The sequence below is a fragment of the Grammomys surdaster genome, unplaced genomic scaffold (genome assembly GCF_004785775.1).
Source record: "Grammomys surdaster isolate TR1022 unplaced genomic scaffold, NIH_TR_1.0 273, whole genome shotgun sequence".
NCBI classification, from domain to species: domain Eukaryota; kingdom Metazoa; phylum Chordata; class Mammalia; order Rodentia; family Muridae; genus Grammomys; species Grammomys surdaster.
Genome location: NW_021604714.1, coordinates 2,556,038 through 2,626,172, shown reverse-complemented (window position 1 = coordinate 2,626,172; position 70,135 = coordinate 2,556,038). Strand labels below are relative to the sequence as shown.

At 49.1% G+C, this 70,135-nt stretch overlaps 3 protein-coding genes across 5 annotated transcripts in view; 1 reads left to right on the top strand and 2 right to left on the bottom strand.

Annotated features, from left to right (window-relative positions):
* Window positions 1–14,893, bottom strand: part of Lrrc20 (leucine rich repeat containing 20) — a 99,748-nt gene extending 84,855 nt beyond the window's left edge. For all 3 annotated transcript variants that reach the window (XM_028776882.1, XM_028776883.1, XM_028776884.1), the window contains exons 1-2: window positions 14,828–14,893; window positions 9,040–9,185 (exon numbers count right to left, since the gene is read on the bottom strand). In XM_028776882.1, coding sequence (XP_028632715.1) covers window positions 9,040–9,121 — 82 coding nt within the window. In that variant the 5' untranslated portion in view covers window positions 9,122–9,185; window positions 14,828–14,893. The remainder of the gene's footprint in view (window positions 1–9,039; window positions 9,186–14,827) is intronic.
* Window positions 14,894–36,704: 21,811 nt separating this feature from the next.
* Window positions 36,705–59,255, top strand: Eif4ebp2 (eukaryotic translation initiation factor 4E binding protein 2). Its single transcript, XM_028776857.1, has 3 exons — window positions 36,705–36,955; window positions 52,544–52,729; window positions 53,832–59,255. Exons 1-3 carry the CDS (start codon window positions 36,811–36,813, stop codon window positions 53,861–53,863), a joined length of 363 nt encoding a protein of 120 aa, XP_028632690.1. The 5' UTR covers window positions 36,705–36,810; the 3' UTR covers window positions 53,864–59,255.
* Window positions 59,256–62,229: 2,974 nt separating this feature from the next.
* Nodal (nodal growth differentiation factor) lies at window positions 62,230–69,003 on the bottom strand. Its single transcript, XM_028776900.1, has 3 exons — window positions 68,508–69,003; window positions 63,770–64,485; window positions 62,230–63,055 (listed from the first exon to the last, which is right to left on the bottom strand). The coding sequence occupies exons 1-3, from the start codon at window positions 68,701–68,703 to the stop codon at window positions 62,903–62,905; spliced, it is 1,065 nt and encodes a 354-aa protein (XP_028632733.1). The 5' UTR covers window positions 68,704–69,003; the 3' UTR covers window positions 62,230–62,902.
* Between the last annotated feature and the right edge of the window lie 1,132 nt (window positions 69,004–70,135).

Here is a 70,135-nt window from a genome sequence, read left to right as displayed (position 1 = left end):
GGCTCATGTATGCCCATGAAATATATAACACACATGGTGATGCCTGGAACAAACTCTGGTTACAAGCAACCTCAGAGAAGATTCTGAACAGTGGAAGAAACACAAAGACTTATGCAGTAAAATTTCGATCACATGGGGTTGAGAAGAGAAAGAGATAGAGATAGAGAGAGGGAGAGGGAGAGGGAGAGGGAGAGGGAGAGGGAGAGGGAGAGAGAGAGAGAGAGAGAGAGAGAGAGAGAGAGAGAGAGAGAGAGAGAGAGAAAACAAGCTCGTGTTTGTCAGGTAGTTTTGCCCTTGTGTTTGGTTCCTGCAGATTATGCCAGAAATGAAGTTTTTAAAATATTAACTTGCTGACCCACCATATGGAAATTCCCTTTAGGGGGCTGTAACCACAATAAATCTCCCACACAGGTAGACTCGGGGCTCTCACTCTGACCCCATGTGACAGTGACAGTGACAGTGAGTCCTTGTTCGTGAGCTCATGATAAAGACCCTATGTGTTTGCATCAGAATTGGCTCCTCGGTGACCTTTGAGGTCCCTTCGACTTGGGCATAACACTTAGCTCCAAGCCCTCCAGGCCAACTGGCCTTCGAGCTCCCAGGCATCCTAGCTCTACCTCCAGCTTGTGCTAGCATCTGGCTTTGTCTGGATTCTGGGGCTGCAGACTCAGAGCCTCATGCTTACTCAGCAAGCACTGTGACCATGGCGATGAGCAAAGCATGGCGAGCCCTCTCCCCAGCACTGCTGCTGCTGAAGACACGTGGACTGTGGTGTTCTGTCACGGCAGCCTGAGTGGACTGGGGGATTAGAGTCTCTGCGTCAGGCCAAGGGAAGGTGCTAAACCACAGAGAGGAGGGCTATCCACAGCAGTGTGGGAGGGAAGGCACACTCTAGAGAACCCATCAGCTCAACTCAGAAGTGACCAGTGTGGACTCAGGACGGCCAATCCAGGATACAAAGCTTTCCTTTCAAAGGTTCTCAGCTCCAGAGAGTGAGAAAGGCTCCAGAGACTGTCCAGCGGCAGTTTAGAGAGAAAGCTTCTCATACCCCCTCCACGTCATGTCACCCCATCACACAGGTAGTCAGGGTCCCTGAGGAGAGCAGCAGAGTGGGGCTCTGCAGCAGACGGATGGTCAGTACCCAGTCTGTAGTCCCCGTAGGAGGCAGGACTCAGGAAAGTGGGACGAAAGCTTTGTCATTCTCAGGGAGCAGAGCCGGGAGGCTGAGGGAAGCTTCAGGAGCCTGCCCTACCCCCATGCCCTCTGAAAGGCTGTACTTGGCAGACTCCGGGGGATTCCACAGGCTAGACACATACAACCCCCAAACCCACAGGTTGTTCCAGGAGCTGTAGGCTAACAAGCCTCAACTAAGGCCAGGGCTTACCACCAGGCAGGACAAGGCTATCCTGCTATAGCCTTGGCTGTACCTCTTGTCCTCAATGTGTATGTGTACAGAGGGAGGGGGCAGGGGCAGAGACCTGCCTCAGTTTCCACACCAGACACCCCTGGAGCAGCTAGTTCTTCTGAGTACATGGCCGATGCTCAGTGTCTATTTGTTGGGAAAAGAGACAGTAGAGATTCCATTTTCAGTGAGACTTGGACTAAGTGCATAGTAAATACTGTTGTTCAAGAAAGGGGGTTCGGCTGGGCTGGGTATACACGGGAGAGAGATAGGAGAATCTCTGTTGAGTCTGAGGCCAGCCTGGTCTACATAGGGAGTTCCAAGACAGCTAGGGTCATATCTCAAAATAAAAATTTTTTTAAAAAAGAATTTAAAAAGAGGGATGGAAGGGAGGGAAGGAAGGAGGAAAAGAAGAGAGGGAGGGACGGAAGCAAGCAAAGAGTTTCCAGATTATGTGGTCCCTACAAGGGTCATACAAGTACACATACAGGAAATGAGCAGACTGAGGAAGACAGAAACCCAGACAAGCCAGGCCAGCTGGTGACAGAGCGCCATCTGCTGGTAAGTTTGGGGGAAAGTAGCTAACAGCCCGTGAGCCTGGAAAAGGGAAAGAGAGGCCACACCTTCCCTCCCTAACCTTTTTCTGCCATCCTTGGGCTTGGCCTCTCCAGACCATGCTCATTTTGACGGCCCATACACATCTGGAGACTTCCCAGACAACCCGCCTTTCCAGACCTTAGACACTCAAGACAGAAGGGACTCTTGCACCAGCCTCTTGTCCAGATGCTGCTGGAGAGAATTTTGCACTTTCAGAGACATGGGCCTATGAGCCCAAGCATTTGCCCAGCTTCTAGATGGTTCCAAGAAGGACACACAGGATTGGGGTTGGCATCCATCACCCAGGGAATTATCTGGGGCTGGGGGGGATGATAAACTGGACCTCAAGATTCCAAACATCTGTCTCTCAAAAGACACAGTTAGAAGGCTGAAAGACAAGACAGAGCCCAGAAACTGAGCTAGCAAAACATGCCTGGCCAGATATGATAGAGAACACATAGGACCCCAGCACTCAGGAGGCTGAGGAAGAAGGAGCTGCAGTCTAGCCTGGACTACATAGACAAACCTTATGTCAAACTTAAAAATAAATAATGAAATTGTGAACCAGAACTTGGATATAGAATATAAAAAGGACTGGGCACCAGCATGATAGCTCATCAGATAAAGGCACTTGTCACCAAGCCTGATGAACTGAATTCTGACCCCAGGAGCCCTGAGGTTTCTCTGACCTCAACATAATCACTATGGCATGCATGCGCCCCATCCAATAAATAAACAGAGAATACATGTAACTTTAAAGAATGTATATTTCTAGATCTGGGCAGGGTGGCACATGCCTTTAGTCCTAGCACTCCGAAGGCAGAAGCAAATAGATCTCATTGAATTCCAGAATAGCCAGGGCTGTATAGAAAGACACTACTTCAACGGGGGAAAAATCAAATATATCTGTATACACGCACACACACTACACTAACACATTTTAAAAACTTGAGAGAAAACTCACTTATTTTAAATGGGTGACAGTGGAAGTTTGGAACACAGATTTCATCAGAGATGCACAGGTGGCGAAGAGGCACAAGAAAAGATTTTCAACGTCATTTGTCTTCAATACAGAACTGTAAATAAGGCAACAAGAGGTATCGTCTCACCCCTGAACTGGAAACCATACTGAGTGCTGAAGAGAGAGCGGGCTTGAGAAGAAACGTTCCGTAGTCAAACCTCCCTCACCCGTGCATAATCAAACCACACTCACCCTTGCAGTCAAACCTCACTCACCACTCCAGAATCAAACCTCCCTCACTCCTGCATAGTCACTCACCCCTGCAGTCAAACCTCACTCACCCCTGCATAGTCAAACCCCACTCACCACTCACAGCCCAGCAACTGTTTACGGCACTAACCCATAAAAACCTTCAGGGCAGCATCGATGGGCTCATTAATGACGTGGGAAACCTAGAAATCACCCACATCCTCCAGCCCAGATGGAGATACATCCACACCCCTTCTTTCTCAGGGGAGGAAGAAGCTAGGTACAGATTCTCGCAGGCCGGGATGCAAGTCACGCAGGCTGCTGAGGAAAGGCATCTTTCCCATCTGCTGCTGGACAGATGGGAGAGAAAGAGAAGTGGAACAGTTTGAGTGTTGTGAAGAGACGGAACAGGAGATGCAAGGATGGAGAGGATTAGCCTGTTCTGAGCCCTGCCACCTGAAGTCATGGTGAGGCCCCAGCCTGAGCTGCTGCTGAGGGCCATGTCTGGGTCACTGGTCACACTGCAGCAGGGGTCAGTGTCAATGTCCACGGCTTATATTACCACTAGAGGACAATGGGACAACCCTGGCTGGGGCAGCAGCCGAGGGACCATGTGGACGTCCATGGGCTGTGCAGAATGGGCTGCGCCCCTTATTGGCTGCAGGGCTCTGGAGAGCCAGCCCCACCTTTCACCAAGCTGTGGCATTCAGGAGAGCAGACCCTGCACCTTGCCCAGACAGCACAGTAGAGCTGGCCCTGGTGGTGGCATTGTGGTTGAGCTGATCCCAAAGGTGTGTGTGTGTGTATGTGTGTGTGTGTGTGTGTGTGTGTGTGTGTGTGTGTGTGTGTGAGAGAGAGAGAGAGAGAGAGAGAGAGAGAGAGAGAGAGAGAGAGAGAGAAATGGTCCAGCCACACCTCTGCCATGAAGTGGCATGGGTTCAAGGAGGGGGGGTGATAATGCCCTCTTATCCTTCCCTCTCACAACCTGAGGTAGTCGAGAGAACTGGCCAAGCCCCCCATAGGCTGCAACACTTGGGAGAATGGGCCGTACACCTTGACTGGGCAGCACAGTGGAGCTGGCTCTGGAGGCGTGGGTATGGGGGAGCCGGCCCCAAGGGCATGAGAGCTGACCTTGCCTCCCGCCGATGGCAGCATTGGGTGGCCTAGACCGAGCAGTGTTGGGTGCTCGCCCTGGGGATGTGAATAAGGGAAAGCCAGTGCTGATCGGCTCAGCTACCACCCAGGCCCAGACCCAGGCCTCTGAGCTGGATCACCCCCAAATCTGTATCATATGCAAATGGTTGGGAAACATGAATGGGGCAGTCTTCATCCAAAGCTTTGGGGCCTCCATGACAGGGCAATAGAGGAACAGGGAGAAAGCCCGGTAAGGATCAAACATGGATGATGGTGTCACAGAACCCAGATATCTCAGATCAGACCAACGACTCACTACAATTAACATTTGCAAGTGAAGAAATGTGGACAGAGGGATATACCGTGGGACACACTGTGACACATTACAGCTTCCATGAGGAGATGTTTTCTATGCTTTGTTTTTGTTTGTGTGTTTTTTATTTTGGGTAGGGGGAGGATAAAAGGGTAAAAGACAAACCTGAAGGGAATGGGAGATGAGCGGCCCTGGGGTACCTGATGTGAAACTCATAAAAAGATTGTTTTGTTTGTTTTTTAAAGAACATTTGCTGCCCTTTCAGAAAACAATTCTCTATAACTCCAGCTCCAGAAGACCCAACGCTCTCTTCTGACTTTTGAGGGCGTCTGCATTTGTGTGCGCACACACAAGTACAGCCAAATATGGTGCTGCATTTTGGGAGGCAGAGGCAGAAGGCTAGAGGACCTCTGCAAGTTCAAGGCAGGCCAGCCCCGTCACAGGGCGTCAGGGTGTTTGCCGAGTCAGGCTCTGACCCACACAGGGCTGGGTGAGCTGCGGTCTGGCCTCCATTCACCTGGATCAACAGCAAGTCACCCATAAACTGTGCCTAGCTCCAGGTCTGTAAAATCCCCACAGCATGCTGTGATACATGCTTGTAGCCCCAGCGCTTGAGAGGCTGAGGTAGGAAGGCCACCGTAAGTTCAAGGCCAGCTTGGGCCGTGTAGTGAGGTCAAAGCTAGCCTAGGCTATAGAATGAGTTTGGGGATCAGCGTGCTCGATGTGGTAAGTTTGGGTTACACAGTGGCATCTTGGCACGAAATTAAAAAAACAAAAAGCAGTCTCACAAAGGGAACAGATTGTCCTTTAAGAACACATATCTGTTTTGTCGTCTTTACAACAGGATTTTAACATCATACAGTTCTCAAGGAAGTTAAGTGGGTCAGGACGGGCAAAGTGCTCACACAGTACCTGGTGAGTAGAGAGACTGGGGAGACAGAACGGTGGGCAGGACTGACACTTCTCCACCCTGGGCCTATCGAGGTACCAAGCTGAGGCCATGTCCCTGCAGAGAGCTGGGGGTTTTACAGTATGTGACCTTCAGCAGAAGGTTATGCAAGGAGGAAAGGTTTTTATATATATATATATGTATATGTGTGTGTGTGTGTATATATATATGTATGTGTGTGTATATACAAATATATATTACATATATATGTAATATATATTATATACTAATTGTATAATATATAACAATATATTATTAATTATAATGTAAATATAAAATTATATAATTATAATTAATATTACATATTATATATCACATAGATCTGTCTTATCTTTCTTTGCCTCTACACTGAGAGAAAATTCCTCAAAGGTTCCAAAATCACAGGTGTGTGTGTGCGCGTGCGCACATGGGCCCAGGAGTGTGCATGCAGAGGCCAGAGGAGTATATTGGAATGTCTACCTCAACTACTTTCCTATATTTTTTGGAGACAATATATCCCTGGCTAGTCTGAGCTAGCTATGCAGACCAGGCTAGACACCAGCTCACAGAGATCTGCCTGCCTTGGCCTCACTAGTGCTGAGGTTAAAGGTATGTATCACCACACCCGGCATCCACCTTGCCTCTGCAGACTTAACTTGGAACTCAGCATCATTTGGACTGAATTGGATGGTCTAGCTCTAGATTTATAAAAAAAAATCTCACTTGTGAAATGAAAGCCAGGTGACATGTGATTGTGCTTGCATTGAGCCCCCCCAGCAGTGAGATTAGGGACACGTGACACTATAGCACTTTGTGTCTTACACAAGCACGTCACCAACTGAACTATCCCAAGTCTAACCTTTGTTTTGTTTTTTGTTTGACTTGTTGTTGTTGTTGTTGTTGTTGTTGTTTTGAGACAGGGTTTCTCTGTATAGCCCTGGCTATCCTGGAGCTCACTCTGTAAACCAGGCTGGCCTCGAACTCAGAAATCCATCTGTCTCTGCCTCCCAAGTGCTGGGATTAAAGGTGTGCGCCACCACTGCCCGGCTTTGTTTGACTTTTACATATTTATTTAGTTAGTTGGTTGGGTTTTCGAGACACAGTTTCTCTGAGTAGCCCTGGCTGTCTTGGGATTCACTCTGTATCCTCAAACTCAGAGATCTGGCATCTGCCTGGCTCTACTTCTGGAGTGCTGGGATTAAAAGCATGCGCCAGCACCGCCCTTGAAGGCCTTTTCTCACCTGGAGTTTCCATGGTCATTTCCCCTGAAGTCCAGAAATCTTTAAGGCAGAGAAATAAACAGAAGACAGTTATCCAGGTATTTGACAAGGGCCCAGGTGAGCCCTGAGAAGACACAGTGCCACAGCTCTGCCATTCAGGCCAGGGTCTAAAACTGCACGGAGCCCACCCAGAACAGCCACTGCAATAGAGCACCAGTGGACCACAGGTCTGCATCTGAGAACAGCCTGTCCCAGAAAAGTGATGGAAATCAAAACATGAGATGAAGCCAGGCCTGGGAGCTACTCTCAGAGGGAACATGAAGTGGGCCGTGTCGCCCGGATGACTGTCACCTGTGGAGGTGCGTTTGTGCCACTGAGGACTTAGCCTCCACCTCCACCTCTGGGCGTGAGAGAAAAATTAAAAATAATAGCTGCCGATTATCGAGCTTCCTGCATCTCAAGGAAGTGACAGATGTAATTGTCCCTAACCACTCTGTGAGGAGGACACAGTCACCATCCTCACTTTAGGGTAGGTGACCTGCTGAGATGCCAAGCTGGTAGGTGGCACAGTGGAGATTCAGATCCAGGACCCAATAGCCCAAAGCCAAGCAGAGAGTCTTGTAAGGTGGGGTGACTCCAGAATTCTACAGAGGGCCACAGTTCACAGCTCCAAAACCAGCAGAAACCTTGCCAATTCCTGACAACCTATCATCTTTTGGCCGGGTTCAACAAACCCTCCACACACCAGTATGGTGCCTAATGCCATGATAGGTTCAGAGAGCAGGCGCAGAAGACCACACAGTCAACTGCACATGGTGCCACACGCCATTAACACCAGCACTCAGGAGGTAGAGACAGGCACATCACTTTGAGTTCGAGGCCTGTCTGGTCCCTATAGCATAGCATTTCACTCCAGCCAGATACTTGGTGAAAAAGAGCCATGGTGTTCCTGCCCTCTAAGAATGCCAAACAGATGACCAGAGAGGAGGAAGGGAGGGAGGACGGGTGGATGGGGTAACACTGAGGGCTTCCTGGAAGAGGCAGTAACCAAGCCTATAGGAAGGCTGACTGCCTCTCTAGTCCCTGTCATCCTCTGACTCGGAGCCTGCATTCCAGACACACCTGAAGGGGAGCTCACAGCTGGGTCTCTGCTCCAATGATACACACCACCAAAATGCTTCCTTGTTACAAAAACACACACATGTGCACACAAACCACCACATGCCTGGAAAACCCTTCTCCTCAGCCCAAGCCCACCTCAGCCATATGCACCGTCATCCCCAGGGCAGGGTTGTGCTGTAGCCATCTGGGTTCCCATAAGGTGCCAAGATGCCTGGGTCTCTTCAGCGGCACTGATATTCCTGTGAATTCATATACATGCGCACAGGCACACACACAAATACACACTCATGTATCTACAGAACACGCGAGCACTATTCAAACACAAATTACTCATGTTCACACGGACACACACAACCTCATACATACACAGAGATAACTGTTTGGTCTCCCTGGCCCATCCTATCATTCACATCTACAGAACTCAACTAGATGGATGGCTTGCTTAAATGCTTAGCATCTCAGTAAGGGGGAAAAAGGCTAAAATGCTAACATCAATTCAATTTTTTTTAAAAAAAAATGCATGTCACAATAGTGGAGCATGAAGGTGCCTTCCAGCTGGGTGTACCCAAAGGCCCACACAGGCTAGCCACTCAAGAGGCGCCCAACACGGAGTGACTCATGCGTGTCCAGACTGATGTTTTGAAGCAGTTCAAGGGAACACAGACACACGCATACAGATGACTGAAGTTGTTCAAGCAGGGAGGGTCCACAGCTCGACACTCTCCCAATTTCTTTGACCAAGACCCACAACAAAAACAAAGTCTAGGCTGGGCAGTGGTGGTGCACACCTTTAATCCCAGCATCGGTGGGTACAGGCAGGCAGATCTCTTGTGAGTTCAAGGCCAGTCTGGTTTTGAGCACTAATTCTAGAACACCCAGGACTACACAGAGAAATCCTGTCTCAAAAAAACAAAAACACAAATGGAAACAAACAAACAAACACCAAGAGCAAAGTGTAAGATGGGACGCACACTGTACAGCCACCACAACTGTACCAAAGTCCCACGGAGTATTTGTCCTCCTGGCCACACACTTACGTCCCCGTCATCTCTTTCTGAGCCATCTCTGAGTTCAGAAGCCAGGCCCAGAGTAGAAGAGCCAGGCCTCACTTACCCAGGGTATCTGAGCTGCTCTCCACGGTCTCGTTGACTTTCCTTGCAACTCTGGCCACGGCCTCACCCATTTTCCTCAGCATGCAGACGTGTGTGTTCGGCTCCCAGCCTCCGGGCCGGTCTGCTACTCACAAAGGGGGTCTGTGCCTGGGGAAGACACAGGACCATGAAGCACCCACCTGCCAGCGTCCCATGAGCAATGTTCCCCTCCCTAGAGGCCCAGGCTGTTAAGAAGCTACAAAGAAGTCCCCAGGCCTCTCATCACCTCCTTCTCCTCGTCTTCCTCCTCCTCCTCCTCCTCTTCTTCCTCCTGAGCCCAGGCTACATCCAGCTTAGCCTTTGCAGGAGCCGCTCTGATCTGCCACCAGAGGGTGAGAGCAGCTGGGCTTTACCACTTTCCTGAGAGGATCAACCCAGGTGACCTCACCATACACATGTGACCTCATCATACACAGAACTTAAACCAGTGGCCAGGTGGACGTGAGGACTCAAAGGGACTGTGACTCAACAGGTGGGGCAGGGTGTTAGGGTTAGAGGCCAGGTCCAGCTAACTACTGGGGAAAGACACCTGTCTATTCTGCAGCCTCCTAGCCAGGGCTCAATGAACACAGCGAGGCCAGCTACCCTGATGACCACCCCTATCTACCAGCCTCCTACTGCACAGCAGGAAGCATGGCACCAAGGCAAACGGACCTTGGAGTCTGCAGGTGAGTGGCTCACAAGCATGTTCTTTTGGCTTCTGAAGGCACCAGGCGCCAGACATGCATGTGGTACACAGAGATACACGCTATACATTAAAAAAAAAATGGAAACTGGACGAACAGGCTGGGGATGGAGCTTAGCTGGTAAAATGCTTACCAAGCATTCACAAAAGCCCTGGGTTCAATTCCCAGCACCCAATGAACCAGACATGGTGGGATGCGCCTGTTATCCCAATATTAGAAAGACAGAGATTAGAATTTCAAGGTCGGGCCAGAGAGATGGCCTAGTGGTTAAGAGCACTGACTGCTCTTCCAAAGGTCCTGAGTTCAATTCCCAGCAACCATCTGTAATGAGATCTGATGCCCTCTTCTGGTGTGTCTGAAGTGGATTCACATAAAATAAATAAATATATATAAAAAAAAATTTCAAGGACATCCTTGGCTACAGAATAAATTCAATGCCAACCTGGGCTAATATGACACCTTGTCTCAGCTAAATAAATAAGGAAATGAAAAAGACATAAAAGTAACAGAGACCCTGTTATTACAGGCTAAGAAACCAAGGCACAAACAAGGGCCACAATCGGGTCTGTGTTGCTCCACACTTGGTGTTCTGGTGTTTGCCTCTTTTTTTTTTTTTTTAATTGGTTTTTCGAGACAGGATTTCTCTGTGTAGCCCTGGCTGTCCTGGAACTCACTCTGTAGACCAGGCTGGCCTTGAACTCAGAAATCCGCCTGCCTCTGCCTCCCAAGTGCTGGGATTAAAGGTGTGTGCCACCACCGCCCGGCTGGTGTTTGCCTCTTAAAATCACCAAAATCACCACACAGGAAATACCAGAGGCCCTCTTCTCTCCTCTGGCTCTCCTGGCCCTGTCCCTAGTCCTGAACTCAGTAGCTACTAAGGGAGTGACAAATCCACCCTAGTCAGGGACTAGAGGCAGAGGAGTGGGGACAGAAAGAAGAGGTGTGGGGACAGTGTTCAGAGCTGGCCGAACAGAGCAGGTAACATCAAGCCCAGGAGGTCAAAGGTGCTTAGCATATGTGTCCCACTGAGAGGCTGACCCAGAGCTCATGTCACCAGAACACACTGGTGATGAGAAAGGCCTAAAATCCAACTCTACCACTGAGTAGCTGGGCGGGGTCAGAGGAAGTCTCACCACACTGAGCCTAGTAGCATGGGCCTGCATGACTATGTCAAGAATGTGACCCTGCCTCATGCTGAGTCCAGACCTCATAAACCCTCAACAAAAACCAGCTGAGCAGGCACAGGAGCATGTGGCGCGTGCAGGCGCGACACCAGAGATGAACCTTTCACGGATGACCACAGGACTCTGAACAAACACCTCGGGAGGACTCATCCTTGAGGAACGAGTAAGAAGCTCATCTCTCCACTCCCAGGACATGTCTCCTGACCGCCCCCGCCTCGCCTTGCCAGTCCTCCTCCCCCTGAGCTTCAAGGGTACTGACTAAGCACAAGTCACTTGGGTTGTTTTTGAGCTTCAACATGTCTCTAGTTGGGCATGGTGGCACACACTTAAACGCCAACACTGGGGGCTCAAGGCCTGCCTGCTCCGGTCCACACGGTGAGTTTCAGGACAGTCAGAGCTACATGATACAGAGACCCTGTCTCAAAAACAAACAAAAGAAAAGAAGAAGCTTTCTAGCCCCTACCCCCAATCCCCCACCGGCCCATGAGCACATCCAACCTGACGCTTCTCTTTATGGTCAAAGCACACCACTTGGGTTTCAAGTCTCCAGGCAAGTCCAAGTTTCAACATGTCTAAGACAAGAGTTCGACTTGAATAGGAACCTAAGTTCATACGCCTAAATAGTCTGCAGAGCACGGGCCAGTGAGTGACGGGAGACGGGGAGCGGGGGGCATGGCAAATGGGACCCCTCCACCCAAAATACGCACCCTCTTAGCCCAAACTCCCAGGCCCGAATGAATGCTGTCAAAACTGAAGTGACTCCTTTGTCTTTTTAATTTTACTTATTACTTGCATGCACGTATGTGTGTATGTGTGTGTGTGTGTGTGAATGGAGGCACAAGTGTGTGGGTACACGCATGTGAGAATGAGTACACGCTCACGTGCATGACTACAGGCACGAGTGTGCTGCAAGGCACATTTGGCAGTAAGAGGACAACTTTCCAGAGTGTGTTCTCTCTACTGTAGGTTCTTGGATCAAACTCAGCTCATCATGGTTAGCGGCAACTGCTTTTACCCAGAGAGCCCTTTCGCTGGCCCTCAGGGGATTTACCTTAACTCCTTCACAAACTGGGAAACTTTAGCAGAGCCAAGAAGACGGGCCAACCAGCTAGATGGAAACAGAGCCCCCAACTCTCCTCATTTTTAAGCTGGGGCTTTCCTGCTATTCCATCTCCTTTCTCCTTCCAGAGAAACTGGGCACACTCCACACAGAGGCCAGAGAGGGTAGCAGGGCTCCAGAGCTGAGAGAGAACAAACAGGAGGGGCCTGCAGTGGGCTCCTGGCCCCACCAAAGGCCATCGAGGAAAGTATCCAACTGTATTTGGTGGCTCCTTTGGCCCCAAAGGCTGGGCCTGTTTGGGATTTGATCAGTCAATTAACCTATAGGGGTTTATTTAATATCTGATAGAAGCTCGGAGAGAAAGGCTGGGGAGAAAAGCATAGCTGTTCTTGCTGGACCTCGTGGGACAGGCCTGTAATTCTGAAGCAAGAGAATCGTAAGTTCAAGACCTGCCTGGACTACAGAAGTTACTGCAGGAGCAGCTTAACAAAACTCTCCCCATGGCCCTGCATTTAATCCCAGTTCTGGTGGGGTATAGGAAGGACGAGATGGGACACGTGGCATTCTCTTTTCCTCTTCTCTGTTTTCAAAAGAGGAACAGACAATTGTCCATGTCAAATGAAAGACAGGGCCGTGGGCTACCCCCACCTCTATCTAAACAATCCGAGTCCATTCACAAGCTGCTCTCACATCAGCACATTTGAACAATCAAGGCGCTGGGCACCCCTCTGTAGCCAGAACAATCCACGGGTTCCAGGCCGGCCCCACAGGTCTAGGTTCTAGGCTCCTAGAAGCAGGAATCCAGTCAATCTGTCACATAAGGATGGTGGTGGCAGAGAGTCAGGGAGAAACAGGAGCTATGGGCCCACATGGGCCAGAGCTGCTCCAGTACAACCAGCGCCACCTATCCCAGACTCTGGGTGGGGGAGACTCAGTAATGTTCAAGGAAAATGGACATGCTGGCAAGTACCTATAGCCCCAGCACAAGGAAAGCTGAAACAGGAGGACCCTGAGTCCCAGGTCAGCCTGAGCTACAGAACAAGACTCCTCACCTGCGCCCTCCCCCGACTCCACTGTAGTTTGTAATACAGCCCCAGGGCATGTTTAAATTTGAAATCTTCTGATCACCATCTATAAAAACCATGCTGGACAATAAAGAGACAGAGACCGAGTATGGACTAAAGAAGCCCCCATCTTATGACACCACAACATGGCATTACTAAGCTGGAGTAATTTAGCTGTATTCATTGCTCTTCCTGGGACGAACAGGGCCCCTAGGCCACAGGTTGGACGCACCCGATGGTACAAGCTTCCATTGGGAGACAGAATGAGCCAGCTGTGTGCCAGCACAGGGGTGGGAGGCATGGAGCCTAGGGGTGGGGGGCATGTGACCTGTGGCATGACCCCAGAGGGAGGACCCATATAGGGTCCCAGCAACAGGTAGACACAGACAAGCCACAGAGAAGACCTGTGGTCTACTCCAGATCTCCGGAGGCCTTCCTAGTAGGCAGTCCTCTGAGGAGCATAACTAATCCAAGCAGAATTCTAGAAAGTTCTCAATGTGGTCGAGCAGCCCCAAGCTGTGACATGGAGACATCACCTTGCTCAAACAAACTTAATGAAAATTAACTGACGATAAATCACTTCTGAGGAAAGACTCTGCAAGCCATTAAGAGCTTCCTACGTTAAGGCATGACCAATCAATAGGCTATCAAACAAGGATAGACCGGAAGTTTGCATATAATAAATTGAAGGTGGGTGTGCTATTCTGCTTTGAGGAAGTTATGATTATGAGCACTGTATAATTTCTCTGCCAGACCTGAAAACGGTCTCAACTCAATTCCAAACTTGGGGCTGGGGTATTTAAACCTTGACCGTGGCACTGATGCAACCTTTAAGTGTCAGAACTCAACTTCGTTATCTGCAGCCCTACGATCTCTGCAAAGGATCCACTGCGACACTCCGGCCGCACCAGCTGGTCCTATATTTAGTTACTGTTGTGGTCAACTGGGAACTTTAGAGCCTGGCAGCCGCTCTGCGGAGCAACCGGAGCCTCCGGAGCCATGCACACGAGCTGCCCCACCGCTGGCTCCAGACAGACTTCGGGACCCTGCCAAGACCAACAGCTGATGTGGAGAGGTAAGGGGCACAGTGCTAGTCGCGCCCCAACAGTCCCAAAGGTCCACTCGAGACCAGAGCAGAGTTGACCCACTTTCTCACCCAGGGGAAAGAGCCCGCTGGGGCAAGGAGCCGGACGAGTTGGCGCCTGGTTTCTCATCTCAGCTTTAGAGTTGGAGAGCCCCGCGTGAGCATCCTTAGACTGTACCCGCCCATGACTGCACACAGTGGCCAAGGACAGGATCCCCCGGACCCCATGCCCGCAGCCAGTGGCTGCTCGTCTCCAGCCCCGCACTGGCCTGGTAGACAGAGACTGGGGCAAATGAAGCAAGCAGAGGGGGACGCTGGTGATCGCAGAGGCCGGGGGAGTCCCAGGATGCCAGGGGCGGAGAAGCACACTCCCAAGTGACATGCGCAGCTGCCTCCCCCCGTGGGCACGGGCGTCTCACTGGGGAGACGGAAGCCGGGCTGTCCGGGAGCTCTAACCACAAGCCTCCCACTCTGGCAAGCGATCTCCAGCCGGCGAGTCCGTGACCCCTGGGCACCGCCCGAGCCATGACTCGGTGCTACCAGGTGTACTGGGGGAGGGGAAGGGACACGGCCAAGCCCAGTGCTTTCCCTTCTGCCCCTGCCACGCTCGGCCTCTGGCCACCGTTACTCGGCGCGGCGCGAAGCCTGTGGGCCGCTGGAGGCAGCACTTACGGCGACAATGCGTCCTAGAGCCCTGCGCCCAGCACTCACGCTCCCGCGGCGACCGCCGGCACCCGGTGCAAGTTCTGAGCCCGAGGGGCGGAGCCATAGGGGCAGCGAGCTCAGCGCGCACAGCCGCTCAGCCAATAGAGAAGCCAGGATGAGACCCAGGGCGGGGAGGGGCGGGAGCTCCAGCCGCGCGCACCAATCATCGCGCAGCTCCTCCTGCGCGCTCGGGAACCCAGGGAGGAACCGCTTTGTGTGCAGACGGCCAAAGCCGGCGCGCTAGGGGCGGGCCCCTACACCTTCTTGTTTAGGATGCTTCTCCAGGGTAGGTTTTGTTTTGGTTTTTTCTCCCGGATGAGGCTGAGTTCAGCAGGTCAAGGAACTTTGGAAAACGCAAAGAGACGCTAATTGAGGCCGCACTGTAACTTCATCTCTCCAAAGCAGAGTAAAGGTGTGAAATTAAAGTCTACCTGCTTCACGAGTCACTGTGAGAATTGATGAAGGAACTGTGGAGTCCAGCGCTGCTGCGACGCAAAAACTCAACTCTCACCTCAAAAGGGATCAGAGATGGATCCTGGCGCCAAATAGGAATAGTCCTAGCCCAGGAACACAGATATAGGTTATTCCAAATTTCATGTTCCAACATGGTAACAGTTTGATAAAATTGTGAATTATTTTGTGTTCTTTTTTGTGTTCTTTGTTTATTTTGTGCACGTTTGCCTGCACCTGTATCTGTGCATTACTTGTGTGTCTGATGCCTTCAGAGACCAGAACAGGAGTCAGATCTCCTGGGACTGGATTTGCAGACAGCTATGAGCCACCACATACATGGTGCGACAACCCTCTACAAACCCTCTACCCCTGTACTTGTCCTCTACAAAGGAACAGTCTAGCTGTCTCTCCAGCCTCTTGATGAAGAACAAAGAAAAACATACAAGACAGTTCTCAGTTATATTGGTGAGGATACCAAGTAAACAGGCTACAGCAAACGGGGAAAAGATTTGAGCTATAGACCCCAGATGCTAGTCTGTGGGCATTCTTAACCGTTTGGTTGATTGGAAACTAGGGATCTGTTCATGCACTCTAAATTGATAGTTACAGAGATGTTTGGTCAGGTAGAGAGCAGAGCAATCAGTAGTCGTTAAAGGGCATAAAGATGCCACAAAATAATTTCCCTATGGACCTGTAACATTCCAACCTCTTTGTAGCACTAAAGTTCTAATCAGTAAATCAGGCTAGCAAAAGATACAGTTCTTTTCAGTAACTTGTATTCACAGTGCCCCTACTAGCCATCAGGACCACAGCTTCTAAAATGTAGACATTCACAGATCTCCTGTTGTGTAACAGTTTCCAAAAACACTGAATCCTGTAAGGAAGCTCCTTAAGCAATAAGTCACTCAAAATATCTTCTGGAACCTCCTTAAAGACAAAGGTAAACAAACTCAAAATAGCTTTAGGAAGTCCCTGAAACTGACCAGGTTCACTAGGCCCCTCCCTACCAGACTAAGCAATAGACTTGTCATAACCCAACACACTGGCTTGGGCTCTTGGAGTCCTTTCTGCTTCTCCATCCTTGAGATGTCTGTGAAAGGAGACAAGATACATTGCTTAATGATGTCTTTATTGCCTAATGAAGCAGAGGACACTCATACGACAATAGAGTAAACAATGGGCCCAAGGACCGCACACCTGGCTACAATTTAGTTAGGCATTATGGTGTTTCTGAAGACTCATGAACAGGTAATATTTTCCCTAGTGTGTTTGTCTTGTTGAGGTTCCTGACAGACCTCTTTGAATTGACTTAAAAAAAAAAAAGAAGGAAAATATATGTGTGATCGTGTGTGTGTGTGTGTGTGTGTGTGTGTGTGTGGTGTTCATCTGTGAGTGCAGGCACATGTATATATAAGTGGAAATCATTGAACAACTTCTGCAGTGGTCCTCACCTTCTACCTTGTTTGAGATAGAACCTCTGGCTCACTGCTACATGCACTAGACTTTGTCAGAAAGCCTCCTGGTATAACAGGAGTCTTCCAAGGCTCAGGATGGCAGGACCTATGTCTATTAATAACTTTCCAGACAGTTCAACTTGTCACATCTCTCAGGGCCAAACGGCTCAGGTCTCATTCTTCTTAGCAGCCAATAGAGTGCTACTGTTTCAGTTCTTGGGTTTCCAAGTTGTTGAGCATAGGGATGAAGGGACTCTGGCCAGCTGGAGTGTGGTGAGCATGGCTCTGGAAGGCTTTGCCCTTCTCTTCCATTCCTTCTGTGTTAAAATAATGTTTAACTCTTTTTCCTTTCCCAGTCCCGGCTCCCGGAGTGACGACTCTGAGACTGTTTATTATTAAATGCATTGACCATAAGCTTTGGCTTGTTCCCAGGCTAGCGCTTATTTAATTCTTTTAAACTATTCTATGGCTACCATTTGGTTAGTTACCTCTCTTCCAGGCCCAGCCCTTATTCCTTAGCATCGTCCTCAGAGTCTCTCTCAACGTCTTCCTGAGTTCATCTACCTGCTGGTTTGCATTCGCCTCTCTGTGGCTCTCTTGAATCTCTCCCTTCGTCTCTTTTTATTCTCTCATTCTCTCCCAGAATCCTCTCTTCCTGCCAGTGTCCCACCTCCTATTTCCTGCTTCAGCTCATTGGCTTTCTTATTGACATGTGATGCGTATAAGAGATTCTCTCTACAAATCTGCCTTGCTAAAATTGCTAATAAAAAAGGAGGGCTTTGGGGTTTGTGTCAGCATATGAGTTAGTTCTCATTCCTGGAGCTGGAAGGATAGCTTAGTTGATAGAGTGCTTGCGTCTGCATGAAGCCTTGGGTTTGGTTAGATTACATTTCTAAGGCTGGCCACAAAGGCCTATTCCCTTATTCGGCCACTTCCTCCTCCTGAGGCTGACCACCAAGGTCCAGCTATCAAAGTACTGAAGTCCAGCAATCAAAAGCCCCTTTTGGCTCACCTGATTAACATGCCCAATTAAAATTAAACACCTCATCCTAACACGGAATTTCCTTGTGTATCTTTATAAACTATCCTTTTCCTATGTGCCACCTCTGTCTACTCTCTATCCAGAGGCAGTCCTTTATCCTCAGAGGACAAATACTCCTTCCTTCCCCTCCCTGACTGCCTACTCCTTCTTCCTCATCCTCTATCTCCTGTCTTGTCTCTTATTTCCTGCCCTCTGTCCCTCCAGGGCAAAGAAATCTGCTTTGTGGTGAGAACTTGGTCTTGATCCTGAGCCTATGCTTCTTCTTTCAAGGGAGGGGTGCAGTCCCGGTGTCTTCCAGGTCTGCTAATGTCTCCATAGCTGCTTGACATCCTCGACACATCCATTACAGGGGATAGGAGAACACAAACAAGATGAGACCCTCTTACCCTCTAACACATACACACGCGTGCACATGCCCGCCCGCGCGCGCGCGCGCACACACACACACACACACACACACTCATTAACTCTGGGGAGGTCTGGCCAATGACCATTGAATTGGCTTAGGCAGCCAGCACAGCACATTCCTTAGGGCTTTAGGGTTTATGTTACCCTATAGAACAGCCTATAAGTTAGTTCTCATTCCTGGAGCTGGGAGTGTAGCTTAGTTGATAGAGTGCTTGAGTCTGCATGGTCCCCAGCACCTCAAAAACCAAGCATGCCAGTGTATGCCTGGCATCCCAGCACACAGAAGGGGGAGGCAGGAAGACCAGAAGTTCAAGATCATCCTCGGCTATCTAGTTTGTTCAAACCAGTCTGGGATATATAAGACCATTACCAAAAAAAAAAAGACAAAAAATAACCAAAAAAAAAAAAAAAAAAGAAGAAGAAGAAGAAGAAGAAAGAAAGAAAGAAAAGAAAAGAAAAAAAGAAAAAAGAAAAAGAAATTTCCTAATCTTCGGTACCTCAGAACATGTCTTTATTGAAGATAGGGTCATTCTAGGTGACATTAATGCAGACAAAGTCACACTGGACCTTGGTGTGACAGGTGGCCTAATAGGGGAGGAGAGACACGTATAGCACATCTCATGATGATAGATATAGAAAAAAGAGATGCTCGTGCAAGTCAAGGAATGCTGGGATATTGGTGGACCAGAAGCTAGCAACAGTCAAGAACAGGGTCTCAGGCCTTGGATCCTGTCAAGTTCCTTTCTGACTTCTAGGTCCCATAGCTGTGAGAGAATAAACATCTACCATTTTGAACTACCCAGCAGGGCACAGCAGTGTCTTTGTATGGTCCTAGCTATTCAGGGTATCTGATATAGTTGAGCCTATGAGTTCAGGAACAGACTGGGCAGCATACCTAGATGCTGGGAACATAGCAGGAAGGTCCTTCAGCCCACAACTCTCCAGAGAAACCAGGAATGGAAAGCATGTGGAGTTGTCTTTCCAATGAGAAAGACATGTCCTTCCATCTGGAAAGCTGGGAATGGAAAGTGTTTAATAGCTTGGTGATCTGTGTCATCTGTTGTGTCCAGCCATATCAAGTGCCTACAACCGGGGCCGGAAGTGGCTAGTAATCTAAATGACCCTTCCTGTCAAGGGCTCCCCAAGCTCTCACAACCAGTACCAGAGATGCCAGATAGTCTAAATGATCTTTACATTATCTGTATAACCAGGGCCTCCCCCAAGCTCCCTTAAGCAGGACCAGAGGTAGCTAATAATCCAAATGACTTCCATGCCATCTATATGACTGAGACCAGGCTAGACATTTCCTTAGGTCCTTAAGCTAGTACAAGTCACCTGTCTCTAGAAGCCATCTTCTTGGAAGAAATGGCATGTACCCTGAGTGGAGTTTCAATACAATTGCACTTCCTTGTGGGCCAGGGATTGTATTACACCAGGAATCTTTTTTCTAAATTATAGTGTTTACATTTGATGGGAATAAACCCCCTGGGATCAGACATCCTGAAGTCTTGATCCAGGTTGATGAAGTTGGTCTGAATGAAGTGTTCATTCTGTCCTCTCTGAGGTTCTCTTCCCTGCCTGCCATGACCACCTCCAGAGACCCACTCAACTGGACCCCCATCTCAAAATCAAAAATTAAAAGTAAATAGTTACCTGGTGTGTGTGGGTTTGTTATAGGGGCTCCATATAGGGATTTTTCTATATGTAGGAAAAGTACACAGGCAGTCTGTCTGCAACCTGAATATTCAAAATCTGAAGTGAGATGAATTCTGGAACTTTCTGAGCACCGGCGTGACCCCACAAATGGAAAATTCCACACCTGCTCTCATGAGAGAGGTCATAGTCAAAATGAATGTGCAGAGAATACTAATCATGACAACAATAAAGTTTATAGACTTTTTTTTTTCAGGAAATTTTGTGAGGACTTGGGTTTCATTCCCAAGATATTTCACTGTCTATGTGCAAATATTCCAAAGTAAGAATAAGTACTGAAATCTAGAACACTGCCAAGCCCAGCATGGTGGCACTCAACTTTAATCCCTGCACTTGGAAAAGCAGAGGCAGGAGGACCTTTGTGAGCAAGCTCCAGGCTATGCAAGACTGCATAGTGAGATGCTGTCTATGCAAAAAAAAAAAAAAAAAAAGAAAAAGAAAAGAAAAGAGAAAGAAAGAAAGAAAGAAAGAAAGAAAGAAAGAAAGAAAAAAGAAAAGAAAAAAATTAGCCGGGCAGTGGTGGCGCATGCCTTTAATCACAGCACTTGGGAGGCAGAGGCAGGCAGATTTCTGAATTCGAGAGTTCCAGGCTAGCCTGGTCTACAGAGTGAGTTCTAGGACAGCCCGGGCTACACAGAGAAACCCTGTCCCAAAAAAAAAAGAAAAAAGAAAAAAATTAGGTTGAGATATATATAAAAGAACACTTGGATTGTGCTTGTTAGCCAGTCTAGACACTATTTTGTTAGGTTCACCAAGAAGTCTGTTGCCCTGTTTTGTTTAAAAAAAAAAAAAGAAAGAAAGTCAGGTGGGTGATGGGGAGAATATCTTTAATCCCAGCATTTGGGAGACAGAGGCAGGTGGATGTTTGTGAGTTTGTGACTAGTCTACAGAGTGAGTTCCAGGACAGCCAGGGCTATACAGTGAAATCCTGTCTCAGAAAAGAACAGTAAGAAAAAAGATTGAGAACAATTGAATATATCCAGTGTTAGCCTCTCGCCTCCACATGCACACACATGTACACATACAAAATCATGAAGCCAGTCTGAGAAACACATTGAAACCTCATCTAAAAGAAAAATAAGAAGAAAAGAAGGGGGTGGGGGGGAAGCAGATCTAATGAATGATACAGGTTTGTAATTCAGTTACTCAGGAAGCTGAGAGATGGTAATCAAAAGTTCAAGACCAGCTTGAACAATTTAGCAAGACCCTGTCTCAAAATAGTGCTAAGGAACACAGTGGTACAACATTAGCTTAAAACACCGTGAAGACCTGGGTTCATCCGCAGCATCGAAATGGAAGCCAGGGAGGAAGATATGCGGGGGTAGAAAGACCCCGTCTCAAAAAAAAAAAAAATCACCAAAAGTTAAGATTCACTCGTACAAAACCAAATCAAACCAAACAAATAAACAAACAAACCCAAAAACTCGGACCATGGAAAAGCATTCATTTCTCTATCACAGCGGGCCGCCTTCCTAATTTGGCGTATTAGCGTCACCCAGCGGTGAGGCTGAGTCACACACGCAGGCTCAGAGAGCCAGTTAGACTCAGATCCTTTGGGTGGGGTCATCAAACGCCAGGGAAGGTTGTAAACCAGAGTTTACCCGCACTTCTCAGAGATTGGGTTTAAAAGTGCCCTCATCTTGTCTCTCGCGACCCTCTCTCCCCTCTGTCCGTCCACCAGATCCCTCCTGCTCCTATCCACACCCCAACCCCGTCCGGTCCTCCCCCCAGATTCACCCCAATGGATTCTATTTCCCCTTCTCTATGAAATTCATGCATCCCCAACCCCCACCACAACCTTGAGTTCTCCTTGATATTTATCTTCCCTGGGTTTGTGGATTGTAACATAGTTAACCTTTACTTTATAGCTAATATCCATTTATAAGTGAGTTTGTACCACACTTGTCTTTCTGGGTCCGGGTTACCTCCCTCAAGATATTTTCTAGTTCCATCCATTTGCTGGCAAATTTCATGATGTCATTGTTTCTAACAGCTGAGTAATATTCCACTGTGTCGATGTGCCACATTTTCTTTATCCATTCTTCGGTTGAGGGACCTCTGGGTTGTTTCCAGTTTCTGGCTATGACAAATAAAGCTGCTATGAACATAGTTGGGACAGGGTGGAGAATCCTTCAGGTATATGCCTAGGAGTGGTAGAGCTGGGTCTTGGGGTAGATCAATTCCAATTTTCTGAGAAATGGCCAGATTGAGTTCTACAGGGGCTAGACAGGTTTGCACTCCCACCAGCAATGGAGGCGTGTTCCCCTTGATCACATCCTCGCCAGCATGAGCTGTCACTTGTGGTTTTGATCATTCTGACAGGTGTAAGGTGGAATCTCAGAGTCTTTTTGATTTGCGTTTCCCTGATGGCTGAGGAGGTTGAACATTTCTTTAAGTGCTTTTTGGCCATTAGAGATTCCTCTATTGAGAATTCTATGTTTAGGTTTTTAAACTCTGTTTTTAAATTGGATTATTTGGTTTCTCGCTATCTGGTTTCTTGAGTTCTTCATATATCTTAGATATCAGCCCACTGTCAGATGTGGGGTTGGGGAAGATCTTTTCCCACTCTTTAGGCTGCCATTTTGTCCCTTTGATGTTCTCCTTTGTCTTACAGAACAAGACCTATAATCCCAGCACTCCTGAGGCCAAGGAAAGATGATCGTTAAGAGTTCAAGACCATGGTCCAGGAGACATTGGACCTTGGGACTGTCCTAGGAGAGGACTCTGAGTGGCAAGGAAGAATGGTAGTATGGACTGGTTCCCTGGGCTGCCTATAGGACAGCATGCCAAGTTCACATGGTTGTTTGAGGGTGAGGGGACACCCCATGAAACGGTTTGGCACAAGGCAGTTACTCCTCAGCTATTTCTGCACAGAGAGTCCCTCAAGGCTGCTGAGAAGGGGTGAGTCAGGACTGAGTGCTCTCATGGAGATTCAACTGCGGAAGGGTGGCTTCCAAGTTCATTCTGGGTGTTGGCAGACTCAAACATTTTTCCCCTTCTCTCTGGCTCAAAGATTTTTATTTATTTATTATATGTAAGTACACTGTTCTTCAGACAACCCATAAGAGGGCATCAGATCCCATTACAGATGGTTGTGAGCCACCATGTGGTTGCCGGGAATTGAACTCAAGACCTCTGGAAAAGTACTCAGTGCTCTTAACCGTTGAGCCATCTCTTCAGCCCCAGAATCAATTCTTTATGGATATAGGACCCGTAGAGTCAAGCGCATTGCTACTTGGCTCTGACCACACACACACAACTCCGTCAAACGCAGAGCCTCACTGCAGAAGTGCTCTCCCACTGAACTTGTTTCATGGTTTTTCTGAGGAACCACGAATAACAAAAGAAACAAACAAACAAGCAAGCAAAAACAAAAAACATTTGATCAGCAGGGTTTGGTGACTCACTCCTAAAATTCCAGTGCTGGAGAAGCTGAGGTAGGACTGTGAGTTTCCAAGGCAACCTTGTGCTTCAGTAAGATCCTGTCTCAAAAACAATCAAACAATCAAACAAGCAGACAAAAGATCGGCACAGTGATGTGTCCTGCAATCCTAGCACTGAGGAGGTGGAGGCAGGAGGATGAGGGGTTAAGGGCCAATCTCAGCTACAGAGTGAGGTAGAAGCTAGTCTGGGCTGCATGAGATCCTGTCACAGAGAGTTGTCACAGAGAGTTGTCACAGAGAGACAAGAAACAGAGTCAGAGAGACACAAACAGACAAAAAGACCTACTTACCCCTAAATGAGGAAAATATAGACCAAATAAATATTCTCACAATAAACTTGATGACTGAATAAATTCATCCAGGTGACGTGCAGGATCATAGGCAATTCAGAGTAGCTGCTTGTCTGAAACTCCCAATCCCTGCCTACCAAGCTCCCTTAATTTATGGGGCACAAAGTCTACAGCAGAATTCATGCAAACCTGGTTCAGAGCGCCCCCTAGTGTTAAAGCATCAGCGATGACTCCAGACCCAGACAGGAGTGAGGTATTCTTTGTGTGAACATCCAGTCGTTGCTCTTTTTGGGAGTTGGGGTTGGGGTAAGGGGTGTCCTGTAGTGAGAAGAGTAACCTGTTTTTGGCGGTCTGGCATATAGAACAGCCAAGTGGTGTCCTACTCCAGGCAGGAGGTAAGGCCACTTCTGCTACAGTGCAGCGACTCTATTCAATTAGCAGCTACCTTCTTCCAAGACAGAGACCAGGGCGGCAGGGACTGAACACAGACCTGGGACCACAGCATTTTCTAGGTAAGTGCTCTGCTCCTGCTTGCGATTTGACTTTTCTAGGGAAGATAGAAAGAAATCATCTATGCACCCCAATAAGCAGAGGACAGACTGACCATAGGAAAAGAGTCTTTTCCTGTATTTAGTAGGAACTCTGAGGTCCCACCCACTAGGGGTGTGTCATCGGGAGGTGGATCTTTTTTTTGTTTTTGTTTTTGTTTTGTTTTGTTTTTCGAGACAGGGTTTCTCTGTGTAGTCCTGGCTGTCCTGGAACTCACTCTGTAGACCAGGCTGGCCTTGAACTCAGAAATCCGCCTGCCTCTGCCTCCCAAGTGCTGGAATTAAAGGCGTGCACCACCACTGCCCAGCAGGAGGCGGATCTTGAGGTTCACCTTGATGTTTGTTTGTCACAAAGGAACAACCAAGCAAAGAGAGAGGCACGTGCAAAGCCCCCAGGACAACATGGCTATCAGACCAACAAGAAGAAGTTGAGAGAGAGCATACATGTGTATAAGTGTACAAGTGTGTGTGTGTGTGCATAAGTGTGCAAGTGTGTGTGTGTGGTGTGTGTGTCTACCTGCAAACTCCAGAAGAGGGCTAATCCCCTGGAGTAGAGTTACACATGGTTATGAGCTGCCTGATATGGGTACTGACTGGGAATTGAACTCAGGACCTCTGGAAGAGCAGTGAGTGCTTTTAACCACCGAGCCTTCTCTCCAGCCCCTCCACCATAGTTTTTGAGGCTGAGGCTCTCGATGGACCAGGAGCTCACCACTTGGCTAGATCAGTGGCCCAGTTTAGCTCCATGGATCCTTCATGGATGGACGAGAAGGGCACTCTCTCTCTACTGGGCTATTTGTCGGCATGCTTGTCATGTGCATGCAGTGCCCACTGGAGCCAGAAGGGGGCACCAGATCCTTTGAGATTAACAGTTGTGGCTGTCATAGGGGTGTTGAGAATCAAACCTGGGTCTTCAGTGTGAGCAGCAAGTACTCTTGAGTGCTGAGCCGTTTCTCCAGCACCCCCACGGGGCTTCTCATAGATTCCAAGAGAAATGGAAAGCAATGGAAGAGACGGTGGTAACACAATCCAACACACATGGCCAGTTACCGACACTATAGGTGAGTGACCAGGTCTAGAACCGTCCAGTCATCCAGTAAACATGGGTACAAGGAGTTGTCTCCAAGGCAAGCGGACCCCATAGCCAGCTGGGAGCTCCGTGTGGGCAAGCTTGGTTAAGCACTGAAACCGAAGGCAAGACCGTAGAGGGCAGGCACCAACAGGGTACTTAAGAATAAATTACTTGATGGATAAATTAAAAAAAAAAAAAGCCAGGTGGCTTGTCCACACCCTTCTCCAAGAATCAGATTCCTGGTAGTCTTTCCTCTACTGTGAGCCCCACTATGCCCATCCAACCAGAATGTCCCCTGACAACCCCTGACAACCTTGACACCTACCCAAGAGGTGGTGTAAGTTCCCGGGACAGCACCTCAGCTTGGCAGGCACAGCTCTTGGCTAGAAGGCTGGGTACATGGTGTGCCCTGCCTGTGGGCTGAGGCGGGAGCAGGGTGTGGCCCAACTCTCACTGTTTGGATGACTGTGTATTTCCACTGGACCTGAACCTCTCACATCCAGCACATTCCACCAGATGCACCGTGGCCGCTATGGGCTCTGACCTTGCTTTCACCGTGCAGACCTGGGGCAATAGAAAATTTGGATCTGTAGAATCCTCTAGTGAATGTCAGGATGGAGAAGAAAGACAGGAGAGACAGGTTGGCTTGGTAGAGCCAACATATTCAAAACTGGCTTCAAGAGAGCCCTTTATCAGGGCTATGCAACCTTAAGCAAGCTATACCCCTTTCCTTCCTCCCTAGCAGCCTTCCTTTCTCCCTCCTTTCCATGTATGTACACTGTACATGCCCGTGTGGGTATACACATGTGTAGGAAGATTGTGTTTGTGTGGAGGAAGCCAAAGGTGCTTCAAAGTTTATTAACAGGCTGGAGAGATGGCTCAGTGGTTAAGAGCACTGACTGCTCTTCCAGAGGTCCTGAGTTCAATTCCCAACAACCACATGGTGGCTCACAAGCATCTGTGATGGGATCTGATGCCCTCTTCTGGTGTGTCTGAAGACAGCGACAGTGTACTATGTGTATGCATACATGTGTATAAGTGTGCAAGTGTGTGTGTGTGTTGTATGTTTGTGTTGTGTGTGTGTGTCTACCTGCAGACTCCAGAAGAGGGCTAATCTCCTGGGGCCGAGTTATACGTGGTTATGAGTTGCCTGATATGGGTACTGACTGGGAATTGAACTCAGGACCTCTGGAAGAGCAGTGAGTGCTCTTAACCACCGAGCCTTCTCTCCAGCCCCTCCACCATAGTTTTTGAGGCTGAGGCTCTCCCTGGACCAGGAGCTTACCACTTGGCTAGACCAGTGAGCCAGTTTAGCTCCATGGATCCTTCTGTCCTGCTCTTCCTCCAGCTCTGGCATTAGAGCCAGGTTAGCTCTTCCATGGGGATGTAGAATCTGAACTCAGATCCTCATAATTGCACGACAAGCGTTTTACCAAATGAGCCACCTCCACAGTCCCTAACACCATTTTCTGAAGTCCGTGATGAGAGATAGTGCACCCCATCTACAGAGACCTTTAAAGAGATAAATACTCGGAAGAAAGCAGTTCCCTCGGACATAGCTAGACATATAGACCTGTCTACTCTCCAGCTTTGGTAACTTCTAGAAACTTCTGAGTCTGTTCGATCCCTGATGACCATCCCTGTCTGTCAAACCTTGGCTGGCCCTGACATGAATCTTCAGAAGTGTGCTCTCTGAGGAAGGGGTTTCCCTCCCCATAATTTTCAGGCTTGCAGTTTATGATCATATTATATATAAGTGGTAGGGCCGACATTTGAACAAAGGCATGCCTGGTGTCAGTACCTGGGCACCACAAACCCTTCTTAACAGCTATGGGGATTCTTTAGGGCTAGAGAGACGGTGCAGGTTGGAAAGCATTTGACATGCATGCATGAACACCACCATTTAACCTCCCAGAAACCTCATGAGAAGCCTGGTGTTGCAGTTCAGGCTTGGAATCTTAGCGGCGCAGAGGCAGAGAGAGAGACTGGGGAGTCTGGGGCTCCTTGACCAGCCAGCCTTGCTGAGTCAGGAAGCTCAGGGTAGAGGCGCAGTGAGAGACCTGAAGGTGAAGGAAGGAGATGGTGAGATGCCTCAGCCTGGAAAGGCTCTTGCAGAGCAAGCAAGCAAGCAAGGACGTGTGGTGACGTGAGTTCAATCCCCGGAACTGACAGGAAGGTAGAAAGGGAGACGTGAGGCCACAGAGGTGTCTTCTGACTTCTTCACGCACTCTGTGGGATTTTATTTTGCTGCATGCTCATGTGCACACACGCATGCACACACAGATGCCCACACACAGACATGTACTCACTCAAGTACAAGAAATTTCTAGAGGTGTAGAGGTACCCAGGCCTCGTTGGCAAGCTAGCTTTTCTGGAGCTGCTTCCTTCTTTGTAAAATAGAAGTGAAAACTCCCACCATGGAAGGTGAGCAGGGTGTTTTAGGATTTTCTATTGCTGTGCTAAAGCACCATGACCAAAAACAACTTGGGGAGGAAAGGGTTTATCATCTTAGAGCTTGTAGTTCATCATCTGAGGAGGTCAGGGCAGGAGCTAAAGACAAGAACCTCAAGGCATACAAAAGTACTGCTTACTGGCTAACTCCTCCTGACTTGCTCAGCCTGCCTTCCTCTGTTGCTTTAGTTAGGGTTTTCCTGCTGTGAACAGACACCATGACCAAGGCAAGTCTTATAAAGAATAACATTTAATTGGGGCTGGCTTACAGGTTCAGAAGTTCAGTCCATTATCATCAAGTTAGGAGTATGGCAGCATCCAGGCAGGCATGGAACTGGAGGAACTGAGAGTTCCACATCTTGTTCTGAAGGCAGGTAGAAGAAGACCAGCTTCCAGACAGCTAGGACGACGCCCACATTGGCACGCCTATGTGGGTCCCCAGTTGCGGAAGGTCTCCCACGATGATCTCCCGGCTGAGGACAGAGTGAGAGCAGAAAGGGTCTGCTACCGTCTCTGCCTCTTCCTCTGCCTGAGTCTCCACTGTCCGCTGGTCTCCGGCCAGGCCTGGTGTGAGAGGTCTGGGCCAAAGGGTACAGAGTGCAAGCAGGGAGGAGAGATTGCCTGCCCCCACTGGTGACTTTGCCTGAGTCTCCGCTGTCGCCCCGCTCATTCACTCCAAGGTGCTGCACCTGTCTCTCAGCGTTGAGCTGGCCCGGGCTGGGGTAATAGGAAGTCGGCTAGCCAGCAAGAAAGCAGCTTGTTGCCCCAGGAAGGTTCCAGGAGAGCAGATCTCTCCCCAAGTGTTACACCTCTAGTGTTTATAGCTCTTTCGACAGAAACTCTCCAACACCAGGATGATTCTCGAACACACCTTTACTTCTCCAGAATAGAGCTCTTATATACAGTTTCAGGGTGGGTTAGGGTCTGGCAGCAGATAACGCCTATTGGCTTGGTCTGAGAGCTTGGAGATACCTCATCTACATGTGGGAGAGCCTGAGGCACTGTTCCTTGTGACTGATGGTCTTTGGAGGACCGAAGCTGAATGAAAAGAACCAGGGTCTGGGGGCAAAAGCTGAACACCTGCCGTCCAGATAATGGTCAGGGGTTCAAGACTTGCTCAGCCAGGTACCCAGCTGCTTCTCCCAGCCCAGCACCCCACACACCTACTCCAACAAGGCCACACCCCCTAATAGTGCCACTCCCTGGGCCAAGAATATTCAAACCACCACACTCTGTCATTTACATTCATTCATCCAGGGTTAGCACCACCCTCAGTGGATAGACTGAGTCCTCACATATCAATCACTACTGTAGACTTGCCCATAGGCCAATATGGGGACATTGTTTCAACTGAGGGTCCCTCTCCCAAACTGAGTCTAGCCTGTGTCAAGTTGACACAGGAACTAGCCAGCCTAGGCAGTCAGATAAGATCTCTCTAAACCACATAGCGTAGTGCCTGCCTCCCCTCACTGCCTGGACACTGTGACACCCTCACCTTCTTTTTTTAGCAGCCCTTGGGTTCTGCTCCAGGCCCAGGGAGTTCTGCAGGAATGCTGGTTCTGAGGGAATGGATCCTCAGGGACACTCTGCTTTCTTAAAGAACGTAGGCTGGCAACAGGCAGGAAAGAGTGTAGAAAGAGGGAGGGGGAGGGGGGAAGAGGGAGGGTAGACAGGGAGCACAAAGGAAGGGAGGGCAGCTCCATCAGGTCACCCCTGCATCCGCCCTGAGAAGTCGGTAATTGTGTGAGTCTCCGTGCCTTCCTCTGTAGAGTAGAGGAGAACGGTAACCCGCCTGCCTCCACAGCAGCAGGCATGGCTCCTGAGACACCGGCTGCCAAACTGCTTTGTAAAGTGGAAAACTGTTTCCCAGACATGAGGGCCCATCATCCATCATGATACAGATCTGCTGTGGCTGGCTGAATCGCCTCTGTCCTGGGGAGAGAGCAGGTAGGTGTGCAGGGTGAGTCTGGGCGGGGTGGGGCACACTGCTGACTATGCCTTAGGGTCAGCTCAACCACTTTCAGAACACTAAGCTTTAGTTCCATGAATAAAATGTAAAACTCCCGAGTTCCAGTCACCCACACGTGATCCCTCGCCTGTCGGGATAACTTTGTCCTGGTCTACGTATTATTCAACCAGCACAGTGAAAGCCAGGGGAGACCCTCCTGATAGCCTATAGCTGAGTCTAGGGAAGGACAGAAATAGGCTTCTTTCCTAATTTCTTGGGGCGGGGGGCGTATTTTGCTCAGACATAATAGGGCATTCCTGTGATTCCAGTTCTTTAGAGTCTGAGGCAGGAGAATTACTAATTCAAAGCCCCACCTAGGCTACATAGTAAGACCCTATCTTAAAGCTACAAAGAAACAAATTTTATTTTAAAGGAGGGATAGAGAAGAGAGAAAACATAACATTTCAAGGACTAAGTATCAGGACTGGATGTGGGTAATAGGTTATGTCTCTGCCGGTGAAACGAGCCAATTCAAACGTGATTAGATTAGATTAAAGGCAGGTTCCTTGGGAAGCTGCTCTCTGGAGGGTTCACTGGCCCCAAGAACTGAGGGCAGGGGAGTCGCCAAGGCGGGAGGGGGAAGAGAAAGAGAAAAAGGACATGTGGGGTGTGGGGGGTCAGGATTATATAGGGAAGGAAGAGCCTCTGGGTGAAGGGCAGCTGAGCTTCTGTCCTGGAAAGTTCAGGGTTGGGGGCAAGGTCTGCCAGGCAAGGACTGAGGGATGCTGGGAGAACCTGGAGGCAAGATCTGCTTCGATGTGTAAAATATGCACCTCGGTCCCCTGTCCCGGGATCTGAAACCAAACAGTGGAGAGATGGTAGAACTCTTGTCTAGCACTGTACAGGCCTCAGGTTTGATTTCCCCAGGACCAAAAACAAAAAACAAATGTGCGCACACACACACACACACACACACACACACACACACACAGGTGGAGGCACAGTGTTGGGGTACATCTCAGGGCAGCCTAGTGCACACTAGCAAGCCCTCCACCACAGAACTGCCCCTAGCTCCTTCAGGTCGATCTGTAGTCAGAAGGGCAAGGTGCAGCTAGGGAGAGGCCGGAAAGAGCTGCACTGTGTGGCTGTGTGGCTGAGAGGAGCACAGAGCCCAGGGGCTGAGAGGCATCCCTTGACAGAAGCTGAACAGTAGGTACGATAAGCCTGTAAGACACCAGTGTCTCTAGAGACTTAGCTGTGGCCTAGGGAAGCTATACTGTATGCCATTATGAACTACAGGGATCCTCTTCCCTGGCCGAACACCAACAGTACTCAGGCAGGAGACTGAACGTACTTCTTCTAGGAAATGACAAGCAAAACAAAAAACACCTGGGGGCTGGAGAGATGACTCAGCAGTTAAGAGCACTGGCTACTCCTCCAGAGGTCCTGAGTTCAATTCCCAGCAACCACATGGTGGCTCACAACCATCTGTAATGGGATCTGATACTCTTGTTTGGTATGTCTGAGACAATTACAGTGTACTTGTGTGCATTAAATAAATAAATAAATAAATAAATAAATAAATGTTAACAAAAAGATTCACTTAGTCCAGTAACTCAAAAAAAAAAAAACAGACAAGTGATTTGTACAGACCCTTCCCCAAAGAGACTAGCTAATAGGAATATAGAAATGTTCAACATTCCTAATTAATCATAATAGAAATACAAATTAATGGTAAAATGAGCTGTCCCTTTGGTGTCTAGGGTGGCTAAAATCAAAGGACAGACATTAATAAGTGTTAGCAAAGAACCTAGAAATAAAAGGCTTTATACTCTGTTGGAGAGAACACGAAATGGTTCAGTCACTGACAGTATAAACAAAGGCAGATTTCTGCAGTTCAGGCTTCCTTCACTTCATTGGATCCTATCCAGTCCCTCCGTGTCTACCTTTTTCCTCCTATCATCACCCTTGGGTCAGGCAAGACAGCCATCCTCACTGACTCCAGAATTCCAGAAATCTATAATTAAAGAATCAGAGAGGGGAGTCTTCTCCTGGAGCCCTCCAGATGGCAATGTAGAACTCTCAGCTCCCTCTGCGCCACGCCTGCCTGGAGGCTGCCATGCTTCCCACCATGATGATAATGGACTCAACCTCAGAACCTCTTGTAAGGGTTCATGATTGGCCAAAGAATGATACCCCAGACTCAGATAGTATGTAAACACAGAGTGTGTTATTCTGCAGAAGTCCAGTATGCTGGGGACCTCTCCATTACTGAGACAGACAACCAAAAGAGCTCGCAGGCCTGATTTAAAGAGCATTAGGGAATCCCTGGGGTAGGTGACCTCTATGTTAATTTGTTGGGTTCATCTCCAAGAACACTCCATTACCAAGGTGTGGTGGCTGGAAACTTGCTGGGGAGGTCTGGACACTCTTGTCCTTGCCTCAGGCCAGGTGGCTGGGCAGCTTCTGAGGCCTGAACTTGCCTGGACTCACCCAGTTCTTAGAAACAGAGGTTTAGGCCTAGTCTCCTTAACTGCCAGTCTGAAGCCTGTCATGGAGTCAGCCTCGCCTTCTCACTGTAAGCCAGTCCCAATTAAATGTTGTCCTTTATAAGGAAAAAAGATCAAAGAAGGGTACCTTTTCTTTTTATAAACCAAATGTCTGGCTAGCCCTCCAGATATTCAACGCTACAATCTAACTTTTCCCTTCCTTTGGACAAAGGTAGTCATAACGGTTTTCAAGGTTAAATTCAGTCTTTCTGTTCCCCAGTCCTGGGCTTCATAGACTTCAGGGCAGGCAGAGAACTCTACTTTCTGCATCAAAGTGCTGACAACATGAAGTCAGCCCACGGCATGCCTTAGCCCAGCCCTCAAATCCTTCTATTCTGTTAAGCACCTATCTGCCTTTTGAATAGGGAATCCGTGGCCCTTTCCTTGAGCTAAGCCCTCACCTCTCTTAGCCTGAGTTTCCTCACTCACAGAATGGGAATAAAGCACAATGCTGTGCCTCACTGTGCCTTCAAAGTGTGGCCTAGAGGCTATGTCACCTCCCATGGTGGCACAAGCCTCGGGGAAGCTGAGCTGCCGCCTACTTTTTTTTTTTTTTTTTTAAGATTTATTTATTGCTGGGCGGTGGTGGCGCATGCCTTTAATCCCAGCACTTGGGAGGCAGAGGCAGGCGGATTTCTGAGTTCGAGGCCAGCCTGGTCTACAGAGTGAGTTCCAGGATAGCCAAGGCTACACAGAGAAACCCTGTCTCGAAAAACCAAAAAAAAAAAAAAAAAAAAGATTTATTTATTTATGAGAGTATACTGTAGCTGTCTTCAGACACACCAGAAGAAGGCATTGGATCCCCGCTACAGATGGTTGTGAGCCACCACATGGTTGCTGGGAATTGAACTCAGGACCTCTGGGAGAGCTGGGACCTTTAATCCCAGCACTTGGGAGGCAGAGGCAGGCAAATTGCTGTGAATTTGAAGCTAGCCTGATGTACAGAAGAATGAGTTCCAAGAGAGCCAGGGCTACACAGAGAAACCCTGTCTTGAAAAGCAGAACAAAACAATTTAAATTATATATCTACAATGAATCTGATTGGTCTGAGAGCAGTGTGTAATGGGTTTTTGTTGAGTGAATTAATGAAATTGTTAAAAACCATCACGGTCTTAATTTGCCACACACTGATTAGCAATAGTGGAAACCCACACTAACAAAAGCCTTTGGAGATACTCTCTATTTTTTTTTTTTTTTTTTTTTTTGGTTTTTTTGAGAAAGGGGTTTTTGGTATACCCCGGGGGGCTCGGGGGTCACTCTGTAGACCAGGCTGGTCTCGAACTCAGAAATCTGCCTCCCTGCCCCCCCAAAGTCCGGGATTACCGGCATTTGCCCCCCCCGCCCGGCATTTTTTTTTTTTTTTTTTTAAAGAGACAAGGTTTCCTGTGTCTCAGGCTGGCCTCAAACTCACTGTGCAGCTAAGCATGACCTTGAGTTCCCGATCCTCCTGCCTCTGCCTCCCAAGGGCTGAGATTACAAGTGTGTGCCACCAAACTCATTTTATGTGGTGCTAGAGACTGAAGCCATGCTAGACAAGCACCAACACACTGAGTCACATCCCTGGCTCTACCCACCTCCCCCCTAACCCTTTTTCTTTTTTCTTTACTTTGTGTCTTAGTTAGCAGTAGCGGTGAACAGACACCCTGACCAAGGCAACTCTTATAAGGACAACATTTAATTGGGGCTGGCTTACAAGTTCAGAGGTTCAGTCCATTATCATCAAGGTGGGAGCATGGCAGCATCCAGGCAGACATGGTGCAGAAGCTGAGAGTTCTACATCTTCATCTGAAGGCAGCTAGTGGAAGACTGGATTCCAGGCAGCTAGGAGGAGGATCTAAAAGCCCACACCTGCTCCAACAAGGTCACACTTCCAAATAGTGGCATTCCCTGAGCCAAGCATATACAAACCATCACAATTTGGTTTTAGTGTGTTTCTCTGTGTGTGTGTGTGTGTGTATGTGTGTGTTAATGTAAGTGTGTCTGAATGTGTATGTGTTTGTGTATGTCTGTGTGTGATGTGTGTGTGTTGTTTGTGTCTGTGAGTTATGTGTATGTTTGAGCTCAGGGCCCAAAGGAGGATGCTGATGTCCTGTTCTACTATTCTCTCCCTTGCCGCCTTGTGTACTAGTTTGCTTTTTACTGCTGTGATAAAGGCCATGACGGAAGGTAACTTGAAGAGGGAAGCATATAGTCTGTCATGAATGGAAGTCAGGGCAGGGTGAAGGAGATGCCCGCACAGTGCTGCTTGCTTACTAACTTGCCCTCTTATATATACCATCTAGGACAACAGGCACAGGGATGGTAGCCCCTCATAGAAATCATTAATCAAGAAAATGCCCACGGACTGGTGAGATGGCTCAGCGGTCAAGAACACTGGCTGCTCTTCCAAAGATCCTGAGATCCTGAGTTCAATTCCCAGCAACCACGTCTTGGCTCATGACCATCTATCTATAAAGAGATCTGATGCCCTTTTCTGGCAGGTAGATGGGCATGCAGACAGAACATTCCTAAATTAAAAAAATAGATAAGAGCCGGGCAGTGGTGGCACACGCCTTTAATCCCAGCACTTGGGAGGCAGAGGCAGGTGGATTTCTGAGTTCGAGGCCAGCCTGGTCTACAGAGTGAGTTCCAGGACAGCCAGGACTATACAGAGAAACTCTGTCTCGAAAAAAATCAAATAATAATAATAATAAAAATAAAAATAGATAAGTAAATAAAATTTTATAAAAGAAAAAGAAAATACCTACATCTCAATCTGATGAGGACACTGTCTCTCAGTTGAGGTTCCCTTTCTCAGATGACTCAAGCTTGTGTCAAGTTTAAAAAAAGAAAAGAAGCCGGGCAGTGGTGGCGCACGCCTTTAATCCCAGCACTTGGGAGGCAGAGGCAGGCAGATTTCTGAGTTTGAGGGCAGCCTGGTCTACAGAGTGAGTTCCAGGACAGCCAGGGCTACACAGAGGAACCCTGTCTCGAAAAACCAAAAAAAAAAAAAAAAAAAAAAATGGAAAAGAAAAGAAAAATCTAACCAGGACATGTTGAGACAGGGTCTCACTGAACTTTGAGCTGGGATGGAAGTCAGTCAGCCTCAGTTATAACCCAGCCTCTGCTCTCCACAGCATGGAGATACTTCACATATGGCCTTTTATTTTTTTAGGGGGGAGGGTGTTTGGCTTTTCAAGGGCTATTCTGGCACTCACCCTGTAGACCAGGCTGGCCTCGAACTCAGAGATCCACCTGCCTCTGTCTCCCAAGTGCTGGAATGTTTGGACTTAAAACGTTTTTGTTTTAAAATGTGTGTGATGGGGATTGAACTCAAGTCCTGATGCTTGCCCGGTAAGCCATCTTACAGGTGGACCCGTCTCCTCATCTTGTACTTTTCATTACTTTTCCAGACAGTCTCTTGTATCCCTGGGTGGCCTCAAACTAGCTGTGCAGCATAGGTGGGCCAAAAACTCCTAATTATCCTGCTATTTTCTTGTAGTGCTTTGTCTGCTTGTATGTATATGCATCGTGCATGTGTGAGCCTGGTGTTGCAGACATCAGAAGATAAGGTAGGTCAAATTCCCGAAACTGTAGTTATGGATGATGGTTCTGAGCTACCACACGTTTGCTAGAAACTGAACTCTGGTCCTCTTGGTGTTCTGCAAGAGCAACAAGCGCTATTCCTCAGAGTCCTCGATTTTTAACCCTTAGTTCATCGTGCATGCATTGCTTTTATTTAATAACGAACACTTACAACTAAAATTTTATTCCTTGAAATGATTTTTATTACATTTATTTATTTATTTATGGGCGGGCGGATGGCTGCTCATGGGCTGAGTCCTGCGTAGAGAAGTCAGAGGATACCTTGCGGGAGTCGGTCTCCCCTTTCACCTAGTGGCTTCTGGGGGTGGAACTCAGGTCTGCAGGCTTGGTGGCAAATGCCTTTCTTTACCCGCTGAGCCATCCTGCAGGCTCCCTAGAGTTATACTTTTAATGGTTAGATATAGATGGGAAACTGAAGTAAGCACCAGGAAAGTACTGTTAGTTGACACACACACACCACTAACAAGTTTTCCCCGCCTGCCTCAATCATCTACACTCAGCTTCGCTTCGCCTCTATTCTGTTCTTCTGAGCTTAGTCCCGCCCCTCCAAGTCCCGCCCACCACACCGTAAGACTCCACCCTTCACCACTTCCTTTTTCTCGGATTTCCGGGTTCACCCTCTGCCCCTAGCCTTAGTCGGCCTCAGCCCCGCCCTCAGTTACCCGCCCACTCTCCCCAGACACGCCCTCTAACGTCACGTCCGGCCTCCATATTTCCCTCCCTCTACTACTCCTTGCTCCCGCCTTCGCCTGCTTCCGGTAGTCATCGTTGCCGCTGCTGCCGCTGCTCCTGCTGCTGCTGCTGCTGAGGCTGCAGGCGGAGGCCGGAGGACCGGGCGGCGGCGGCGGCGGCGGCGGCGGCGGGAGCAGGAGGGCAGCGGGACGACCCAGCGAGAGCGGGCGAGCTGAGAGCCGAGCGCGAGGAGCCAGAGCCGCCCGGGCCCCGCCGCCGCCGCTGCCGCCGCTGCACAAAGCCACGAGCCCGCGCCGGAGCCATGTCTGCGTCTGCCGGCGGTGGCCACCAGCCTAGCCAGAGCCGCGCCATCCCCACACGCACCGTGGCTATCAGCGACGCAGCGCAGCTACCTCAGGACTACTGCACCACGCCCGGGGGGACGCTGTTCTCCACAACACCGGGAGGTGAGCCGCGCCCGGCCTGCCCGCCATCGCGGCTGGCGCGTGGCACTGCATGCTCGACCAACAGCTTCCTCTCCGCCGCGGACTGTGTGCTGCAGACCGTGCACTCTGCGCGGCGGGGCTAGCCTATGGAGCTGTCCTATGGGGTTGGGAGAGGGAAGTCGGGGAAACGGATCTGGCGCGGAAGCGTAAGATGATTTGTCTGGCTGCGCTTAGAGTCCCGAGTCGAGGTTGGCATGCGCTCTGCATGCCTCGCCCAGTGTTAGCCTCCTTTGACAGCATTGTTTACTTTGTTGGAGGAGTCATCACAGGTTGGGGGGAGCCCCAGCTCCCACAAGTGGGGCGTGTAAAATAGCTCCTTTGGTGTCCAAGAAGTTGATGGCTTTAGTAGAGGCGCTGTCAGATTTCAGACCAGGGCTTTCGAGGAGCGGCTTTGAAGGTGCTTTGTCAACCAGCACACACTAGACGGGTTAGGTTGCTTGATCCTAGGAAAAGGACTTGGAGAGAGAGAGAGGCGGTGCAAAGGGAGGTTCCAGAAGTTGCTTTTAAAAAGATGGCCGGGAACTGTTTACTATCACTGGAGAAGAGGTAAAGCATGTTGAATTGGTCACGAGAGGAGGAAGCGCAAAGGTTGTTTGTCTCCTTTCTGGGCTGTTCTCTAAGAGGGAGGAGCCTGGAAAGGGTTCTTTGGTGCCCTAATGAAGGGAACCGGCTTTCCGTCTCTAATCTCAGACCTTTGCCTTCTTTTGGTGACCCGGGGGCTGACCTTTGGCTAGAGGGTGAAGATTTGGTGTAGCAGCCCCTGCAGTCTATAGACAGGGGATCGATCATGAAGCGGGACCCCTAACCAATCACTTGTAACTGGGCCTGGCCATCCTGGAATCTTGTGCAACTAGAAGGCACAAGAGTAAGGGGACCTTGCCAACATTAAGAGACAGCAATCCAGAAGGCTGTGTGTGGTAGTTAGGGCCGTGATCCTAGTATTCCAGAAAGAAGGGCCAGGAGAATGGCAGTTTAAGGCCAGCCCTGGCTACATAATGAGTTCTAGGACAGCCTGTGCTACAGTGTCACACCCTGTCTCAAAAAAACAAACAAAAAAAGCCAACCAAACGAGGAAGGGGGGCAAAGAAATCAAAGCAAACAACTAGGAGAAAAATTGGCTGAGGATCCAGCCAGGCCGGTCTAGAGAAAGGATGGCAGAAAAGCATAAATTCCCTTCCAAATGGCCCAGCAAGAGGAAGCTGCACTCCTTAGGGAGAGCGGTGTTTAAGAATGGGGAAGACAGCAGAGAACTGGTGAGGGGCAGTGGTTTTAAGTTGCTGAAGACAGCTTTCTTTTTGTTGTTGTTGTTTTGTTTTGTTTTTGTTTTTTCGAGACACAGTTTCTCTGTGTAGCCTGGGCTGTCCTGGAACTCACTCTGTAGACCAGGCTGGCCTCGAACTCAGAAATCCACCTGCCTCTGCCTCCCAAGTGCTGGGATTAAAGGCGTGCGCCACCACCTCCTGGTCATGAAGACAGCTTTCTTATCTGGTCTTTTCCAGCAGGTTTTAATCTTTCTTTCCTCTTCCTTTTGTTGAAACAGCGTTCCTCCATATAGTCCACACTACCTCACACCTCTTTATGTGATTCCCCAAACCCAGGATCTTGCATTATTAGCCTTCTAAGTGCTGGGATTTATTGGTGTGTGTTATCTGGTGTCACAAAAATCAGGAAAGATCTTGGTCAGCCCCGGATGGAATTGTCTCCACTCGAACAGATAAAGATACAGAAACTAGTGGCCAGCACTGGCCAGGCAGAGACAGGTTATCTCTGGGAGTTCAAGGCTAGCCCATTGTACACTGTGAGTTCTAGGACAGCCAAGGCTACATAGTAAGAGCATATCTCAAAAAAAAAGTTATTTCTAAGGTATCAGAGAAAGATCTGTAATTTACTGCACAGTTCTTTGTGGTATTGGTCAGTAAAAAGCCCATGCTTTCAGCAACTCAGTGCACACGTGACAGTAACAGGTGCGTTTAGCTCTAATTTACTTGGGGAGGAACCAAACTTTTTAGCTGTACATTAATCTTGTTCTCCCGAGAGAAGCTCTAGACAGGGAAAACTCTGTGGTCATATTTCAAACACCAGGCTGCTGTGCTTTCAAAAGTAGGAAAGGCACGTAGTCTGTAAGCCTTGCTTTAAAGATAGAAGCTGTCTTGCCACTTGAATTAGTTCTGAGATGCTTGGGAAGGTCTGCTGGAAATATTCATTCATCCACCCTTCTACTGCAGAGTCATTGCATGCCTGAGCACTGCTCAGCCTGCCTGACAGAGTGTCTACACATAGTTGTTTGTTTTGGAGGTAGGGTCTCCCTGTCCCTGGAGCTCACTGAGATGCCCCTGCCTCTGCCTCCTGAGCAGTGGCATTAAAGACTACCAATGCCTGGCACTCTTTGGATTTTGATGCAGTAGAGCTTGCTTCCTGGTTGTAAGGAGATGGCACTGTAGGGCTTGGAGCTGAGCTGTGGGGTTTTGTTTGTTTGTTTGTTTGTTTGCTTGTTTTTGAGACAGAGTCTTATTGTGCAGCCCTGACCAGCTTCAAACTCAGCCATCCCCCTGCCTCTGCCTCTCTAGTGTTGGGTTTAAAAACATGGCACACCAAGGAGTCGCATAGCATTTAGTTTGGTGGTGTTTAGAGATGTACTGTGCTTACTGACTTTTTCCCCTTTGGAATGATTCTACGGTGGCCTTTACTGGGGCTAGAGAGAGGGCTCGGCAGTTAAGAGCACGCCTGCTAATACTGTGGAAGATCTGAGTTCAGTTCCCAGCATCCACGCTGGGCAGCCTCTAACTTCAGCTCCAGGAGATCTGAACTTCTCACCTCGCTTTCACCAGCATCTGCACATATGGCATATGTCACACAGATGTATGCTCACTTAAAAAAACAAAACTGGGGCTGGAGAGATGGCTCAGTGGTTAAGAGCACTGACTGCTCTCCCAGAGGTCCTGAGTTCAATCCCCAGCAACCATATGGTGGCTCACAACCACCTGTAATGGGGTCTGGTGCCCTCTTCTAGTGTGTGTCTGAAGACAGCTACAGTGTACTCATATAAATAAAAGTTAAAATAAAAAAAAAATTTACTGGCATTGAGGGGTTGTGTATGTGTGAGCATACTCACATACACTTATGGCTTGCCAATGGAGATCACAGGGCAACCTCTGATTTCCTTCCGCTGGGGTTTCTGGGATCAAACTCAGGTCATCAGACTTGTGTGGTTAAGCACTTTTACCTCTGAGCTATCCTGATGCTTCCTGCTTGGGAAACTTCCTGCCCTCTGATGCTATATCTCCCTTCCTCCCACCTCGTCATTTTATCTCAGTGGTTGATAAGGTCTTCAGTGAGTTTTGTGGTCAGTGCTTCACAGGAAACAAGACACTGGACCTAGGCAGGTGGTACAGGCCTGTAGACGAAGAGAAAGGATCAAGAATTCAAAGCTAACTTGTACTAGATACAGTTAGGCTAACCTGGGCTACATGACACTCTGTCTTCAGAAAGTAAGGTATTAAGTGTAGGCCTTGCTCTGCATGGGCCCCAGATCTTGGTTTGGAAGGGTTGGAGGCTGCGGGAAGGATGGAATTGGAACAGCATAGCCAAGTGACTGACTTGAGTTTCAGACCTGAAAACATCGGGCTTAGATCAGCAGTCTCTTTAATGAGAAGGGAATGGAGTGCATTTCCTGCTTGAGTGTCTGAAATCTGAAGTGACACCCCCTCAGGGACCATTCCTGGATCGAATTTGATTTGCTGAGTGCCTTGTAAGATTGGCTTTGGTGAGGCAAGACCCCCTTATTCGGTGGAAAGCCATAGTAGCCACGTCCGCCTGGAGGGTTTCTTAAAACTCCCCTTCATGTTTTGAAAACGAGAGCTAAGCTAAAAGCACCTTTGCTGTGGCATTTTGAGCTGTGTTTGCTGGTGTAAGGGGATTCTGTTTGTTACTGAGGGACAGGGAAGCTTGCTTCATTTTCTGCTGTCTACCTGTGGAGCAGTGGGTGGTGGGTGGTTCATCCAGTAGAAGCTGCTGCTGCTGCCACCTTCACGGAAGGTGAGTTTGTTCCCTTAGTCGGGTTTTCCTATACACCAGTCAGGGTAGCTGGAGAGCCCTAATGAGTTCACGTTATAACTAAACAACCCTGAGACCAAAGAAACTAACCTGTTAGTATTGCCAGCCCTTTAATGTCAGTGGATAGCCTCAGAGTCAGTAGTCCTTAGGACTGCCTAGTTTCTTCCTCCACCATCTTAGATGCTTACCTTCCTGGGAAAGGAAGTTGGCAGACCCTTTAAGACATGTCTACCTCTGGAATGCTGGCTGACGCCATCTTCCTCTGGGGAATAGGCAGAGCTATAGTGACCCATTTTAGCCTTCCTCTCTGCTCCGATCCCTAATCACATTCCAGCTATGGAAAGAACACTGCATGTAGGGACAGAGAGCCACCAATCACTGTGGCCTGAAATCCGTGGCTCCTGCCTCTCTGCTGCTATTGGTGTCCTAGAGGGTAGAGTTACCAGAGGACCATTGGAAGAATCTGGAAATAAATGAGGCCTGAAGAGGGGAAAACATTCCCCTTTAGACTAGAGTGAGCTGTATCAGAAGCGTGTTGGGGACCTGCTTTTTCTGCTGATCCTTTTTGGAGGGATGAACAGTGCTCTGTAGCTTCAGTGGAGAAGGCTGCTTTCTCAGTCAGTTTGGCCCGTTTATTCTGAGCCAACAAATGTCTTTAGCTTCAGTTCTCTTCCATTTCTTGTGTGTGCCCCTGTGGACCCATGCAGAGGCCAGAAAAAAACATTGCTTCCTCTTTACCTATCCTCATTAGATGTACTCTGTCACTGAACCTTGAGCTTTGGTGGCTTTGGCTGGGCTAACTAGGTAGCACATTCTAGCAACTGGCACCCCCAACCCCAGAAAACAAACAGTCAAGCTCTGGGATACAGGCTACCCAGAGCCACACCCGGCTTTTACATGGGTGCTGGGGATCTGAACTCGGAACCTCACACCTAGCTTTTATTCCCTGAGATATCTCAGTTCTTTAACTTGGGTCTTTAGCTGTGGCCCTCCATTATTATAAGTGAGAGATGCACATCACATTGCTCTGCCTGTTGTCTGGGGTAAATGGCAGCCGCTTGCCTCAGTAGCCATGGAATGCCATCCCACAGCCTCAGCTGTGTGCTCCCCTGCCAGGCTGTCTGTTCTTCAGCTCTCCTGATGGATGTGGAGGGACTGGGTTGCAAGCCTGGGGAAGGCCCAGGTCATATCAAGGCAAGGGAGGTGACAGGGAAGGTAGCCCCTCCTCTGCCAGCCAGCCTTCAGAGAACAGAGAAATTGACACTGGCCAATCAGCCGAGCATTTTCCAGAACTGGAGTCTTAAAGGCAGCTTCACAGAGGGATTTTGTAGAGTTGTGAACTCTGTAGCTTAGTAGTTTGTATGTGTAAAGCCTTGCAGCTCACAGGAAAGTTACTGTAGAGACCTGCTCCGTCTGCTGAGTGGGAGGGGAAGGGGCCTGGGTCCTCGGTGAGTTTGCTGGTGAGTGGCAGAGCCCTAGCTACAAGTCTTTAGAGTGAGCAAATGCCTGTGGAGAGTTTTGCCTCTGTTTATAGGACCGAGGCTCTGTTGAGACGTGTAGGTAATCCCATCGCTTTTTTTTTTTTAAATTTACTCTCTATATATGAATACACTGTCACTGTCTTCAGACACACCAGAAGAGGGCATCAGATCCCATTACAGATTGTTGTGAGCCACCATGTGGTTGCTGGGAATTGAACTCAGGACCTCTGGAAGTGCAGTCAGTGGTGCTCTTAACCTCTGAGCCATCTCTCCACTTTTCTTTCTTTCTTTCTTTCCTTCTTTCTTTCTCTCTCTCTCTCTCTCTCTCTCTCTCTCTCTCTTTCTTTCTTTCTTTCTTTCTTTCTGTGTGTATTTCGAGACAGGGTTTCTCTGTGTAGCTCTGGCTGGCCTGGAACTCACTCTGTAGACCAGGCTAGCCTCGAACTCTCGAACTCAGAAATCTGCCTGCCTCTGCCTCCCAAGTGCTGGGATTAAAGGTGTGCGCCACCACCGCCTGGCTTCCACTTTTCTTTGTGCTTGTTTTTTGTTTGTTTTTGTTTTGGGGACGATCTTAATATGTATGTGTATGCCTGGTTGGTCTCAAACTCAGATCAGCCTGCCCCTGCCTCCTGGGTGTTGGAGTGAAAGGCATGAACTGTCACACCCAACCTTACTTTGGTTTTTGACGCACCCTAAAAACTCTGTGTAGTCTTTACCTGCTTTACAAGGTAAAGTGGCACTTTTTTGTAATTCCAGCACTTGGGATCTGAGGTCGGTAGATCAGAAAACAGTGTGTCAAATCAACAGATGTCCATCCTGAGTGTGTGTGTGTGTGTGTGTGTGTGTGTGTGTGTGTGAGAGAGAGAGAGAGAGAGAGAGAAGACATGAATGACTGAGTGTGTTCCTTTGCTATGCTTATGGTTTTTTAAGACTTGGAGCTCCCTGATTGATTGACTCTGATTGGTTTATTCACTTTTTTTTGTTTTTGTTTTTGTTTTTCGAGACAGGGTTTCTTGTATAGCCCTGGCTGTCCTGGAACTCACTCTGTAGACCAGGCTGGCCTCGAAATCCGCCTGCCTCTGCCTTCCAAGTGCTGGGATTATTATTCACATTTTTGTGACAGGATTTTTTGCTAAGTTGCCCAGGTCAGGCTTGCAAGGTACTCTGTAACCCAGATTGACTTTGAACTTTACCCTTTGACTCAGTCACCAAAGTAGCCACCAGCTCTGGGCAAGAACCTTCCCTCCAACCCTCAGGCAGGGTTTCTCTGTGTAGCCCTGGCTGTCCTGGAACTCTCTGTAGACCAGGCTGGCCCTAAACTCAGAGATCCTCCTGCCCCTGCCTCCCGAGTGCCACAGCCACACGACAGAGAGCCTAGGTTTTACAGACCGCCTCGCCTGGTTCTTAGGCCATAGCTTGAAACTAGAAGCTCAGAAAGAAATGTTTGCGTATTTCCCTTTTAATATTGACTGTAGATTTCTGTGGCAGATGTCTTGACAAGTAGAATTCTGTTCATTTCTGTGAGTAATTTAAGAAAGCAAAAATAAACTGGGAAATACAATTCTGGTCCTGTGGCTTCTTGTTATCTGCACTTGAAGGTCTACATCCTTGTATAGATGTGTATTTGGTTTTCTTCTCTTGCCCAGTTCTCCTGGGTAGGGCCCTCAGTGTGGTGGCGTGTGGTACATTGATCTTAGAGAGAAAGCAGTCTCCTAAGTATCTTAGCTGTGGTTCTTATAGGTGCCTTTTCTACTAGAAGTTGAGGAAATTGACTTCCGTTCCTGGTTTGTTGGATGTAATCATCAGGAAAGAACATTAGGGGTCTTTTGGGAGGGTGGCTTTGAGGACCACAGCTCAAGGCCTCTTGAATACTAAGCACTCTGGCCTTTGAGTGACCCTCTTGGCCCCAGATCTTTAATTGAGGTTATCAAGTGACTTGTTTTATATTCTTTAAGGTATATTCCAGTAATTGACTTGCCAGTGTCAAGTCAGCCTGATGCTCTGGCTAAATCATCCTGGGTTCTAGGTGATTTTAGGTTTTGGTGATACCCCTCTTTAGATCTTGGGTTGAATTTGTGTTTTCTCCTCATGGCTTGCAATGACGGGGAGTTAGTAGTTAATTACTAGCATCACCAAGACTTCAGCCTGGGAGACTCACTTGCACTTTGTTCCAGGTATTTTTGTGGAGAACATTTATTTCTGTGTGAATGCTCACACCTAACCAGTAGTGGGGTGCTTTAGCAGTAGTACTACAGGACAGTAGAAGCGAGTGTTGACTTATTTCCAGGGACGTCCTAGGCTAGCTTCATTTACAGGTCATGAACTATTTTGGCCTTAGTATTAGCTGGGTTTTGTTTATCCTTTTTGATTTGAGACTAGGTCTCTTGTAGCCTAGTCGCGCCAGAAGTACGTAGCCTTTGGTGACCTTGAATTTAAGATCCTGCTCTGCTTCCTGAGCGCTGGGATTACAGGCTTGTACGACCACGTCTGTTCATGTTTATGTAGCGATTGTGCCAGGCTTTGTGCATGCTGGGCAAGTGAATAGCGCCTGAGCTCCAAACCCTGGCCCCTGCTATTAGCATTAAAAAACACCTGATTCAACCTATTTTGCAACCCAGACTGGAGGAAACCAGATTTGCCTGAGTGCCTGTGTTAGTCATGCTGTCCTGTGTCTCCTGTGTCACTATGACTTCTGTCTGTAAAGAGGACTGCTCTCCAGTGTCTCCCCAACAGTGGACCTTCCTAGTAGGACTCAGCCATTTCTCCCTTGACGAGCAGTGGTCACATGGGGACCATTCTTGAGTACTTACTTGTGTTTGGAGGCCTTGCTCCCGGTTACTGGGACATGGGCTTAAAGGATTTGGTAGACCATCCACAGAACACTGGAGGTCCCCATTTGCCACAGCGCTTAGTCACATTATGACAAAAGGCCTCAAACTCCTCTGTGCCTTTAGTTATAAAAACAGTTATATAAAGCGACAGGTTTTATTAGGTTGTATTTTATTAGTGCTTCAGGGATTTGTTGGCTATGCAAAGTAAATGTTGTTTGGCCACCGCCAGTCTCCCCGGAGCTTCTGGCGTAGGCGGCTGTTAGTCTTCTTTGGTTTGTCAACCACAGAACTTTTTAGCAGTCTCTTCACTGAGGGCTTCTATGAACAACAAATGTTTGTTAAAACTTTTTCCTCCGGGCTCTGGTGCAGGCAGACAAAGTTTCCCAAGTGGGGGATAAGCTCCACGCAGTCCTGCACATGGCTCTGCGCCTTCTGTTATAAAGGGGTGGGGAGGCCCAGCCTTCGGAGTGCATTAAAGTCACTGGCTGCCTGTTGTCTGTTTCTGGGTTTTTGGCCAGCCTTACAGCTAAAGATACCCCAGGGCTAGAGGGAGGGCCCAGTGGTTGAGAGCCTGTATTGCTCCTGCAGAGAACTGGAGGTTGGTTCCCGGTACCCACATCAGGTCCCTGACAGAGCCTGTAACTCCAGCTCCCAGAGACAGCACCTTCTGCCTTCCTTGGACACCTGCACTCTTGTGGACATGCCTTTATACGCAGATATGCATAATTAAGGATGAAAAATACATCTTAGAAAAGGATTCCCCATAGACGACCAAGGCTGCTAGCCAAGTGCTGTGTTGTTGTTAATCTGTTGTTCTGTTTTGTTTCATACAGTCTGACTGTAGCCCTCCTGGCTGGCCTGAACTTCACTGTGGAGATCAGGTGCTGAGATTGAAGGAATGTGTCACACTCAGCCTGTTTCCTTATTTTTGAACTGTTTTTCTTCTTCTGTCCTCCTGTGGGGGCCGGGGATTGAGCTCCGAGCTTCAGGTTTGTGAGCCAAGTGCTTCTCCCCCGAGCCACCTTGTTGGTTCTTGTTTCCTTTAAACGCCTTTGCCTGCCTGCCTCCCCATGCTGGAGTTGGGGTCGAGCATGCCCAACAGGGCTGTGCTCACCGCGCCCAACCTACCCATCATTCACTTGAGCTGGAAGGACCCTTCTCGTGGTCTCTGCTGCCCTGGGAGTGAGCACAGTTTCTCTGTTGTGTCAGCCTTGCTTGTGCTGCGCCAGGCTCTCCACCCAGTTAGTCTGCAGTCCACACAACACTGCACTTCTACAACTCCCAAGTGTGCTAGGCAGAGTGCTGTGAGTTCAAGGCCAGCTTGAGCTACGGGGTGAGACACTGTTTCCACACACACAAAAAGTATGTCTTCAAGTTAGTGTGTGTCCAGGACATGGACTAGTTCAATTTTTAATAGATCGTCTTTGATTCTTTACGGTAAGCACAGATATATCTATTAAGAACTAAAAGAATTTTTTTTCCTGGTAATTAACATTTTTCTTAGAGTACTTGGTTCTTTCGAATGGTCACATGCTTATTAATCACTAACATGCTGCTTGCTATTTTTTTGTGTTTTATGGGGAAGGTAACTACCAAATAAGTAAATTTTTTCACCTGCAGTTATTTAAGATTCAATAGTTTGGTCTGGCAAGGAAATAATTTAGCTCAGCAGGTACAACTAAATAAAATTGGTCAGGACTTGTGCTACAGGGTGTTGAATGGCCCCAGACTGTTAGGTGGCTGTTGAGGTGGCACAGTGGGGAAGGGGCTTGCTGGCAGACTTAGCTTCATCCCCAGGATGCACGGGATAGAAGGAGAGAGGGGACTCCTCCAAGTTGTCCTCTGCACACGTCCGTATGCACTGTACAGCATTTGTGCCCTCCGTCACACATGGGTGTGTGTACATGCACACTGCTGAATAAATAAAAGGCAACTTAAAAATTAATGCTAGAAGAAATTCAAGACATCCTAAGTAAATGGAGAGGCTCTGTGGATAGATGAGGTGACATGCACACAGTAGGAGTCAGTCCAAGCGGATAGATGAGGAGATGATACACACAGTAGGGTTAGTCCAGGCTTGCATCCTTGGGAGCAGTCTTGAAATTCATGTGGAACTCTAAGGGGCCTGAAATAGCCACGTGATTGTAGAAAATCATAAAAATGCAGACTTGGAGGACTCTCAGCTCCTGATTTCAAAACTTGTGATTTGCATTTGCATGTGTATTAGTGGGAAAGAATTGAGAGGCCAGGACTGCCCAACACTCACAAGCACACCTGTGCTCTCCTCCCCCTTCCCCTCCACTCCCCCTCTCCCCAGTAAAGCTGCCACAGCAATTCAACTGGGACCTCTTTCCAGCAGTCAGTGCCTACAGTACAACTGTGGGTGTGGACCCACAGTTCACAGGTAGCGCTCCTAGAAGAGCAGGCAGCAGGGTGCATCTTGGATTAAGTCATTTCTTAGACTTGATATCAAAAGCACAAGCAGAACAACAAATATAAATTGGATCTCATACAAGTGCCAGGGCCTGAGCCCAGCATTTAGGACTCAAGTGTATGGGGAGTGGGGGAGAGCAAGGGACAATGGTGGTTACTGTAAGTTCTGGGGCAGCCAGAAATTTAGAAACTTTTTTTTTTTTTTTTAATTCTCTTTATGGGGTTGGAGAGATGGCTCAGTGGTTAAGACCTCTGCTCTTCCAGAGGTCCTGAGTTCAATTCCCAGCAACCACATGGTGGCTCACAGCCATCTGTAATGAGATCTGATGCCCTCTTCTGGTGTGTGTCTGAAGACAACTACTGTGTACTCATACATAAAATAAGTAAATCTTTAAAAATTCTCTTTATGCCTCAAAGAATGGTATCATATAACACATGCCCCTGGGTTCAATTCTCAGGACGTGGGGAGGGAGATAGAGGTGGGAAAGATTAGAGAACCATCAAGGGGATGGATATATATATATATATGTGTGTGTGTGTGTGTGTGTGTGTGTGTGTGTGTGTGTGTGTATGCAAAAAAATTACAAATTGTGTGTATATGTGTGTTTATACTCAGACTATAAAGAATAAGCTGGAGATTTAGTCAGTGGTAGAACACTTGTCTAACATAAGCAAGACCGTGGGGTTCAGTCCTCAGGTGTGTGTGTGTGTGTGTGTGTGTGTGTGTGTGTGTGTGTGTGTGTAAAGGACTGTTAAAATACAGTAAAAAGTCAGATGTGGGGTGTGTGTGTGTGTGTGTGTAAAGGACTGTTAAAATACAGTAAAAAGTCAGATCTGGAACCTGTTTCCAAAGCTTTGAGTATTGGAAAAGCCAGTAAGCACATGAGGAGCAGGGCTGGCCTAGCCATCGGGAAGCAGAGTAAGTCAGGACAGGGGAAGTGGCTTCATGTCAGTTAGGGTGGCCTGGAAGAAGTCTTCACAGTGTCAGCTACACTGTGTGAAACTGGAACCTTCCCACTGCCGACTGGGGTGTGGTGTGGAGTCTGGGGTCATTTGGAAAGCAGCAGTTCTGCAATGGGTTAGCATGTGACTAGGCCATTCCGTGTTGGGGCGTGTTCCAGGAGAATGGCTGTCCACACCATAACCTGTACATGGATATCTAGATCTTAAATCAGTGTCATTCCTAACGGTTAAGGTGTTGTAGCTGCCATATGTCAGTCAGCTGCTGAGATGAACAGATGTGGAGCACACATCACTGACATCTCCCTGACCCACCCAGGGGTGGGTTTCAGAGGGCGCTCCAGGTGCTGGAGATAGACCCTGTGGTGAGCCTCATTTGTAAGGTGGGACAGCAAGAGCTCAACAGTAACTGATGATGAATGGAAACCATGCTGTCCTTGTGCAAGTTATTGAAAACTCAGGAAATCTTTGACATTGTCGCTTAGCACTTTGAAAACTCAGCAAAACCTCAGAAAAGGAAGGACCTCTACCCTGTCGCTTACATGAATATAATTATAACAGCACATTAGATTATTATGTAGCCATAGTTAGAAGACAGGATTTGAATGTACTATCAAGAAATTTTGTTGCTCCAACAAACCTGATGATCTGAGTTCAATCCCCAGGTCCCACATGGTAGGAGAGAACAGAAAAGATCCCTGACAGGGCTGGAGAGATGGCTCAGAAGTTAAAGAGCACTGGCTGCTCTTCCAGAGGCCCTGAGTTCAATTCCCAGCAACCACATGGTGGCTTACAACCATCTGAAATGAGATCTGATGCCCTCTTCTGGTCTGCAGGCACACATGCAAGCAGACCGCTGTATACATAATAAATAAATAAAACTTTTTTTTTTTTTTGGTGACAGAGTTTCTCTGTATAGCTCGGGCTGTCCTGGAACTCACTCTGTAGACCAGGCTGGCCTCGAACTCAGAAATCGACCTGCCTCTGTCTCCCAAGTGCTGGGACTAAAGGCATGCGCCACCACCGCCCGCTAATAAAACTTTTTTAAAAGGAAGAAATAAGAAAAGACCGCTGACATATACATGCCTTTTCATGTATATACATACATTCTATCATTTAAAAAAAAAAGGCAATTGAGTTGGGTGTTGAGTGCTCACCTGTAATCGCAGCCTTTAGAAGGCTGAAGCAGGAGGACACGAGTCGAAGGCCAGCAGGGCTGCATAGGGAGGTTGTGTCTCACAGAGTAAAATGATGTGGGGGCTGGGTAGATGGCTCAGCAGTTAAGAGTGCTTGCTGTTCTTGGAGAGGATCAGGATTCAGTGGCCATCACCCATGTAGCAACTCACAATAATCCATAGGCATACACATTACATACATACATACATACATACATACATACATACATACATACATACAGGCAAAACATTCATACACATAAAATTTTTGTTAAAAAAAAGCATCGGATCCCATTGCAGATGGTGGTTTCTGGGAATTGAACTCAGGACCTCTGGAGAAAGAGTCAGTGCTCTTAACCACTGAGCCATCTCTCCAGTCCCTGGATTTCATTTTTTAAAGACAGGGTTTCTCTGTGTAGCTCTGGCTGTCCTAGAACTCACTCTGTAGACCAGGGTGGCCTTGAACTCATAGATGCACCTGCCTCCCAAGTTTCTCCCAAGGGATTAAAGGCATGTGCTACTGCACCTGGCTTGGTTTATTGGTTTTTGAGACAACCTCTCATTCTTATATTTTCCTATAGAAGGTTGATCTGAAACTTACATGTAGCCCAGGTTTACCTCCTACTGGTAGCAGTTCTCCTGTACCCCAGCCCCACCCCCAGCAGTTCTGACAGACCATGAATTTGACATTATGAGTATCTCTGTAACTCTCTCTCTGAGCTACTAATTTCCTTTCCTTGGAGCTAGCTCCAGGTAGGATGGACAGACTATAGAAATGCTGCTTTGAAATCCCATTTTCCATCATGCCTTTACCCTTGAGCTGCACCAGCAAATACATCGCTTTCCCTACCCTGGACAGCACTCATCTCCTGTGATACTGATTTGTGTTTCTCTGAAGATCTGAAGATATATTCTCTTAATTTGCCTGTTTCAACTTGAGTTGGGAACTTCGGGTGTGTATTTCTTTATTTTTAGCAGGAGACATTGAGAGAGGTCTTGTGCCATAGTCCAGGCTGGCCTCGAACTCTTGGCAGTTCCTGCCTCAGTCTCAAGTTCAGAGATTATCAGGCCTGTGCCTAGAAGACAACTTGTAAGAGCATCAGGCCTTCCTGCTTCTGTCAGGTAGCATGGACCCTGTGTAATATGTAGCCGACAAAGCCTCAGGTGACTGACTGGAAGTCGGGTGTTTGGTTTACCACATGTTATTTTTTTAATGTGTGTGTCATGGGCTCATATTTTCTGTAGTGTGTACAGAGGTCAAAGGACACTTTTGGGGCTGGAGAGATGGCTCAGTGCTTGAGAGCACTGGAAGCTCTTCAAGAGGACCTGGGTTCTGTTTCCAGATGGTCCCTAACATCAGTATCTCCAGTGCCAGGACATTAGTGCTTCTTGACTTCTTGGTACATTCGGCACACACACACATACATGCAGGCGAAACACTCATGGAAATTAACAATAAATCTTGTTTTTAAAAAGGACAGAGTGTTGGACTCTCCAGACTCTTTTCAGCATATGAGATCCTGATATCGAACTCAGATGGCCAGGCTTGGCAGCAAGTGCCTCCACCTGCTAAGGCAGCCTTCAGGTCCTTATTTAAAGGAATATGGTGTTCTGTCTTTCTAGGGAGGAGGTCAGCCTGCAAGCTTCTCTGGGTGGTCTTCAACAGACGGTATTGTCTGCTTTTTCACGTACTTGTTTATTCTTGCTTATTCTTTCAAGTTTGCCTTGATGGGGGCTGGGGAAATGGCTCAGCAGTTAAGAGCCTGCCCTTCCAGAGGACCCGGGTTCAATTCCCAGCACCTACATGGCGTATCACAACTGTTCGTAACTCCAGTTCCAGGGCCTCCAACACCCTCATACAGATACACATTTAGGCAAAACACTAATGTACATAAAATAAAAATGTGAATTTTTTTTTAAATGAAAAACAAAACTCTTTGAGGGTTAAGTTATTGGTCTAGTAGGTCAGTAGCTGAAACAAGATTTAGATCGAAAACCCCAACCCAGGTTAAATTTCTTTAAAAGGAGGAGTAGGAGGAGAAAAAGAAAGAAGCAACTTTGTTTTGAAGATTGAAATGTTAGGATATTGGTGGTAAATACAGAAGTGCTGGCTTGTGGAGTTTGAAGTCTGTAGACTGGCTGGCACATGGCAGGAGTCCTGTGGGAGGTGAGGTAATGTGTTGAGTGAACAGAAAGAATGACGGGGGGGTGCATAGCTTCCTGGAGAAAGTGGTGCTGAAGAACCAGTAAGAGTGTTTCCCAGGGGCAGAGCACCCAACCCTGCTCATGGCGAAGAGGGTTTTGCTCTTGGCAGAGTTGACGCCTTTTAAGAATTATGTGGTATTTAAAGGAATTCCTTGGTGGCCAGCTGGCCTTTGCCTGTCTGCCATTTTTCTTTCTGCATCCTGCTGGCAGAGTCCTCTTCACTATGGGACATCCCTTGACTTCTGTCGACTCCCAGAGCAGAAGTGCCAGCACTGGCCTGCACCTGATGGGTACAGCCTAATCACATCAGTCCGCCTGAGAATGTCTCTGAAGAGGACTGAGCCATGGTGCAGCCAGCCTCTGTGGCCTTGTGTTGGTGCCTTCGTTTATTTGAAATTCTCTGTTTTTCAGGAACACGAATCATTTATGACCGAAAGTTTCTGTTGGACCGTCGCAATTCTCCCATGGCGCAGACCCCACCTTGCCATCTGCCCAACATCCCTGGAGTCACCAGTCCTGGCGCCTTAATCGAAGACTCCAAAGTAGAAGTGAGCAACTTGAACAGCCTGAACAATCATGACAGGAAGCACGCAGTTGGTGAGGAAGGACACTGGGTGGACTGTCAGTAGTCTGTAGGTTGTGCAGAAACAAGCAGATGGTTGTGAGGCAGCCAGGGCTACATAGGTGGACCATGTCTTTTAGAAAGCAAATCAGAGTGGTAACTCAGAAATACATTAGAACCATGTCTGCCGGCGGCTTTACTTTCTAGGGATCGCTCTTATGTAGATATGACTATACACATGCCGCCTTTTCAACTTCCTTGAATGAACCAGTATGCACATGCACACATACACCCACCAGCCTTAGAAAGGAAACATGACCTGGTGCTGGCGGCTCACACCTTTAATCCCAGAGGGATCTCTGAGTTTGAGGCCAGCCCAAGACACCAGGGCAACCCAGAGAAATCTGTGAGAGAGAGAGATAGAGAAAGGGAGGGATGGAGGGAGGGAGGAAGGGAGGGAAGGAGGGAGGAAGGGAGGGAGGGAGACAGAGAGGGGGAGGAGAGGGAGAAGGGAGTGTTTTATATTAGGGGGCTGTTTGTTTGTACTGGGGTGAGGCGAGCTGGCCTCTCACTCACCTCAGTCTCTGTGCTTCATGCTCGCTGCAGCTCTAGTTGAGGTTTTTGTTTGGTTTTGTCCGGTTGGCTTTTTCTGAGCTGAGGTCTCAGTCTTGGCCAAGCTGACAGATTGGCCTCAGCCTTGCAGCAGTCTTCCTGCCTCAGCTTCCTGTGTGCCTGAGTTAGGGTGTAAGCCGCCATCACCCACTGCAATTGTGAGTTCACAGCCTCAGAAGAATGTTCCTTGCACTTGGAAAGATCCCCTTGTACCTTCCCGGTGTGACCTCTCTTCTCTCCACACCCACCCCAGATGAAATAGACACACACACACACACACACACACAAAGAAAATAAGTGAGGTGTTTAGTGCTGAGACAGGGTCTCAGCACCAAATATGCGGCTCACCTCAAATTTAAATACTGAATTTAATTGTTAATTAAACATTGCACGCAGGAGCAGGTGTCTGAGGCCAGAGCGCGTGGGAAAGGGTGTGTTCGTCTGGCCCTTCGCAGGTTGAGAAAGATGTGGTTTGCTTTGGTGTTTCGTTTTGTACTAAACTTACATTTCTTTCCTTCTAACCAGGGGATGAGGCTCAGTTTGAGATGGACATCTGACTGTGCTGCGGTGTCGAAGGAGGCTGTGTGCATCTGACTGGGCCAGTAGGAACACAGCGTACAGAGAAGCTCCAGTCCCCTGTCCCCCTCTGGGTGCCAAATAATGGGAGATGTTCTCCGTCTGAGCACATCTTCCTGTCCCCTGCCCTCTGCCCAGTTAAGGTTAGGTTGGTGAAGAAGCCCATGGACGATTGTGTGGAGCTGAGCGGTCCACAGAGGAAAGTCCACAGTGGAAGGCAGTCCCTGGAGCGTCCCTGGTCATTTCCCAAGAATCTTCCTGCCCTATTGAGACTTGCCCCCAAGTCTAGGACGGTCTCCAAGCAGCACCTCTGCTTGCAGGGTTGGGGGTGAAGGCTCTTTAGTGCCCATTGCTGTTCCTGGGCTCTCTCTGTCCTTCCCTGTAGCCTACTGCTGATTCAGTGCTGGCTGTAGGGGGGGATGGGGGCGTTTGTCCTCAGCACTGAGCACAGCTCCTGTACCTCCTGCACCTCCAGCTGCATTCCTGGGACATGTGACACCAGCTTCCCTTTTCTCTGGGAGGAAGGCTTCTGTCTTGTCTTGGGTGTGATAGCTTCCCCCCCCCCCATTCCTTTACCTAATTCATTGGCACGGGTATTGTTTTAAGCCCTCCTGAAGGGACCCCTTGGTGACCAGCTGGTCTTTGCCTGTCTGACATTCTTTCTTAAGTGCATCCTGTAGGCAGAGTCCTTTCCACCCTGTCACACCCCATGACTTTTGTCTGCTCCCAGAGCAGAAGTGCCAACGCTTTGGCCTCCACTGGTGGATACAGCCTGGTCACAGTGGTCCAACTGAGAATCTATCAGTGGCCTCTGAAGAGGACTGAGGCACGGTGCAGCCAGCCTTAGTGGTCATGGTTTTAAAACCTGGTGCACCTTAGTAGGTTTGATGTCCTGCAGGATACTATATCTTGAGTTTAGAGTTGACTTCCCCCTGCGTCTGTCCCCTCTGTGGGTCTGCTTTGTGCTTGGCTGCCGAGAGAGAAGTGCAGACTGAGACAGTGGTTCCTCCTGGGTCTTGCCCTTCCCATCGTCCATCTGTCCTTCTCTCCCCTCGCTCTCTTCCCTTCTGGTTCTTCCACTGGGCCATTTTCCAAATCAGAGATGCCTCCCATGTTGGTATCTGATTAATATCTGTCTCTCCTTATCAGAGGAGAGACCTTTTATTTTTAAGATGACTACAGACCTATTTTTAGATAAGTTTTCAGTACAATTTTGAACTACAACTTTTTTAACAAAACATCTTCCAGTATTGGGAAGGTTATTAAAAAACAAAAAACAAAAAAACCCAATGTTTGTAGGCAGGTCCGTTACTGTCACTGTCCTTTGTTTCCCATAGCTCCTTCTGAGCGCCTTCCTGTGCCCTCCAGTTTTGGGGGCTATCTGGAGTGTAGAATGGGTGTTTTGTGAAACTGGACCAGTCTGCCTTGCCATGAGCTGTTGAAGAAAACTCTTCTCCTCTCCCCTCCTCTCCTATCCTTCTCTCTCCCTTCCCCTCCCTTCCTTCTCTCACCCCTCTCCCCCAACCCCCCCCCCATCCCACTCTCCTGGTACTGTGGGTCCTCATGGAGATCCCAGTAGAGGCTTCGGACAGACAGCCTCATCCATCCAGTCTCCAAAAGGAAGACAGTAAAGCAACCAGGGGTGCCCTGGGAGTTTCCGGTTGTATTGGATGCCTATACTAAGCCCTCTTAGTCAGGTTTCAGGTCCCCATTGGCTGGGAAAGAAAGCTGTTTTTGTTTTGTACCATGGAAAGACCCTCTTTTGTGAAGACTTGAGGACAAAGAAAGGACGTCTTCAGACCTGGGTTCTGTTTTTCTGCTACACAATGTGAATAGCTCGGAGTGCAACCCTCTGTGACGGTCGCTGTCTCAGGAATAAGCTGGGGGTCTCCAATGCTTGGGGATTCTTGGAGTCTCTAAGGTGATAATCACAAGAGTTTTATTTCTCTGTTAAATGTATCTGTTGTGTTTTTAATTAAACTCCAAATTTCATTTCCTATGGAGTCTTGGAAAAATGTAAGCTGTGCTATCATTGGGCTAAGAAGCTTGTTCAGGACCTCATTCATACCTGGGAGCTTGATTCTTGAGGAGCAAGGCTCAGGATTCTTCACACACTGGCGGTGCCTCCTGTGGACTCTGAATCCTGCTGAAGTGAGGAGGGTATGAGAGAAGGGCACCCGCTTCTCACTGAATGACTGTCTGCAGCAGAGCGCCTTCCACCTGGACCACAGCTGGGAATGGATCTGAGACATGGACGCAGAGCAAGGAACTGTTTCCCTTTTCTTGCCATCTGGGGGAGTATGCATGTGCACCTCCTCTTCCCTCAATCAATGGACATGTTCTAGTAGTCTTTAGAGTGTCACCTGCGTGGTGCAGGAGCCTTCCAGCCTTGTCTGAAGGCCGCCACTATCCATTCTTTGACCTCCATAAGCCAGCATTGTAAGATGATTGCACAAGACAAGAAAGAAGCTTCCAATGATGGCATCTTTATACGTGAGCCATTCTCCAGTAAGCAGAGTCCATTTTGGGGTTTACCTCTGGGTGTGTACAGAGCCTCACAGCTGGAGCCTGACGTCCCCCACCCTTACCCCACCCCCCTTGAGTGAGACTGGTGTTAACATCTTAGTGACTGACTGTGCCCTTTCTCTGTTGTGGGGACAACAGCCTTCATGAGGAAAAGCCTCCCTCCAGGGCCCAGCAGTGCTCCCCCCTCCGAGCTCCCGGCCCTCCTGTTCTGCTGAAGTAGGTACTGCCTTCTCTGGGGCAAAGGAGAAGAAAAGCTGGCAAGAGTTCTGTCCTGCTTGTGTGAGTTATCTGTTGCTGTGTAGAAAATTACCTGCAATGGTAAGAGCTTCCTTGGATGGTGTCAGGAGCTGCTGAGCACGGAGACTTTAGCATAGGCTCTTGGGAAGACACAGGTAGGGTGTGGGCAGGGGCTGCTCTCTGCTGGAGCTGGAGAATTCTACTTTTTTTTGTGGCCATCAGAATCTCTTACTTGGTCACTCCCCCCACCCCCCATGGGTCTCTGGGGTAGACTGTGTGGGAGCATTCTACTTCCTCCTGAATGCTTGATCCCAGAGAAGGAGGTGGAAGAAGAAAGTTGCAGTGCCTTTAATCACCACGCCGTAAAAGGAAGAAAACAGGAGATAAGGGAGGTGGAGGCAGTCACAGCCATAAGCTAGGTGCACATTGCTATCAGAACAGCCCTCTAGCTGGGACCAAACTGGGATAGAAGACAGACTTCTACCTGCTTGTCTTAGGGAGAGATGGCAGGAAATGAAGATCTCCAGATCTGCATCCTCAACTGCCATCTTCTCAAGGACGTTTGCTTTGCAAGTCTCTGAGGCGTTCTCTTTAAGCACTGCTCACCCCTTCTGTTTCCCTTTAGCAGAGAATTGACTAAAGAAGTTGGGGGCATTTCTGTGGAGCTAGCTACACAAGCCTTCTTACCGGAGGAGGCGTGTCAGGCAGGTAACAGGCTGTTAGATGTTCGGTTTCTGAGCTGCAGAACAAGCAGCAGTTAGTTCCCTTTGCCTTCTGACAATGGTATCAAAGCCAGGTACCCCGTGAGTCGGTGCATTGGCTAGGGTCTCCTGTCCAGAAGCAGTTTCTCCCTCCATACGCCAGGAACACCTGAGAGTGCACATGACTGGCCTGGTCAGTGCAGTGTGCAGAGTAGCAGATTGCCTCCTGGGTGCCTTGTTGGAAGTGTGCTCTTAAAAGAACCTGTAAGAGAAGCTTGAGGTAGCCCACCAGTGCCTCGGATCTCATAGGATGTAGCCCGTCTCACCATCCTTAGGTGGAAGCTCTTGTTGGGATTGGTGTGCTGTCCTTCATTAGCAGTGTCTTTCCTGTAGTCATACTTGCTTTAGTGTGTACTTGAAGTACTAGTGGATGGGGGTTTCTTTCTGCTCTGAGGAGGGCAGAGGATGGTTTGGGTACTGTCTTCTTGGGCTTCTCAGACCTTCACGGTTCAGTTGGGTTCCACTGAAAGGCCAGCCAGCCAGCCAGCTCGTGTACAAGGCCCCAGTGTTGGCAGCCATTTATCAGGGAAAGAACCTTCCCATCTCCATCTTGAGCACTGGCTGCTTGAGGGAGTTGTGCCATAACCCTTCCCCTCCCCCTAGAAGGAAGGCGCCTCTGTCTTCATGTAGTTCAAGTTCTTTGGTGTGTTTTCTGACTCCGTGTCCACGGCGGCTGTTTATTAATCTGCGAGACTCAATCACTGACCCATCCTTATCACAGGAAGGTGGGACCTTCCCTGTAGTGGGGGAACACCATTGCTTGGGGAAGAAGGTTCTGTCTGAACTTGGATTAGGGCATGGTTACCTCCAACCCCTAGCCTCTCAGCTTTTAGTAATGGGAATTGGGGTTCCTGCGGTTGACTCAGTCCTTCAGTGCTTAGCAGTGTTTCCTGCTCTGATAATGGGTTTCAACATGGTGGCTTTTTGAGGCTAGGTCACAGAAACGTGACTGAAGACTATAAGGATGACGACAGGTCCTCATTTTTCAGTTGACAAATCAAGATACCTTCCCCACCCTCTGAAACTGTAGCTTTCCTTTAGGCAGGTTCTGGAACTTGGTGCCTGTTGGCAGTCTTCAGGTGGCACATGGTTTCTCCCTGCTTGCTCAGCTCTTCTTGAAGCCCTAGTGGCCATACTGTGTGCCCAGTAGAAAAAGCCTACTGCACTGAGATAGTTCTCAGTGGATGCAGACTCCTGTTCACGTTGGTGAGGTGGGAGGCATCGAGAGGCTGGACGCCTGGTAGACACACAGCTGTGCTGGTGTTTCTGCAGGGAGCCCCTGCCAGGGCTTCAGACCCAGACTCCGTGAATCCAGCACAGAATGCCCACTCTTGCCTTTATACCCCACCCTTCCTTTCTATTTCAGTCTTTTAAAAACTGTCCAGCCCTGACCTTGGGGTTATGATCGGAGAACAGGAGAGTGGGGACACCAGCAGGAGGTATGGGGACCACACAGGCTCACGCCAATGCCTTTGCCCCACTTAATGGCTGTGGGGCATCTCCAGTAATCCTTAAGGTGACTTGAAGAGCCTCCAAGGACACCGATGCCCGGTTGTCCATCTTAAGCATCTTTGTGTTTTCTGATGACCCTTCCCTGCTCACTGCTGCAATCCCAGCCATGTGGGATGGGGTTTCAGAGGCTGCCTGCCAGCACTTTCCCTTTGTTCCTCTGGTGTGCTGTCCCTCCCACCTCCTCTCAGTCACTGTCAGCAATGCCATCCTAGGACCGTGTGTGATTCCATGACCAGTTTGTTTTCACTGTCCTGCCAAACAAGCAGGCGTTTGGAACTAGGAAAAAAATCCTCACCAACGGTTGCTGTTACAGTTAAATAAAGACCTTGAATACTGACTTAGTGGTGGTTTGTGGTGCTGGCTGTTGAAACCTTCATTTCTCATATGCTAAGGGCAAACTACCATGGAGACAGCCTGAGGTTGGTGTATTAATGTTTTTGTTTTTGAGACAGGACCTCACTGTAGCTCTTGGCTGGCCTAGAACTTATGGAGACCAGCCTGGCCTTGATCACAAAGAGATGCAACTGCCGCTGCCTCCCAAGTGCTAGGATTAAAGGGGCATGCCACCACAATGCCCAGCCTCTTGGTATATTGATTTTCTTTCAAAATTCAAACACCATGTGTGTAATTCTAATTGGCAGGAGACCAAGGCAGAAAACTGCTGGGAGTTAGGCCAGCCTGCATCAGACACACAAAACCATGGAAGTGTGCAGTGCACTGTGGCGGGTTATTCACATTTGGCGAGTCTTGGCCTGGAGTAGCCAGGCAGAATGGGTGTGCTGCCTTGTGTGTCTACCCCAATGGAGCACTGTCCTGGTCCTGTGAGTGTAGGTGGTGGTAGGTAGGAGCTTGGTGGTATCCGAGGAGACTCTTCAGTCAGTGCCAGTCCCATGTGGCCTCTCCCTGCCCTTACTGTAGGTCCTAGAGTCTAGGCTGTTCTGCAGGAGCCTGGCCTCTGGCTTCTCTTTCTGTGGACAGGTCCACAGAGAAATGAGGCCTACCTTGTCAAGACAGTGTAGAGAGGTGGCTCAGCAGTTAAGAGCACTGGCTCCCCTTCCAGAGGTCCTGAGTTCAATTTTCAGCAACCACATGGTGGCTCACAAACAGCTATAATGGTATCTGATGCCCTCTTCTGGTGTGTCTGAAGACAGCAACAGTGTGCTCATATACAGAAAAGAAAAGACAGTGTAGATATTTGGTTGCTGGGTCAGCCTTAGTTCCAGCCCTGCTGTTCAGGATGTTTATTGCCCACGGCGTGATTCTTAGCTCTCTCAACCTCTGGTCTCTTATCAGGATGAAGAAATCCTTTTGTAGGTTTCTAGATCAGGAGCATCTATGCCTAGTGCCAGTACAACCGGTTCTGGTAAAAGAACTCAAGTGGTACATGCTCCCTTCCCTTACTTGGCTGGGGCAGTAGGTAGGACTATGGGTTCCTGACCAGCATGGGCTACACTGTGAGACTAATCAAAACAATGCTTTAAGCTTAGCTGGGTTTGAGAGACTTACCAGCCTGTGGAGAGCCCCCCATTCATGTGTGGGTTCTCGGGGATGGGATCTTCCTACTGTAATAAGGTTTGTTTCTTATTTATATGAGCACACTGTTGCTGTCTTCACACACACCAGAAGAGGGCACCAGATCTCATTACAAATGGTTATGAGCCACCATGTGGTTGCTGGGAATTGAACTCAGGACCTCTGGAAACGCAGTCAGTGCTCTTAACTGCTGAGCCATCTCTTCAGCCCCCTGTAAGGGGGTTCCTAAGGTATAGATAAACCCAGGTTATGGTGCAGAGGGTCCCAGCCGTGCTTTCTCTCTTCTAGTTACTGTCTTTCTCTGGTATTGCCCGCTGGGAGGGCAAGGCAGCTGTTTCCTCTTGGCCCTGCTTGCAGTTGCAGAACACCAGACCTTTGCCTTAAGAGCAAATAACTATTGGAAGGCCTACATTCAGATAGGACAGTTCTCAGAGGCAGCCCTCTGGAATGTCCAAGGCCTTCAGCCAAGCCATGGACCAGATCCAGAACCATTGTTAGGAACTGATAGCCCTGGTCCTGCAGGCAGCATGGTGAACGCAATCAGAGTGTGTAGGTGGCCACTTTGTGTCCACATCCCCCATTTGACATAGGGCAGTGCCTTGTCACCGGGGAGCTTTGTCCCAAGTTCACAGAACAACTAACTATAAACACTCCCACAAGCTGAAGCCACAAATAGCCATGGCCTTTGGCCCTGCTGTCCAGCTAGCTGTGTAGGAACTGTAGGCACCTGCTTCCCTCCAAGAACTTAAACTCTACAATGGACCTGAGTCCTGGAAGTCAACGCTTTGGTCTAAGCTAGGTTAGCCTGGTCTGAATGCCATCCAGGTTCCCTGGATCTCTCAGCTCCGCTGTGACATTCGCAAGGCCTTCCTGGGGTAGCAACAGACACAAGTGGACCTCATAAGGCTGTTTTCAAAGTCAAATCATTTGGTGGTAGAGGTTAGTAATCCCAGCGATTGAGAGGCAAGCAAGAGAGAACCGCCTGGAGTTTGAAGCCAGTCTGGGCTAAAGAGGCATCCTGACTCAAAACCCAAGGCAGCGCCCTGTGGTGACTGAGCCCATTGCTCTGCTCAGTGCTCTTGGGCTTAGCTTTCTCAGTCCCAGGCTAGGCTGTAGCCAGCCCAGTCTCTGCATGGACCAGCTTTACTGCCTCAATTCAGCCAAGGCTGAAGCAGAGGTGAGCATTTCGGAAAGGGGTAGGGATGTCCTACGGACTTACATTTCCCCCCAAAGCAGCCCCTTCACCTTGCCAAAACAACAGAGAGGTACTCAGATGTCTCAGTGGTAGAACTTTCTAAAGCAGTCTGAGCCTCCTTCTATGATGCCATGCAGAAGCTGGAGTTCGAACAAGGGTGAGGCTTAACAGACCTTAAACTTCAAGGCTTGAAAGACTCAGAGATGGGATTAGGCCTAGAGGGCAATCCAGTTGAAGACCCATGGCCCGTCCATTGACTGTCCTAGAGCTCAGAGGCCTCCTTCCTCTGCCTCAACTGGTGGAATTAAAGGTATGTACTGTTATACCTGGCTTTTTCATGCTGGAGTTTAACCCAGGGTCCTACATATACTAAATAAGTGTCTGCCACTGAGCCACAGTCATTCACAACCTCCTAGAGGTACTTCCCACATCTGCCAGGGTCTCCTACTTTTTGTTTTTCTAGAGGAGGCCAGGCAGTGAGTTCCCCAAACCTCACACAGCCTCTGCAAAAGCTATGGCCACAACCCCATCTCCTGCTGGATTGGAACCTCAGGACCCTAGAAACACATTGTGAGGCGGAGGCGAATTGTCATTGACTTTTAATAGACTTGGGTTGTGTCTGCCAAGCAGACGTCTGAGGGCTCTGGCTTCTAAAGTCCACCATGGCCAGTCCCCTCTTGGACAAGTGCCCACCTCTCTGGTCAAAGGCACCAGCTGGCCCTGGAGAACTGGACAGTGGCTTTATTGTTTAGGCAACTCAGTATAGAGATCAGAGAGCCCCTGACCAAGGCCAGTATGTCACCACCAGCCAGCCGGAAAAGTTGTGGGGCTCCCTTAGCCTAGCTTGAGGCAGGTAGAGCCAAATGGCTAGTTTTAATCTAATATATACTAGTCTTGAGGGAGGGACAGCGGGCCACAGACCACTTTTGAGAATACAGGAAAGCTACAAATGGCCTCAAAAATAAATACATATATACCCCAGCCTTTGCACAAAATCTCAAGCAGTTCATAAACGCTATTTCCAGGGAGTCCAGCCAGACAGCCCCTACAAGGCTTCCCCAGCCTGCCTTCCCACAGTAGCCTCTGGCTTGGCAGGTCTAAGAGCCCTGTATGCACAGGGGGCGGGGCCTTCCTCTTTAGCTCCAGCAGGCAGAGCCCTTCTTCTGTTTCTGCTCCCTGGATAGACACAATGGCGTCTCCTTAGAGTTCATCAGCATTGTGGAGTGCAAGCCAATTCAGCACTCCCCTCGGCTCTGTCAGAGGCACCCACACTCCTCCACAATCATGTCCTTGTGGTGTTCCAGGAGGACCCTGCCATTGTCCACATAAAGCATACTCAGCGGCTTGGTCTTCACCGGCGCGCAGCATGTGGAAGGAACCCGGTGGGGCTGGTAGCGTTTGAGCAGGCTCTGAAAGGGAGGGAGGAGGGGGGGGTCAGTTTGCATTGCTGGGGCAAAGGCAGAGTTACTGTTTCTGGCTAAAGTGAAGACTTAGCTTCTGGTACAAAAATAGCAAATTATTTTCATAAATAAATAGAATACTACACATGCAACCAGCTCACAAACCCCCACACCATGCCTGTGAAATATGCTACTGGCCTCAAAAAAGACAGGTTTCGGTGAATAGCATAATGTCACACAGTAATGAGCCGGAGTGGGAAACTTGCCTAGTCCAAATTCTGAGTGTCAGCGCTGGAGGAGCAGAGGTCTTCTGTTCTGTTCCCTCCCTCCCCATCACTTAATTATGGGAACAGGGAAAAACTGGGGATGCAACTCAGTCTTTTGCCTAGCATGCACAAGGTCCTGGATTTGATTCCCAGTGTTGTAACAACAGGGTGTGGTACTGCATGCCTGTGATCCCAGCACTAGGGGTGTGAAGGGAAGAGGATCAGGAGTTCAAGGTCATCCTGGGCCTTGAATATGAGAGAGGGCAGGCGGGCGAGAGATGGAGTGTCCTCTCTCCCAAGGTAACCCCATGGAACAGGACTCCGCGCTGTAATAATGCATCACCACGTCCTCACAGGAGCTAACACGGAGGTGCTTGAATGACCAGACCAGTTATCTCACAGCAAACCTTGCGCCCCATCCCCTGTCTAGCAGCCTGTTTTAGGCCAAGCATCATACCTGGATGTAGGCGTGGTTAGTAGGGTGAAACTCCTCCCCCACAGGGTTAGGACACTCCCCCTCACAGCGATAGGCGTTATACTGCTTGGGATAGATGATCCAGGAGCCCCAGCCAATCAGGTTGAAGTCCACCTGGAACTTGACCCTCCTACACAGTTGGCTTCTGTCTGGCAAATGATGTCGGCGCTGTCTTCTGCCCCATCCGCCCCTCTCTACAGACAGCTGTCCCTCCTGGGCCCGCCAGGAGCTCTCAGCTTCCCAGAGCAAAGTGGCGCCCCCCAGCTGCCTCTGCTCCTGAGGTCGGTTGGAGTAGAGCATGAGCACATTGGTGCTGGCGACAGGGACAGGCGGAGTGTGGGGCTGATGCCGACACTTTCCTGCTTGACTGGACACCTGCTTCTCCAGTGCCTTGGGGTCCTTTAGCCACTTGGAGAGTGGTTTGGTCACCTCCAGGACTGTGCTGCCTGAGGCAAACGTGACCTGAGAAGAAGTGACGGTGAACGTTTCCATCCAAACGCGCTCCAGGCAGTCAGCCGGGTCCTGCTCTGGATCCAGCTTGCCCTGGTGGAAAATGTCTATGGTGAGTGGGTCTTCAGTGGGGACGTCCATAGGGCTGGGCAGCTGCAACCGGAGCTCCGCCCACACCAGATCCTCTTCTTGGCTCAAAAAGGAGAAGTCAAACGTGAAGGTCCAGTTCTGCCCAGTCACGTCCACATCTGGGGGAGAAACCAGGGTGGAAACAGTATGTGTGAGAGAGTTCTGTTAACCACAGCTGGGTGGGCGTCTGCCACCCACCTCTGACCCTCACTCCCCCCACCCACCCCCACCTCCCTGGCTTGTCATATTATTGAGTCCATCGTATTTATTTTGGCTTTTTGAAATGGTTTCATACTAAGGCAGAATTGGAACCTGCTATTATTTATCCTCAACTGGATATTCATCCTGGACCTCATCTTCCTGTCTCAGCCTCTCAAATTCTGGGTTAGACTGTGTGGGTGTGTGTGTGGGTGTACATACATATACAGATAAGACTACACACACCCACACCCACACACACGCACTCAAAAATAGTCCATTTTAGAGATGAAGGAAAATGGAGGCCTTGGAGGTACAAGAGCTTGTGTCTTGAGGGGCTGGAGAGATGGCTCAGCAGTTAAAAGCACTGACTGCTCTTCCAGAGGTCCTGAGTTCAAATCCCAGCAACCACATGGTGGCTCACAACCATCTGTAGTGGAATCTGATGCCCTCTTCTGGTGTGTCTGAAGATAGCTACAGTGTACTCACATACGTAAAATAAATTAATTAATTAATTAATTAAAAAAAAAGACTATCTTGAAAAGTAACGGAAGAGGTGAGAACGTAGTTCAGCTGGCAGAGCACTGGCCTAGAAAGCTCAAAGACCTGGATTTGCTCCCCAGCACAGCATAAACTATGGGTAGATGTAAACGTCACAGCTACTCCAGACTTTTCTCAGGGAGGAAAGAACAGGCTGGCCAACCTCTCCCCACCTGCTCCTACAGACTCAGGCGCTTGTTTCCACAGCCATAAGGCCCTCAGACTCCCGACTTGTCTTTCCTATCTACCTACAGGGTGCTCACCCTGCCCCCAAGGTGCTAACAGAGCGGCCCTCACTTGGTGAGAAATACCGGGATAGTGCACCCCATTTACTTTAGTCCAAGATGGAATCTGTCTGATATCTGGAACTAGTGTGCATTGATGTCTTTTAAAAAGTGATTAACTGAGTGGACGTCGTCACGCATGCTTCCAGTCCCAGCAACCAGGTGTGGGTTTGCAGCCAGTTGCAGCTGCAGTAGGAGATGCTATGATGCCTTAAAAAAAGGGGGGGAGGTAGGGTGGCTGGAGAGATGGCTCAGTGGTTAAGAGCACTGCCAGTTCTTCCAGAGGGCACAGGTTCAAATCCCAGCACCTACATGGCAGCTCACAACTGTCTGTAACTTCAGAATCTGACATCCTCCTCTGTGTTTTTGAATGCCAATTTACATTTAAAAAGAAACTCAAAAGTGAGCCAGGAGTGGTGGTGCACTCCTTTAGTCCCAGCAATTGGGAGGCAGAGGCAGGTAGATCTCTGAGTTCAAGGCCAGCCTGGTCTACAGAGTGTATTCCAGGACAGCCAGGGCTACACAGAGAAGCCCTGTCTCAAAAAACAAACAGACAAAAATCATCTTTCACTTTTGGCAAGCCTACTTTCCTCTCCTTTGCGTTAGAGTCACGTGTACTGGTGCAGGCCTTTAATCTCAGCCCTTGGGATAAATAAAAACAGGAGAACCAGGAATTCAAGGTCAGCTTTGGGAAATCTAGCAAATGAGAGGCCAGAGAGAGCTGTATGAGTTATTTAGAGATAAGTGGTCCTGGAGGCAGCAGAGATCTAGGATGCTCCAGCATGGTTCCTAGTTTCTAACCATCTGCCAGAGTATCTTTGGGCTAACATGAATTCAGCCTCTGGCAGCTTCCCCCCCCCCAGCCCCCACTCCTGTCCCTCTGCCTGTCTCTAACTGCCTTTTCAATTAATTTTCACTTTCTTCCTCATTAGCAATGAGGGAGACAATAACCAGCCTTTTCTGGACTCTCCCCAAACACCCTGGGCGCTGGGTGGGATGCTCTCTCTTCCGCCCCCTGTACCAGCAGCCAGTGAGTGATCTGCAAACGATCTCTCAGAGGCAGGTGTTCCTGCTTCACAGCTAAAAGCAGCGGCCAGAGTCGTCCCCCCCACCCCCACCCCGTGAGCTGAGGAATTCCAGTCTGACATTGGCCCGGTGGTTTTCCTTCTCTGGGCTTCAAATATCTTGTGCTTCCATTAACCGAAATACTCAAAGAGATGCTTTGCCCAGCACATCCCAAGTATTCAAAGGTTGCCTGTCTCAAGCTTCTCCTTGCCTGTGCCCAGAACTAAGAGATGAAATGTAGTAGCCAGGTAGCACAAGACCCTGGACTGAGAGCAGTGATCCTGGCAAGCACCCTCACCAGTGAGTGTGATAGCCAGAGTGCAGGCAGAGCAGGAAGAAACGACTTCCTCACAGGCCACTCCCAGGGCATCCTGGGATAGAGGGTCCTCCCGATATAGTGATAGCTCATTGAACTATAAAATGTGAATGGGGCACGCGGAAGGGGTTCAGGAACACCCTAAAACCCACTCGCGTGCCGAGTGTGCATTTAGGCAACAGTCATTAGCACATTTTGCCACTTCCAATTCTAAAGAAAAGAACTGCAACTCAGGCCATTGGCCTGCCCATCTCTTCAGCCCAGGAGGCAAGCTACCATTCCGTCTTTGCCATCATTTTCTGCTTCCCGTATGCCAAGGCTTGACATGAACTGTCCCCTGCCTCCCACACCCTGGTACTGCCATTTGCACAAGAGTAAGCTGAACAAGTGGGCACAGAGAGCTGACAGACCCCACTTCCGCTATGCTGGAGTAGATGAAGTGCTGAGGGAGTGGTCTGGGATGCCTGTCCTCTAGACTCCCTCCAGGTAGAGCCATTTTGCTGAAATGGAGGCCGTTGACACCACTGGCAAATAGTTAAAACGCTAAAGTTGATCGAGTATATTTAAACCAACAAGCCAGGAGACAGCAGTCCCCTGATTTACAAAAGCAAACAAAAATCAAGATGATGTTGCCGTGAGCTCAGGCAACTGCAAAACAGAATTTGATGGACCTCAACAGTTTTTCTGCATCCCAGATTGTCCCATCGCCATACAAACCTTCCAGAACTTTCTAGAAGGGAAGTGAACTGGAAAGGTCTGTTTTTCCAGCTTTGCCTCTCCTACCCTAGGCGGAGGGGCCTATCATTCCACTAATTTCCCATTGCCTTGCCCTCCAGGGTGTCCTGTTCCCTGCTCCCCAGATGACCCTTCAGGAGAGGGTCACCGGCAGTCACACCCTAGACGCTGCAGGCAGGGACTAGGGGCTCCGCCTCCAGGTCGCGAGGGCCGGCGGGCGGCGGGTCAGACCGGATTAGAAGATGTGGATTGCGTTCGGGTCCTGCGGAGGGCCGTCTGGCCCCAGAGGACAGAGGAGCGGGCTGGCCAAGCTGCCCAAGGGGCGGGATGTTGATTGCTCCCGGGAAGGGAGTCCTGAGTCCGGACTCCCTCTCCTGGGCACCCACCTGTCGGCCAACTCTGGTGAGCATCACTCAGGTCACTGGGCCAACTACACACACGAACACCTCGATCCAAGCAGGTTCCGAGCCTGGGGTCACCCAGGACACCTGACACCGCCCAACCATGAGAGCCGCCTAAGTTCTGGACTTCCGACACCCGATCTCTAATTTCGGATCCTTGAGCCTCGGTTCCTGGTGTCATTTACTGCAGCTGGGATAAAACCCAGTAACGACTTGTTTTACTGTACGCCCGGTTCCGTGCAGAGTGTTGCTGGGGGAGTTGGGGCGTTGTCACCTAGTCCCCGCCATAAGTCTACCAAGAAGGTCTTATGATGTCTAAACGACAGATGGGCAAACTGAGGCTCGCAGGTGCTCAGTGGCGCGATCGGGCCCTCGCCCTACCCTTTTACCCTCTACCATTTGAGGTAGAACCGGCCCAAAAGGCGGTGGCCCCTGGTTCCATTCCGACCGGGCCACCAACGCTGTGCCCTGAGCCTGCCCCACAGGGAAACGTAGTTAATCCCAGACTCTGGACGACTCTTGATGCCCAGTCCCCGCTGCAGCGCCGCGCGTCTCCCGGCCGTGCGCCCTTGGGTGCTGGCGAGGCCAGGCTTACAGCCTACCTTGCGCCTGGAGGCTGCGAATGATGTCCGCCCGAGGCAGCGGGTCTCGGTAGAGGCTCAACATGTACGCCAGAGGGGACGGTGACGAGGGCTGCCCCCGTGTCCACAGAGGCAAAGCGGCAGCGGTCGCGGCGCGCGGGTGGAGTAGGGCCCAGCAGGCTTGAAGAAGGAGGATAGGGAGGCTGTGGGAGCTCATGGTGGGCTGGTTGGACCCGCAAACAGCGCCTGGGTCCCTTATATCTGAGCCGCCGCTGCCCCGCCCCCTCCCTTCCTCCCTCCCGAGAGGCCTTAAGAACCTATAACCCCCCTGGAGGGGCAGGGCAGGGGAGTCCCTGCTGGGGGGAGGTGTGATGTGCTGAGAAAGACTACAGATAAATTGGGGCGGGGGGCTTGGATACAGAGACTGAGTCTAGGCTGCCCCGCACCTTGCCCCTCTACCTCGGAAAGTCTTCCTGCTGAGACAGAGGCCGGCTAGTACCTGCTCCGAATGGAGCTTCACTGAGCTAGAGGTGTGTTGGAGCCCTGGCTGGCTTCAACCCCAGAACTAGTAATGGTTCTTCCTTATTCTGCCTCTTCTGGACCCCTGGCGGTCCTCTCTTTCCAGTTCATCCAAAAGCAGGTAGGGAGTGCTGGGATAGGGGGCAGTCCTCTGTTCTGGGTAGCACCGGGACAGCCTGGGCTACAGCCTTCACTGGCAAGGCCCCTAGGTAACTATGGGGTATCGAGAATTTGGGAGAACAAAGGTAAACTCTAGAGAAGAGCCCTTGGTGACGTACGTCAGTTGCAAATACCAAGGTGCCCTCCTGAGGAGCAAAGGAAATACTTCCTGAAAGCTGAAGGCCCAGCTCTAGGTAATATAGGTGGTTTGGGGTGACAGGCCCTTACCTGCTTGCTATGGGAGTTTTTGGAGGGGTAGGGGAAGAGCTGCACATTTGCTGGCTGCGTCTCCTCCAGCGGGGCAGAGCCCTGGGAGAGCATAGTCACTCTGCAGACCACTGCTCTCCCTGAGGGCGGCTGACCTTGTCTGCCCAAGATGGAGTGAAATGTCTGTGATGTTTCTCACAGTAACCGTCTTCAGCCCTATTTCTTGTTTGTGTGGAAACTCAACATAAACAAATATGCCATCTGCATAAGGCGGGTAAGGGGTGGACATTCTTTCACACTAGATACAGGATTGAGTTCTTAGGAAAGGAGCCATTAAGAAGAGAATTTGCAGACTGGAAAGAACCGACCTAGGCTTTGTGTTTTCAAAAAGGAAAGGCGGGATTGGAATTACCTTTAAAGAGATGTTAATTCCTGTCCCAAAATCCGCCCACCCCCATGTTTTCCTCTATTCCTGGCTATCTCCTTAGCGACTCCCCACCCCCATCCTGTCCTTTTCAAGCCTCCAAGGAGCACATTAGCAGCTGCCTAACGTTTACTGAACACCTACTATGTGCTGGGTACTTTACACACTTGGGCTCTTTCACAGGTTAGGAGATGAGCAGGTGTTAGAAGTGGAGACAGACACCCTGGGGCCCGCAGACCTGCGTGATCTGAGCTGTTCTAAACAGCTGCACGGAGCCTGAGGTTGTAGGTCCCCTGCAGATCCTGATGACCTACCAGTTGGGTTATCCTGCCCTCCCATC

Coding starts and splice junctions, on each gene's coding strand:
- Nodal (XM_028776900.1), bottom strand. CDS start 68,703: ATGAGCTCCCACAGCCTCCCTATCCTCCTTCTTCAAGCCTGCTGGGCC. Junction 64,486..68,507: donor TCGCAGCCTCCAGGCGCAAG/GTAGGCTGTAAG, acceptor TTTCTCCCCCAG/ATGTGGACGTGACTGGGCAG. Junction 63,056..63,769: donor CTAACCACGCCTACATCCAG/GTATGATGCTTG, acceptor CCTCCCTTTCAG/AGCCTGCTCAAACGCTACCA.
- Eif4ebp2 (XM_028776857.1), top strand. CDS start 36,811: ATGTCTGCGTCTGCCGGCGGTGGCCACCAGCCTAGCCAGAGCCGCGCC. Junction 36,956..52,543: donor GTTCTCCACAACACCGGGAG/GTGAGCCGCGCC, acceptor TCTGTTTTTCAG/GAACACGAATCATTTATGAC. Junction 52,730..53,831: donor TGACAGGAAGCACGCAGTTG/GTGAGGAAGGAC, acceptor CCTTCTAACCAG/GGGATGAGGCTCAGTTTGAG.